Genomic DNA, 72,089 nt, shown 5'->3' with positions numbered 1-72,089 from the left:
AGGATTTGAAGTCGATTGGCCTTCAACCCAGATGTCTCCAATTTTCCCTTTAGGTTCTTTACTCTTGAGGAGATGGAAGAAGTATTTAGAGCCTTTATCCCCTTGCTCCATCCAATTGATCTTGGCCCTAGTTTTGATGCCTTGAATCTTACTATGTTGCAACCTTCTAAGGGCATCTCTGGACCACCAAACAACCTCAACTAGGTCTAAATTACAAGGATTATTCTGGCAATTACCTTCTGCTACCTTTAATGAGTCATGAAGCTCTGTTTCTAATCTTTGGGAGTCTTTGTCTTTTTTCCCTCCAATGGTCTGAAAGAGATTTTTCCAGCTATTAACATTTTGATTCCACCTGATAATCTTAGAACCCAAAGAAGGGTTTATTCTCATTGAACAATCTTATCAAATCTACCACCTAATTGATATCATCATCTTGGAGAAGAGAGGGGTTTAGAATAAAATTATCTCTTTTGCAATCAACCTCTCTAGTAGAATTTCCTAGAGAGACTACAACAAGGATGGGGTGGTGGTTCGAAAGGGAGGAAGGCACTACCTTAACTCCAAGACTTGACACATCTCTAATGAATTAGAAAACTTCTTTATTAGCATAAAATATGTCCAATCTAGAATAAATCCCCTTGCATCCTTTCTGGAAGTTACACCATATATACTAGATATCCTTACAATCACTCTTCTTGTATGCCAAGGGATCAAAAAAATTTAGCTTGTTGGTGAGTCTACTCAAATAAAATCTCTCATCACCTTTCCATTCAAATTTATTGCCTCCCAACTTGTCAGAGGGTGTCTTTATCATATTAAAATCACCCCCAAATAGCCAAGGAACCTCTTCCATCTAAGAGGCCCATCTCCAAAGCTCCACCCTATCTTTGACATCATTAGGAGCATATATTGAACCGATACCAAACTCAACCTCCTTGATCCTAAGATTCACCCACACCAATCTGTTACATGGGGAGCACCCCCATCTTGCAATAGCATTCTTCCACTTGTGATTGACCAGAATGGTTGCTCCACCCTTTCCCTTATGATGCTTAGTGGTAAAATATTTTGTATCCCTCCAGATACATTTTACGTTGATATACAAAGAGAATTGCACAACTTTAGTCTCTTGAAGCAGAAGGAAATCAGTAATCTTGTAGAGGTTAAGAAATATTTTGACCACTTACTTCCTATCAGGGGATTCCAATCCCCTAACATTCCAAGAGACACAACTAAACGTTATCATCAAGGATTAAGAGGAGGTGTCAATGGGTTCCCTAAAGGTTTTTAAGCACTTAGGCAAGTGGTTAGGATCACCTCTCTTACTAGGAAAGGGGGCAATGAAGGTGTTAGGTCTGCCCCTCTTCCTTTTTGAATTCAAACATCTGCTCAGCACCTAGATCTTGGGAAATGGTCTTTTTTGGGTTGACTTTTTTTCTTTTTGACCTTCTTATTAATGGCTTTTTGAGTGCCATAGGCTTTTATTGCTTCAGTCAATAACTCTTGGTTGGGATCTTTGTTGTAAGGAACAATGACCGAAGAGAGCTTCTTATCATTATCAAATATTTTGTTATTCATCTCCTGCACATAAGAGCTTTTGCATTCGGCTACTTCCATACAATCTCCCAAGTCTTCCCCAGCACCTTGGGCACCACATCCCCTAAGGTCACTCAATGCTTTCCTAGCAGGGGTACTAGTGAGAGGGCAATCATTAGAGACCCCAAGATTCATATCTGAGGGATCTTTAAAAGTTACAACACCATGTATAGGCCGTGAGGTAGAATCTAAGGTTTTCTGAGAGATGCCATTGTTTCTAGGAATGCCATTCCCCTCACTAGCATCCTTGCACTATTCAATAGTCAGATTAGGGGAAGAGTTGCCTAATGTATTGTCCACAGGCTTGGCAGGTATGACAACAAGATCAAAATTATTAATTTGGTCCTCTATCCTTTTCCTGGTGTCCATCATTTTTTTGAACTTATCCATCACAATTTGTTGAGCATTTAAGGCTCTGGACCCAAACAAAGAAACCCAAGGCACTTTGGCATTATTCACATCACCAACACCCTCCAGAGAGGGTAAGGGTGGTGGCTTGACCATTGCCTTAACTGTACCATGCAGAGCATCAAGTTTGGAGAGAACATTATCATTGTATCATCAACAAACTGGATGATTATTAGCTCAATATTATCAGCCAGAGCAATACCCCTTATTTTAAAAGACTTGATTGAGATTCTAAGTAGATAGTGCATGGAATTTGATGCAATCACAAAAAGAGTAGGAGTGAAGGGGCAACCTTTTCTCATAGTTCTCTCTGATGTAAAAACCTCAAATAAAGACCCATTCACATCTACTTAGAAACAATATCACTTAGTAGAATATTTATCATTTTACAGAGAAAATTAGGTAACCCAAAAGTATCCAAGGTCATTCTTAAGAATGACCACTTCACCCTATCATAAGCCTTCTTAAAGTCCAGGAGGAGCATTGTTGGATTTTGCTTAGAGAATTTTGCCCAATTTTGGTCTCCCAACTAGCGATCAAGTTCAAAAGGATGTATTTTGCTTTGATGAATCTGGTTTGAGTGCTATTTATAATCTTAGGAAGGATATCAGTCAACCTTGTAGCTAAAATATTAGCTAGGATCTTATAAGAAACATTAACTTACGTGATTGATTTCTATTTTTTTATAAGTGTCTTGTCCCATTCTATGGGAGAAACTTAATAATACCTTTATTAATATTACATGCTATCCCATACCTTTACTAATTGTTGTTTCATTATACACTTGTAGAAGATCATCACATACCCATTGGGTATTAGATTTATAGAACTCAATAGGAAGGCCATTAGCCCCTGGAGTTTTGTCATTATTAATATTCATTATAGCTTTCCTGATTCCATGAATGGATATATCTTATGAAAGTCTATAGGCATATTCATCTTTTATTTTCTTGGAAACAATTTGCTTAAGGTGTTCTCTAGCTCTTTCATTATCTACCATGTTACCTTCAGATACAAATAGTTCCTTGTATAACAACTAGGACTATCTTTTCATGTTTTTTTATCAATGAGTAAGCTTTCATGTCATATCTTGTCAATTTTCTCCCTTACCCCTTTTCCCTTGATATATCTAAATAATATTTGTGTACCTTTGTCCCCATTGTTCAACCATTTTAATTTGGCTTTAACTTTAAGCCCCTAGATGTTGTGAACTTCTATCTTCCTTCTAGGGAATTATTTTATATGGATAGTTCCTCACATAATGTTTCAATCAAAGGGTCCTCTTGAAGATAATTTTCAGCTATCAATAGCTTCTCTTGTAGTTTATTCTCTTATTTTCTTTTGTCCATAGCCCTTTATTTCCTAATGGCCTAGAATAAAATCTTCCATCCATTCACATTATGGTTCCATTTTTCAATTTCACCCTTATCCTTGAGCATCCATTTGTTAACCTCCTTAAGGGTAAACACTGCATCTCTGCAATCCTCGTCATCTAGCAAGTTGGTATTAAGATGAAGCACTTATCTTTTTTTATTTTCTTTGAACAACCATTACCTACTATTATTCTATAGTGAATATGGATAGACATTAACCTTACTTCCATTATATTTTGGTTCAAAGTTAAAGACATCTCTTTTTGTATAAAACCTGTCCAACTTGCAACATATGTGTTTTCCGCCCTCATGACCATTGCACCATGTGTACCATATGTCAACACAATCCTTTTTTATCCCTTCAAGAGGGTCAAATAAGTTAAGTTTATGTTTCATTCTTTTCCAGAAGTGTTTCCCATTCCCCTTCCACTCCATTTTAATACCTCCTTTCTTATCTTCAAAATTCTCAATCATATTGAAATCACTCCTTGTAATCCAGGGGATGTCTCTCAAGTTATAAATCTAGTTCCATAAACCAATCATATCTCTATAATAATTAGGGCATATATAGAACATATTCCAAATGTACACCCTCCTATCTCTATGTTGATCCACACAAATATACTACACAAGTATGTGTCATAATTAAATACATATTGTGCCCATTTTTTGGAGAGTGGAATTGCAATCCCACCTCTTCCTTTTTCATGTTTAATGATAAATTGTGCTAAATATTTCTAGATGAATTTGAGGTTGGCTTTTAGGGAAAATCATGTTGCCTTAACTTCATAAAGAAGTACAACATCCTTGTTTTCCATATTGAGGAAACTTCTAATAACATATTTCATGTCAAGGGTTTCCAACCATTTGACATTCAATGAAATGCAATCAATGCTAATGGAAGTCAATTTTTTATTAAGTCTCTATAGGATCCCTAAAGCTATCGTAGCTATTCAATATTTTATCTTCAACTTCTAGACTTTTAGATACAGTCTTTTCTATCACCAAAATGGTTTTCTTTCTTTTATTTTTCTTAGAGAGGCTTAATCTACCTTTGCCAAAAAGGATAATCTTTCCTTTCTTCTTCTTCTTGGGAGTTGGAGGAGAACAAAACCCATGAACCTCGTGCTCATCTGTGGCCATCTTATTAGTTAAAAATCCATTAATCCCTGCAAAGTGCCTAGTGTTATGTTCCTCTAAATCAACATCTTTCCCATCTATATTCATGGATTGTTCTAAATCTTGCCTATAACAACCAAATATCAATTCCTCTTTTCTCTCTATGTCTAAACCTACCCCAAGTTTACATGAACTATCTTGACCTAATGTAGCCATAGAGGAATACAAGAAAGTGTTAGTGATCTATATGAAATTTGATGTTCCCAGATCAGCCCCATTTTCTTGAGTAACTTTCCCCTTGCCAATACATGAATCACTAGCTATATTGTCACCTTGGGAAAATTTAGGCATTATGGGTTTCTAAGGAATTTGACCATTTGTTATGTTGGCTATTGTTGCTGTTAGGATATGTTGTTGTCATTGATGTCAACATATTCTTGTGTTTTGGTGTTGTAGAGAATTGTTTTGGTGATCCGGTGACTGCAGTGAGTTGATCTAGTTGATTTATCTATTTGGGATATTGAATCAACTAGAGATACTTCATTCTTTATTGATTTCATGATGGTTTGTGATGATTTGGTCAAGTTGTGGATTCCAGTATGGAGACTGGTTTTGTGTGTTCAGTGTTGCAGTGTTCTGGTGTTTGATCCATTGTGCTCCAGTATAATCATATCTTGTGTTGTAGATTTGAGAGTGTTTGAGATGTTCGTGTGTATCTTCATTTCAAATGGTTTGTGATTTGGTGCTCCGGAAGCTATATTTCTTATTTGAGTTGTTGTTGTTAAGTGTTCTTGAATGTTAGCGTATTGATCAAAGGAGATTTTCATAAGTGGTGTTGGTGTAACTATTATGGATGGTTCTAACATGTTTGTTGGTGTTTCCTAATCATGTGCTTTTTTTTTTAGGTGGCCTACATTGATTATTGTACGAGTTCTTGATGATCTTATTGGTTTGGTGGTATTCTTCGTGTTATGCGGTATTTTGGTGGTGTAATGTGTTGCGGTTGATCTTAGTGAGATTTCTGGTGGTGGTACATGTTTAAGGAGTTGATTTAGGTCCATGCTATGTTGTCTATGGCATTGTATTTGTTTGGTAGTTGATTTATGAATCGTGTGATGTAATTTTGCAATTAGGTGCTATGGGTTTGGCTGACCTTGTAGTCAAGGCTGATGATTTGTATAAATGGGTGTAATGTTCATATAATTTGGGTTTGTTGGTGGTGTCTACATGTGCGATCAAGTGAATTCATCTTTTGGTGTTTTGTGTTGAGTAGAGATTGATGAAGGGCAGACATTTGAGCTTAACCAGAACTGTCATCAAGCATTAGCAGATGCTAATTTTGCAGTTCATTCTTTCTGGATTGTAGTCTGAATATTTTTGTAAGGTAGTGAACCTTCCTTGAGGGTCGGATCCTTTTGGGTCATTGTAATTTGAGCAGTGATCTCTAGGTAGTGTGCCTGAATGCATGTGCATTCCCCATTGTAATATTTACACACACTACTACAAAGTATAATCTCAGTGTGGGTAGGTTCCCACCATGGTTTTTCCCTTAACCGGGTTTTCCACATAAAAAATATTGGTGTTATGTGTGTTGTTATTATTGTTGTTATCTTTCTTTTTGCTGCAATTGATCAGATTTGAGATTGTACTTAATTGGTTTAATCTAATAAAAACTGATTCACCCCCCCTCTCAATTTTCCTTCCGTGTCATTGCCAACAAGTTAGACTATATGTAACCTTAATGTCATTATTTGTACATTGGTCTAACTCCTCTTTTGTTCCAAGGAATGTTTGTGTAACGTCTTAAAATTGCACCCTTCGTAATTTTTGACTACATTTGGGTCTTCACCTTAGTGTTTGCGTCCCTCGGCCTGATCGAAGACCCAAATATGCTCATGCACATCAAAACCACCTTGCAACTCAATAATGCACTATGTTTGCACCTTGATTCTACCCCTAATTAGGGCAGGACCAGGGTGTGGCACCTTGGTCCCCCTTAATGGGGACCTATCTTGGACCCCTCTCCCTTTCCCAACTCAAATTTGAAGTGGTAAAATCCCCCCTATGTCAGCTCATGTCGGAAAATTAATCAGTTAATCCTACGGGCAAGTATATAAGAGGGATTTCCCCTCTCATTTGATAATCCATCAATCCACGATCTAACACACATAAGAGGTCTTCAAGCATTCGAGCATTCAAGAGAAATTGAACATTTTCAGTCTTCCTTCAAACTTTGGAGCAAGAATAGAGTCAAGATTTCAAGCATTGAAGAGAAGATCATCATTCTACTTCATGAAATCATAATTCCATGTGGAGGCAAGCAAAACCTCACAAGGAGCTATAAGCATTTCATTTTTCAAGCAATTCAACATCCCCTAAAATGGGAGGATTTCTACTTTCAGTCATTTCAATTACATTATTTCAACCACTTGGTTAATTCCAAAATTGGGGTTTGACCTGAAGGCAAACCCCTATTCCCAACACATTTTCCTTTCCTTCTATGTGCAGAAAGCAAGTGCACAGTTGTACTTTTGGAATTGAGCTTTATTTGTAGAGATGGAAAAACCCTTTTTGACGCGCGAAAATTTTGAAGCACCAAGTTGGGGGAGACTTGCTCCGGACACATGCTTCTTGCAACTTTTAGCAGATTTCATAGAGCAGCTCTTGATCATCTCAAACTTCTCAGATCCAAGTGCACGACTGAATCCCGAATCTGTAGCTCATTGTTTTCTCATACTTTATCTTCATTTCTAACACTTAGTCTTAATTCAGTTCATCAACTTACAAAAGAGGTTCAATTACATTCCAATCATAACCAATCTGCTTAGTATTCATTCCTTGTATCATTTAGGATTGGATCTAGTAGATTCATCCCCCTTTTTGAATGTAAAGTCCCCCTCAAGCAAAAATTGAGCTTAGTAGATCCTCCCTTTCTTTGTGGAGAATTTGCTAAGCCCCCAATTTTCCACTTCACATTTTGGTGAACCTGACATCATGCGTTCTTCTGATTTTCATTTTTCATATTTGATTCATAAGTAATTAATCAATTCATATTTGCAATCATTTTTGAAAAATATAGCTTATGCACTTAATTGTTACATCACTTTCATAGCTAGTGTTCACCTTTACATTTTGGTGAACCCGACTCCTTACACCCTTAATTTTGATTTTTGTTTCCACATCTGAGTGTATGCAATTTAAAATTTAAATTTTCATTTACAAGTTTAATTTCCTTGCAATTTTTAAAAATTTAGAGTTGAATTCACAAAATCCCTAATTTTTAGATTCAAAATTGAGCTTATCATTTGTCTAAATTGGATTGATTGTTTCAGATTAGAGAACCCTTCAATTTTATAATTCAAGTTTTCATTTCTATGTTCAATTTTTAAAATTTTCAAAAAATTAAGTGGTTAAATTGCAAAACCCTAATTTTTAATTTTAAAATTGAACTTGTTGATTATGTAGATCTTGAATTAATTTTTTAATTTTGGTCCTTGCTTCAATTTCAAAATTCACTTTCCCTCCTTGCAATATTCAAATTTTCAAATTTAAATTTTTAAAATTAAGTGGTTTATGCAACAAACCCTAATTTTTAAAATTAAAAAACAACCATTTCCGAATCCATTCCGAACAAAACTCCAAAAGAAACAACTGATTTTTGACATCTGCGAAGCATCTCCTTCCGTCCCTCATCAGCCCCCTCCTAAAGCTTGCTTTGTTGACAGGAAAAATGGAGCAAACCAACAAGGAGATCATGGAAAGTCGAAAACCAATGCACTCTGTGTGGAAAAGAAAGCTGTCAAAGTTTAAAGAGATGGACTCCTCTTTCCCCATTCCGGCTGGGGCTCTGGTTGAGGACACCCCCGCTATCAAGATATCCTTTCCAGACCATGTTCTCTCCCTGTCGGTCTCTTTTCTATGGAAATCGGCTCTCATCGGTAAGTTTAGTTCTCCAATCCCACTTCAAACTCTCCTTTCATGGGCAAATAGTCATTGGTTGGGTCTTCGTGATATTTTATTCATCAACAGTCACTCAAAATTTTTTATAGCCCTATTTTCTTCAGTAGAAGATAGAGATGCAGTACACAAAAACAAAGGCTGGTTTTGTCAAGGGGTTGGTCTTTTTACCTTATCTTGGATTCCAAACTTTAACCCAGATGCTAATCTTTGAAAATTTTATCCCCACTGGATCTTCTTTCTAGGTTTGCCTTTGGAATACAGAGACCCGGATATTGTGGAGACCATGGCCAACCAACTAGGCATCTTTGTCGCTCACGATCTTATACCCTTTGAAACAATCCAGAGAGATGTTAGGGTTTGTCTTCTCCTTACCTCAAAAAAGACCCTCCCAAAGCTTTTAACCATTTTATCAAAATGGGGTTTGTGGCATCAAGACATCGCATTGGATAATGCTGAGGTCATCTGCAAATATCAACAACAATTAGGCCACTTCACGAATTCTTCTAGTGGTCATGAGCACCCAGAGCTTTTAGTCTATAAAAATCATTGCTCAGATCCTCTTCTGTGTCCTACCTGCAGGCATGAGGTGGTTTTGTCTTCCGATCATGTACAATCATATAATGATCCCCCTGAACCTTAGGATACCTTTGAACCATCCTATGTTCAATGGATTAATCAGCTGACCCATTTCTTTATCATGTATAATTGGATCCTTTATAGCTATAAATCAGCCTCCATGCCCACACCGGTTCTCCAATTATGTGACAAAACATCTGATGACAGAGAAGCTATAGTTCAGGACCTAATGTTCAACGAATCCCCGATCGATATCCAGAATTTAATGTAGAGCTTATTAGTTTCAGGGATAGTTGTCTCAAGTAAGGAGGGTCATATCCAGGAAATAGCAGATGATATCCTGTCCACTCTAGCTGCCACTATGATTGAGGAAATTGTAGAAGAGGAAGGTGTTAGTATGACAAACGTAATGTGTCCCTTATGAGAAACAAGGTGTGTTTGTTCATCTCCTGACATCTCAGATAAAGGGGAACTCCCCTCGAAAATTAGGCAGGAAGAAGTGGAAACCCCTTCACAAGATGGTGAGGAAAAAAAAAATTACTTTTGACTATGCACAATCCTTATCGATCGAACAGAGCCCCAGTTTGAAATTAGATGGCTTTACAACCCCAAAAAAGAGAGGTAGAAAACCAAACTCTGTGAAAATTCAAGAAGAAATAGAGGCAGGTGTGCAGAGTACCTTAGACGGAAAATTTAAAGTATCAAAAAGAACAACAAGGAGTACAAAAGGAACTCCCTCTTCACAATGAAAATGATTTCTTGGAAAGTCAGGGGCATTAATGCCCCTGACAAAAGAGGGAGAATCAAATCTCACCTTGATTCTTCAAAGGCAGACATTTTTTTAATCTAAGAAATGAAGCTATCACAGGAAATGTATCACAAAATAGTGGCTAAAAGAACATAATTTGGATCGGCCCACATGCAAGGTGTTGGGGCCTTGGGCGGATTGCTTACATTATGGAATCCTAAAAAGGTCCAAGTTCACTTATTAGATCAAGCTCTTAACTGGCAAATGTTGAAATTAGTATGCTATGACATGACCTTTACGGTATTTAATATTTATAGCCCCACCCCCACTCTGGAAAAGAAAGGCCTATGGGACAAGCTGACTTTGTTACTTCAACAAGAGGAAGCACATAATTTCATCATTGGAGGAGACTTTAATGCAATCTTGTCTCATAAGGAAAAACAAGGAGGAATCTGCCCACCCCCACGATCTATGCAGGATTTTCTAAGCTTCACCATTGAAAACAACTTATTGGATGCGATCCCCAATAATGGTTTCTTTAGTTGGACTAACAAGAGATCAGGCTTCCTTTAGATTGCAGAGAGACTCGACAGGTTTTTCATTCCTCTAGAATGGCGCCTTAATCATGTCAGTTATCATTCAGACATTCTCCCCATTTCTGAATCAGATCACTTCCTAGTCCAAATTATCATGGCATGGCAAAAATAGAACCCCATGTCGGTTTATGGCTCCTCCTTCAAGTTTGAGTGCATGTGGTTTAGACACCCAGATTTTTAGGATTTATTAAGACAATGGTGGGTATTTGCCCCTACATGTAGAGGAACGAAGATGTTCCAATTCTTTAAGAAACTTCAGTTTATTAAGATCCAGGCTAAGGAATGGAACATAAAGATTTTTAAGAATGTTTTTGCTCAAAAAAAAATCATTGCTCAACAATTGGAAGAAGTTAACCAAAACATAATTTCCAAGGGTTTGGATCAACTCCCGCACTCTACACAAAAGGGCCTTCAAAGTGAATGGGACGAGGTCTCCAAGAGAGAAGAAGAGTACTCGAGATAGAAATCAAGAGAGCTCTGGTTGCAACAAGGAGATAAGAACACAAAATTCTTTCATGCTTCCACAAACACAAAGAAAAGCATCTAATGTTATATTCTCAATCAAGCATGAGGACTCAGGGGAATTGATTAAAACTTTAGCAGATATCTAAGATCAAGGAGTAAAGTTTTTTAAGAATCTCCTAGCCCCACCACATTCTAATTTAGATTCTTTTTGGAAGGACAATGCTGAGCTTCTACTACAATCTATTCCACCTCTAATCTCCGACCAGGATAACAAAGCCCTTCTGGCCCCCTTCACTTTGGAGGAAGTCCACAAAGTAGTATTTTCCCTTTCCCCAGATAAAGCCCCAGATTCGGATGGGTTCACCGCTCTCTTCTTTCAAAAGTGTTGGAATGTGATTGGTTTTGACCTCTTAGAGATTATGGAAGAATCCAGGAAAAGGGGAGCTATGCTGAAAGGTTTTAATGCAACAAATATTGTTCTTGTCCCCAAAACACCTTCCCCTTCTTCATTCGCAGAGTTCAGACCCATTTCTCTTTGTAACACAATATATAAGATTGTAACTAAGGCCATTTACCTTAGAATGCACTTCTTTATACCTAAGATCATCTCACAAGAACAAGGGGGTTTTGTCCTGGGTAGGGAGACTATGGAAGGAGCCCTAGTAGTGCATGAGGTTTTACACTCTGTCAAGTGCACATTTTTCTATTCTAATAAATGGTCATCCCTCAGGGTTTTTTTAGGGTACAGAGGGGATAAGACAAGGTGACCCTCTGTCACCTTTTCTCTTCATTCTCATGGCAGATGCTTTGAGAAGATACATCAATTTTAAATTTTCAAAAGGGCTTTGGCTTGGGGTCACCCTTCCAGGTACTTCAATAATAGTAACTCATTCTCTCTTTGGTGATGACACATTGTTGTTCGGTAAGTCTTCTCTAAAGAAGCCAAGCTCATCAAGCAAACACTGGATATCTATTCTTCTGCTTCGGGTTAGAAAATTAATGCTGCCAAGTCTAAGATTTTCATTTTCAACACACCTTCAATCTTATCGCTAAGAATATGCAAGACTTTGGGCTTCTCAATGGACCAATTGCCATCCTCCTAACTTGTCATCCCCTTTTTTATGGGATCAAACAAACCGTCCTATTAGTCTACTGTCATTGGTAGAATTCAGGCATGAATCTCAGCTTGGAAAGTAAGGTGGCTTTCACTATCAAGTAGAATCCTTCTTATCAAGTCAGCGCTAACTGCAATACCGAACTATTACATGTCTGTCCTCAAGGCTCCCTCATCCGTCATCCAACAATTACAGAAACTCGTTAGAGATTTTTTATGGAACAATAATATGACAAATGAAAGGAAAATCCCCTTAACCTCTCTTGAAAATATGTCATGCCAAAAATCCCAAGGGGGAGTGGGACTTCACAATTTGAAGCACCGCAACAAGGCCCTTGGAGGGAAACTGATTTGGAAAATGTATACTAACCCAGTCTCCAAATGGTGCCAGATTATGCAAGCTAAATATTTCGACAACACTCAACCATCAAGAGTATTGACACTTTTACACCCTCCAAAGGGGTCTGCTATTTGGAATTTCGTGATGGATTCAAGGAATCTAATATCCAAGTATGTTTCATGGGAAATCAACAATAGTCTCAGTGCTAACTTCTGGACAGAGTCATGGTTTGGGCATCCTCCTATTGCTCAATTGGATAACATGGAAGACATTATGAATACAACCATAGCCCATTGGGGTTCAAAATTGAGTGACTATGTGTCTAATGTAGAAATATTTTCAGGGAAAATAATCTGGAAAGATCCTACTCTTCTCCAAATATCCCTCCAGCAAGCTTCCTCATTGGCCAACATTTTATTGAATAGATAATTTATCATGTCTAATAGAGATGATGTGTTATTTTGGGTAGCTTCAAAATCAAGGCAATATTCAATCAAAGAAGGTTACAATGTCTTGCAGTAGGGTTGCAGCAGTAAGACAAGTAGTCGGGCATACTCCTTATGTTGGAATGACATTGTCTTACCAAAAGCAAGTTGTTTTGCGTGGCTAACATTGAATAAAAGAATCATAACAACAGAGAGATTAGTAAAACTAGGCATTACACAAGCTTTAATTGTGTATTTTGTGACTTAGAGGAAGAATCAGTTGATCATTTGTTTTTACACTGCTCTTTCGCCTCCCAATGTTGGTTCTTCATCATGAATAAACTCCAACTCATGTTGCCCTTTTCGAAATCACTGTGGGATATTTTTAACTCTTGGCCTCTTTTATTCTCTACATCAACCTTCTTAGGTATTTGGAAATGTGCTCCTGCTCACATTATTTGGGCAATCTGGTGGGAGAGGAACAAAAGAACCTTTAGAAAATCATCCTCTTCTCTAGATCAAGTTTTGATCAAATTGGAAAATTCGATTGCAATAATCATAAACTCTTCTCTTACAAATTTCAAGGACATCCAGTCATTTACCCGGTGGGATAAGGCAATTGCAAAATCCTGGCACAGTATTATTTTGCCAATAGGGATTCCCCCGAACTGGTCTTCAGTCCATGTGAAAGATAGGTCGTCCATAAAATGGACACCCCCAGCTCCAAATTTTTTTAAGATCAACTTTGACGGCTCTTCTCGTGGAAATCCATGGAAATCGGGATTTGGAGTTTGCATACAAGACCATTTTGGCAAAATGTGTGCTTTCCAAGCTTCACCCATCCCTCCACGTACAAATAAATTGGTGGAAGCAAATGCCTTACTAAGCTGTATGGTGTTAGCAAGGAAGTGTGGCCTCTCCAATATACACATAGAAGGGGATTCTCTAGTCATTATCAACTCAATTACCTCAAAAATATCTAAGACCTGGCAGCTATCTTATGTTCTGAAGCATACCTTGGATCTTCTCGACACTTTTTCAGACTACTATGTCAGTCACACACTAAGAGGGGGCAACTTTGTTGCTGACTTGTTAGCAAACATGGGTTGTGATGGCATTTCTGTGGAGTCGATCACAATTCCTTCTAAACTGTCTTCTTTTCCCAAATTGCTTGAATTAGTAAAAAAGGAAAGTACAACATTCTTATCACAAGCTACTTCCTATTAAATATGTGCATGCAAGCACATAACCGGTGCCGGTGAACAAGAAGGCTGACACGATACTTGCATTTATGCTTTTAAATGCATTTTATATATGGTATGTATGGAACTTTAGTATGAAGTACCTGGGGATTCTCAATACGTCACTTCACATGGGGCAAAATAGACTTAGGCCTCTCACACATCCCCTTGACTATATTACGGTCACAAAATTAATGCAAGGATCACAAACATGATCCTATAATCTGATCATTTATTGCACTTTGAGATGGTAATTTTTGTTTATAAATGGAACCAGTCTGCTCTTACACACACAGTTCTCAGCCAAAATTTTCAGAAATTTAAATTTTTGAAGTATCACAGTGCTTTGCAATATGGAAAATGGTTCTTGTGGAAGATGCAGGCAAATTCACTGCGAGTATATGCCATGGAATGATCGGATTTCAGTGCAAATTCTAGAACCTTCGCTGACCTTTCATGGACGCATCAAGGATAGGGACCTCGACCAAATTTTTCTGTTACACAATCCACAATTGAGAAGAGTTGTCAAAGACTTCATCGGTGAGGAGATGTTATCCCCGCAAGCTAAAAGGATTTTGTATCCCCATCAACTCCTCAAATCCTTTCTGTCAAGTGCTCTGGATCTCTTGCAATCTATTCCTCTGCTGGAATTAGTATTCTTCAAGTTGGTAAGGTAAGATGTGCTTCCCCCGACCCCGTTCCATGAAGCCCTGACAAAATATAATCTATGGCAGGGGTCGGCTCTCCTTGGGGGCCTCTTTCCACGTCACTTTATTCAATCTAGTAACCAAATAAAGCATGCCCTTGAATGGCAAAATTTTTGCCATGTGAAGAACGACTTGCATCAATTCGATAGATAATTGGATGACCACATTGTACACAGAGTCACAATTAATGTTGACCCCTGTTTGCAAATATCGCAACCTTTGGAAAGGGGTCAGACTACAGATAGAGTTCCAGACCTCAACGTACTAGCGCAGGATGGAGTCACGGGATGGACTCCTTCCTTTCTGCCCACTTTCAATGCCCTTGCAATTCAGTCCCAGGAAGACATTACCATGAACGAGTAAAGTTATTTCATTTTTGTTTTTTGCTACTCAGAATATACTCCCTTTTGATGGGTGGAAAATCTAACGGCAACCGAACCGGTAGAGGAGTCATCTTCTTTGCTTGTCGACTAGCACCGGTATTGGAGGATTTTCTTTTTATGAACTAGTCATAAGGACATCATACCGATATCAAATTACGAGTTCAACATAATCGGAAACTGGTTGTCGAAGCTCATCAGTGCTCCGACAATCAGAATGCTTCTCAGTCGCCACGATAACCGGTTAAGGGGTTTGGTTATATTTGGTTTCCTCCAGTCTCGTCCCGACCAATTACTCTCTTTTTGGCCCCTAAGAGACTCATTCTATGGGCAGTTCCTATTTATCTCTCCAGATCGGGTGGCTTCTTCTCATAGCCTCCTGGTTTCTTCTTCACTATATCTGAGCAAGGATATAGGGTTTTCTTTCAGGTTCTTTCCCTATTGATCTCTTGAATCAGTTTTCTTATTAATATATATATCAATGGCTTGCCACTTTTGCTTAAAAAATAAAATTGAATTAATCTTGTGCAAATTCAAATTTCCCTTTAAGCATTTACTTGATTCAATTAAATCTAAAGTCTCTTGTCTTACTTCTAAACATCATAAAATTCAGCTCTTAAGTGTGTCATTTTTGTTGATCTTTCAAATTAATCATTTCATCAAACATCTTAAGTGTGTCCTATTTCAACCTTCAAGGCTTATTTTCGCATATCTAGACATCTCCAATTCCCATATCCTTCTAGAATTCACATCAAAATTACAATATCTTGTTTCCCTGAAAAATTTGGAAAAAAGTTGGCCGGACCAAGTCGCTACCTACTTGGTCTTGACTTTTTCTCCTCAAATTTTGGGAGCTTGTTTTGACTGTATTTTATTGTACAATTCCAGAGATTTGTGAAATTTTATTGATTTTAGGTCGCCCTAAGGTTGAAAACAAATATGAATTTCAACATTTCAACTTTCAACTTAAATTTCAAAATTAAGTGGTTAATTACATATACCCTAATTTTTAAAATTAAATTGTTTTCTTTAATATTTCAACATTTCAAAATCTCAAAATTTTAATTAAGAGGTTAGATTTGGACAACCCTAATTTTAATTTTGATTTTCCCTCCTTTCAAGCTTTTAAAACTAAGAGGTCATTTTCAGCCCTAATTTTAAATTTCAAATTCCTAATTTCAAATTTGTTATTTGTGAGGAACCGATTATTACTGAGAGGGGGGGGTGAATCAGTAATAACAATAAACTTTAAAACTTTAACAACCACCAAACACTTATTTCAAAACAACTCATAAACAGTACCGGTAATAATTGAAATCATACTACTGATCAAATTTATCAAACTATTCTTCTAAGTGTTCATAAACATGCATGTAATAGAAAGATATCCACTAAACACATAAAAAATCAATCAACACATGAACACTAGGATTTTCACGCAGAAACCCAAATGGGAAAAACCACGATGGAAATTGGTACCCAACAAATTTTTGCACTCTTTCGAAATGCGCCCTGTTAGGAGCCTAGCCCGATTAGGAGATTACAAATATGCCCGGTTAGGAGCAAACCCTGTTAGGAGTACCTCGGTTAAGGGATTTACCTCAACCCTATTAGGAGCTTTACTCTGTTAGGAGTAACCTTGTGAAAGGATTTAGAACCCAAGCTAATGAGTCACCTGGTGAAGGGATTTATACAATCAGGCCTATCAGGACCTACCCTATTAAGGGATTTAAAGACAAAGCCAAAAAATTGATATTAAAGAAAAGGTTGCATAATTACAAAAAAAATTAACAGTCTGAGTGCCCTTCTAGGCCTGCCATAGCAGAGGAGATTTTCTTTATTGTGTCTATTATAAAACTACAAAAATTTGAAGAGTTCATCAAAAGAACCAATAGTCTAATATGTTTGACAATACATCTTAATGCTTAAATTCAAAAAACTTATCAAAAAAGAACAAAGTCTACAAGTAAATTCATACCTCTTTCTTGTTTGAAAGCACTCCTATGATGAAGACCCGAGATGGGAACTAGGTAAAGCTGAACCACGACCTCCATGACCTCACTCTCTGCCTCGACCCCTTCCATGTCTGCGACCACTACCACCACCTTGGCTACCTTGACCTCATCCACTTCCTTGGCCATTCTGCAAATGAGTTGAATTGTTGCTATTTCGGATAGGGACTTCTTCTTCTTTTTACAGAGTGAGGAAGCCATTTAAGATAGTGAAATATCTTAATTCCTCCTCCTTGTTTGGGTCTTCACCATGGTATTTAAAAACTTCCATTTTAAGAAAACATGTGCCTTAGCAACAAATTCTCTATGTTTCATGAGATTTGGGCCCTTAAGGTCTAAAAAAATGCGTAAAAAGTTAGAGATTCTTCTGAGTGTGTGACTGAAGCAAGATCCCTAGACCGTGAAATGCCAATTCCAAGCACAAATCCTACCCCAAGACTTTACCTAAGCCAATCAACAGGTCTAGACCACAAAGATGGTTGTCCAAGTATCTCACCTCTACCTTGGGCACTTGATTATTTAGCAAAGATGCCCCAAATCTTGAGGTGATTTGAGTATTATCCCTAAAATACTCATTTGTTTCAAGATGACCCCTTCCTAAGACGTTTTAACTGCCAAGATGATCAATTCATCTGTAGTATGAAGTAATCTCTTTAGTCTCTAATCAATTATTTCCTTGAAATTTTCTTGTCTATTTGGACTTTCTAAAGACACCGGAGTGTCCATGCTAAAGAATGTGATTGGGTCCGGAAAAGCCCTAATGATAAATTTCGATGAACTGGTCATTCTTGACTATCCAAGGCAATGGAGTTATCTCACTCTTTCAGTAATAGACCAATGTTCTAGAAATGAAAGCTCAACCAAGGCAGGAGAGAAAAGAAAATGAAAGGAGCAATCAACTTGAAAAACAAGAGCTGTGATGCAGCTAGAGTCCCTGCCTTTTGCTAAAAAATTGAGATTTGTTTTATGTTTGTGTTAGAAAATGTCTAAGATACACCGAAGAGGTAATTATTAGTTTCATACTTTTGTGTATTAAATGAGGTCAATTGGTAGGTCATTTAGCATGTGATGTAATTTGTGCAACAAAGGTCTTAATAGAGAAATGATATATTCAAATCAACTATGCATCCACTTATAAAGATCCATTCAAGTGTGAAATGAAACCTATGAATCGAGAAGATAGGCTAATGATATGTTCATAGTAGGGAGAGAGGGAGAGGTGGAGTGGGGAAGAGTGAAAGAGGGGGGTAAGGAGATGGAGATAAAAAAAGGTATAGATAAAGATGAAAATGGAGGAAAGAAATATGGAGAGAATACCAGGAGGAGAGGAGAGAGATAAAGAGATGATAGAGATAAATATGCAGTATTAGACTTTTTTCTAAAATGAAAGTGTGGTACTCTTAAGTTTAGAACTACTAGTTTTATAACTTTTTTAGCCTCTGTTGTTCGCACAACACAACTCATATTTTCTAAGTTAATTCTTTATTATTTCATTTTGCTATTCAAAGGTCTATTTCTAATTTTATTTTTGAGTTTTTCGCAATCAACATAATATAAATTTGTAATAAAAAATAGAAAATATAATAATCAATATAACCATTATATTATTTTAAAAAAAAAATTAGATTATGTAAATTGATATCCATTTTTTTTCATTTAATTTTCTAATATATATTTACCTCAATTTTATTATTATTTACATTTTACATTTATTATAACGTTTAATTAATCAAGCTACAATACAAAAATAAATGAAAAAAAGATTTGGATATATACTGAGAGAGTTTAAATTTATATTTAAAATAAAATAAAATAAAATAATTCTATATATATATATATATAATTAAAAACTATAAAATTTTATTTCTTTGACAATTATATTTCTTTTACCTAGATGTTTCAATACATATGAAATTTAGCCACAATGTCTTTTACCTAGATGTTTCAATACATAGGAAATTTAGTCACAATGATATATATATATATATATATATATATATATAATTTTATTTCTTTCACAATTATATTTTTTTTATCTAGATGCTTCAATACATACGAAATTTAACCAGAATGATTTAATCTGTAAAAATATTATTGGACATCACATCACACACATAAAACAGCCATTAGGTAAAGAAAAAACTATATTAAAAATTAATCGCCCATAGAGATATTGATGGTGTAATTGAATATGTAGTATTCATAAACTTAAACTAAAATTCTAAATTATGATATTAATGTTGTTGGATGCCATAATCCTTTTGGCTGAATGGATTACAGAGACTCGGGGATGACATTCTTCAAAACTTTGAAGATAAGTATAGCATCCTTAAACTCTATAAAAAAAATTATCTGCTTTAACATCCACTGGTTAGATTTTTTTTTTAAATCCTGTTTTAAAAGGGCAAACAGTTAGTTGATATCGATAAATGAGTCTCAGAGTGTGATTGAAAATCCCATGCAAATTTAGGTTTCGATTTAGTTTCTTTAACTACAAATTTTTGGATAAAAACAACACCAACCAAATGAAACGTGGCTATATAATGAAGTTCATCATGGACAATGTAGAAGAGTCCACGTACCAGGTACATATGGCTGTAGTAGCCGTATGCCAAAACTCTATATCACCACGTAGTATTAATTGGGAAGTTATAAAACATCCTCCATAGAAATGGCCAGACATCAAGCGATTTTTTTCTAATTCAGTAGTTTTTTGATGTTTGATTAACCTATGTAAAGCAGAGCAATATAAAGAAATGGCATCTGAGCAGGAGCTATTTGAAAAGGCCAGGAATGGAGACTGTGGTTCCTAAAGGCACATGAGGAAAAGTATTGGATGCTTAAGAACGTCTTGCAGAAGATAATCTACTTGCCACAGAAATTGGGTTCCTCTAGCCAATAAAGAGAATAAAAAATGAAAATCAGCTAGAGAACATACCTTCTGAGAATGAAAGTAAGCGTTTGGATATGGGTAGATTTAGGATCCTTGCCAGACGTTCTTTTCATGTACAAAATTTGCACGGTGCCTTCATTGCTGGCATTTGCTTGCTCCTCTAATTTCTGGCTGTCTGCCATGGCTATCAAGATTGTGAGAAACAAGGTTAACAAGCAAAAGATGAGGTTAAACACTTTTTGGCATTCCATTGTGGCTTATAGCTTGTCAGGAGTCAATTTGAGAGGCAAAGGAGTTTCAATAAAATTTGGTACTTGGGGCACAAATTTTTGTGGCAAACGAGTTTACCAGGCATATCTATGTGGGAGAATTGGCTATGTCTGAATTTGTGAAAGGAGTAACTTCTTAACTTACATTTTGTAAGATTATCGAAAATCAAATATGCCCATAGCTATTTCTATTCTTAAGAATGTGATCAAATACATGCATATTATGTTTAAATTTTAATCTAATGATTTCATTAAACTATTGTCCAGATAAATTTTATGAACTTCCTATTTATCACATTTACAATTTTTGGAAGCTTGGCTTGCAATTTTGAAGAGGGGTTTCTCATTTATGATATTCAATGGGTCTACATCAGCTTATTTTTTGAATGATTCCTTGTATAATATCATGGATTTCATTCCAGGGCTTCAGTAACTGTATAATAACTGTATGGGAAAAAATTACATAGTACATAGAGTGGATAAAATTCCTGACTTCTCGACTTTTTTATGGGGTTTCAGTAATTATGTAACAAGAAAAAAATTATGTAACAAGAAAAAAATTACATAGTAAGTAGGGTAGCTTAAATTCCACTAACCATTCATGCACACCTAAACGGAGAGGTCGAGCACACCCAAAGAGGGGGGAAAATGTTTTCTAATTTATCAGAACTAATCCTCCAAAATATTCAAGTTGCTCTGGGAAAATGTTTTCTAATTTATCAGAACTAATCCTCCAAAATATTCAAGTTGTAGAGCAAGCTATCTGAAAATGAAATGGAAAACAAAATCGTCCTTAATAATCTTCTAATTAAAAAAACATCAAAATCGTCCTTAACAATCTTCTAATTAAAAAAACATAAGTTACAGACAAAATATCGCAGACAAAATATCGCAAACCTGTGTGTTGGTTGGATAGACTAATGTTCACCTACAAATACCATAGAATGGCACGAAAGGTTGGGCACCACAATATTATGCATTCAATATGCATTTAAGGGCAATTAATCTTCTGTAGATGTGTAGTACTGTGCATTTAATATTCACTCAAAATGAAATATTTTCTGGAGTCTTCCGATAGATGTGCATTTAATAAGCACTCAAAATGAAAATGCTTGGAAATGTATCTTCTTGGAATGCACATCTTGTGTAGTACTATGCATTTAATATTCACTCAAAATGAAATATTTTCTGGAGTCTTCCGATAGATGTGCATTTAATAAGCACTCAAAATGAAAATGCTTGGAAATGTATCTTCTTGGAATGCACATCTTGTCAACTTGCTCAGCGGATCTTATTTTTTCTGATGGCAATAAATGCACAGCCGGCAACAACAAAGGAAAAGACCGGCATCGACAGTCGGCAACAACAAAGGAAAAGATTGGCATCGGCATGAGACATTTCCGGTAAATGAATGATGCTAAATGTCAGTCTTAATGAAACTTGCCAATGCTCGTACAATGAGTGCAAGGAAATATTTAGAAAAAATAAAACAAAATAAACCCCAGCCAAAAAACAAATATCCAATGATAAATCAGAAAATTGATAAATTTTAAAACAGTTTAATAAAAAGAAAAAGAAAACTTTAGCATAAGCTTAAATTTTTTACCTTGCATGACTATCAATGTAAACTAATGCCTATTTTGGCAAGGAGCTAATAAATTTGATGTGATTTCTCTCATTAGGAGTCGACCATCATACCCGATCACAACCTATCGCATTAATTTCATATTGCCTTGAGATGAGATATCCATCGGTTTAGAAATAATTTGGTATAATTGTCTGCCCGATGGCCAAATTCAATGACTTGAAGATGGATACATAAATCTCTCCGCACTTATAGAAGAATTATCTTGGATTTTTGGAGATATTGGTTAGCTAGTTAGTTGTAACTCGTACTTGCCATTAAGACTAGCTGTGTGGGAGTAATAAACTAGAAACCAAGGAATTCGATGTTGATGAATTCCCTGCCATCTTGAGCATCACTCTGGCTGAGTTGCCTTTATGGCACTGGCTATGCAGCGGACAAAATGGCCCGCCCGATGCCATGCATCTTCATCCACCATGACTTCTGCAAAAAAGGACGGACCCCATACTATAAAAGTCTGCTGTCAGAGTTGTCCCTTCAATCCTATGGAACTGTGCCCAAATTTGCTTTCCCACTTGCCGACATTTTTTCATTTTTTTAACTACGTCCATGGGGGAGGAGGAATTTTTTTTTTTTAAATATATGATTATATGTTTAAATTGAAATAATTTATTTTAATATTTTTTATAATTTTTAATAAAAATTAAATATATAATTAACTATCATTTTTATTTTTTAAGCTATATTTGTAAAAGAATAAGTTGATAGTTAATTATATATTTAATTTTTTTAAATAATAAGCTATATGTTTAATTTTTAAAAATTTTAAATTTGTAAAGCTCAATTCCCCTTTTCAATATATAAATGATTTGTTCATTTTTTTATTCAATTTTCAAGTGTGATTTTTTCATTTTTTTCTTCAATTTTCAATTGTGGTGTGGTGTGAAGCTTATCTTTAATGGTTGGTTGGAAGAATATACGTACCAAAATAGATGCTATAGCTAATAATCCAAATAACTTTTATGGTTTGAATCAATAATTTCACCAAAACTTTTAGTATGGAAAATAAAAATTACTTAACAAAGAAAATAAAATTAAGTAATGCTAAAATACCTTACTTATTTCTTATGTTAATGTAATTTTAGTTTCTTTTTGGAAAAAAATTATAAATATTAGATAAAAAGCATGTCTTTAGATTTAGTTTTATTTATTATTGTGTAATTATAATTTTGTTGATTAAATTAAAATAAAAAGATTTTAATTGGTTATTGTTATACAAGATTTAAATATTGTAAAAGATATTGAAAAAAGGTAAATTTATTATTAAGTTATTTTTATAAATAAATGATGAAATAAAATGAATGTAATTTAAGTTAAAGTAAAATAAAAATATTAAAAAGTTCTAAGTTGTTACTTCATTTCAAAATCATATGTACAAATAAGTTTGACAGAATGTGTAGAATAAACTACAAATATTGTGTATAATTTATGCATTCTACTTTTATTACTTATTTAGTAAATTTGAACAAAAATGCTATAGTTTGAATTTAAGTTTTTATGTGTTTTCTTTTATGTTTGATTTTATTTAAAAACTTTAAATAAATTATTAATTATTAATTTATTATAAATTATTAATTATTAATTTATTATAAATTATTATTTCAAACAAATTAATAAATAAAAAATTGTAAAAAATATTAAAATAAATTATTTCAGTTTAAAAAATATAATCAAACATTCAAAAAATCAAATTAAAAAAAAATTAATTTTTTTTAAAATTAAACATATATCCTATTATTTAAAAAAATTAAATATATAATTAACTATTAATTTATTATTTTACAAATATAACTTAAAAAATAGAAAAATATAATAAATAGAAAATATAAATACATTATTAATTATTAATTTATTATTTTACAAATATAACCAAAAATAATAATAAAAAATAAAAAATTATAAAAAATATTAAAATAAATTATTTCAATTTAAACATATAATCATACATTTTTAAAAAAAAATTTCCTCCTCCCCCACGGACGTAGTTAAAAAAATGAAAAAATGTCAGACGAGTGGGAAAGCAAATTTGGGCACAGTTCCATAGGATTGAAGGGACAACTCTGACAGCAGACTTTTCTGGCATGGGGCCCGTCCTTTTTTGCAGAAGTCATGGTGGATGAGGATGCATGGCATCGGGCGGGCCATTTTGTCCGCTGCATAGCCAGTGCCATGCCGAAGCTGGTAAAGCTGATTGCCAGTTGAACAGGTCGACTTTATTTTCAGGAAAGTGAGTCTGCGGACAAAACAAAAACTAGTGGCGATTTGAAAATGGTTTATCGGGTAGCCAAAAATTGTTTTCAGGCCTGACATAACTTTCCAGTCAAAGTTTTCTACATAATATAGCCTATCAGCTAACTAATTATAAGCACAGGGCATTTCAAACTCTGTATCCATCCCACTGCGTTAAGGTAATTGAGAATTCAAAATGCTTTCTGTTTTGGTCTTTCTCCTCCTCAATCTCGCAGTTATCGCTCAACCTGCGGGTACATCTCACAATTCAACCTTTTCAGACCAGCAAGCTCTTACAGCATTCAAGAAGTCCCTCATTCTGGATCCATTCAATTCTTTACAGAACTGGTCTCCTAGTCTTAGTTTATGCAACTGGACTGGAGTCATCTGCTCTTCTCGTCGAGAGCGTGTGGCTTACTTGAATCTCAGAGGTAAGGGATTGGTTGGTCCCATCTCTCCTTTAGTTGGAAATCTTTCCTTCCTCAGAGTACTTGATCTCTTTAATAATAGTTTGCAGGGTCCTCTTCCGTATCAGCTTGGAAAGCTTTTTCGCTTGAGAATACTTCGATTGTCTTATAACAGATTGGAAGGACCTATTCCATCCACCATAGGGGACTGCAATTCTTTGCAGATTCTCAGTCTGTATGTTAACCACTTGAGTGGAAGCATTCCCTCCCAACTTGGGCTTCTCTCAAATTTAGAGTTCCTTTTCTTAGGAACAAACCAGCTGGCAGGTCCAGTCCCGCCCTCTCTTACAAACCTTTCTTCTTTAACTCAACTGTATTTGAATGAGAACAAACTCAATGGTGGTATTCCTGTTGAACTGGGTGTACTAACTCAATTGGAAGTACTTAACCTTGAGAAAAACAAATTTTCAGGACCAATTCCCAGAGCCCTTTCAAACTGCACTCGTCTCCAAGTTTTGTCCTTGCTTGATAACCAGTTAACTGCCTACATCCCTTGGCAGTTATGCAAACTATCTGAGTTGCAAAAACTGTATTTGGGGGAAAACCAATTCAATAGAGAAATCCCAGGCTGCTTCTCCAATTGTACTCTGCTTCAACATCTTGACTTAGACGACAACAATCTGAGTGGCACTGTGCCATTAGCGTTTGGCAGGTTGCTTCACCTTCAGAGGCTTAAATTATTTAAAAATAATCTTGATGGTGGAGGCAGGGGTTTGTCTATTTTAACAGCCTTAACTAATTGCTCCAGTTTGGAGATCATAGATTTTGGCTTTAATCATTTCAGTGGAGTGTTACCCTCTTCAGTTGGCCAGCTCTCGAGTAAAATCTCTATTTTTATGATGGACCATAACCAAATTGAGGGAAGCATACCAGATGAGATCAGCAACCTTACAAAGTTGGACACTCTAGATTTGGGTGCAAATAGTTTCAATGGAACAATTCCATCCACCCTGGGTGGGCTGCCAAGTCTTCAGAGGTTGTATATGTATGGCAACAATTTGCATGGAACAATTCCAAAAAGTTTAGGCCAGGCTAAAAATCTTGGGTTATTACATCTGAGTGATAACATGCTTTCAGGGGAAATTCCAGGTGATCTTGGCATTCTTTCACAGTTGAGAAGACTTCTTCTTAGTTACAACAATTTGTCAGGGAAAATACCTGCTAATTTAGGGAGATGCCAAGCTTTGGAAAAATTGGACTTATCTTACAACAAGCTAATAGGAAATATACCTCCAGAAGTGGCAAGTCTTCAAAATATCCAGTTCTTCTTCAACGTGTCAAACAATTTGTTACATGGTGGTGTGTTAGAAATGAGCAAAATGACAATGGTCCAAGCTATAGATGTGTCTCACAACCTCTTTTCAGGTGAAATCCCAATTGTACTGGAAAGCTGCAAGGCATTGGAATATCTAAGTCTTTCTTGGAATTCATTTGCAGGTCCAATTCCACAATCACTGGCAAATTTGCAAAACCTGCAATATATGGATCTTTCCTGCAATAATTTGTCAGGGGCTATACCTGTGGTCTTCAAGGAGATGAAAATGTTGCAGAAAATCAATCTGTCTTCCAACAGGTTAGTTGGAGAGGTCCCAAATGGAGGAGTTTTCACAGCACTCGATGCCTCAGCACTTATGGGAAATCTTGGCCTCTGTGGCACATGGGTAAATTTGCCACCATGCTCTTATTCCAAAGATAAACACCCATCAATCTCTAAAAAGGTAATAATTCCCATTGCAATAGCTATTGTAATTATCTTCATGTCATTTCTAGCAATTTTCTATGGATGGAGACGTATCAATTGGAATATCATTTCTCCCAAAGTGGAACCAGTAAAAGTTACCTATGAACAACTTGTAGATGCAACCGATGGGTTTAATGTGGCAAATCTGCTAGGAACTGGTAAATTTGGATCCGTATATAAAGGCATCCTGAACAGTGGTAAAAATATTGCTGTTAAAGTTCTCAATTTACAAGATGAAAATGGTCATAAAAGTTTCAGTAGAGAATGCAATATATTAAAAAGAGTAAGGCACCGTAATGTGATGAAAATTATTTCCAGTTGTTCTAATCTTGATTTTAAAGCTCTAATTTTTCCATTCATGTCCAATGGAAGTTTGGAGAGATGGCTCTATCCTCAAGAAGGTGATGAATGCAGATTAAGTTTAATTGATCGATTGAGGATATCAATAGAGATAGCACATGGGATGGCATATCTACACCATCACTGTTTTGTACAAGTGATTCATTGTGATCTAAAACCTAATAATATATTATTAGGAGATGACATGACCTCATATATAGCAGATTTTGGTATTGCCAAATTACTATTTGGAAACTCCATGGACTCAGAAGCTTCTACAAATGCACTCAAAGGTTCGATTGGTTACATTCCACCAGGTATGAATTTTATATTATCGTTTGTTACAAATAGTAATAGACTTCCATGCATTTTATGAATATATACAATGATACTATAATTTATAAATAATCTATTGGTTAGATTCCACAGGATATCTGTTACTTTAATTGATTTACTTATTTTGTATGAATAAAACATTAATTATTGTAGTTACATTTCATTATATATAAGTTTAAAATGGTTATATGTTACTCTCGTTGATTTATTTATGAATGTTCTTAATGGTACTTTTATTTCTTTGTTTTGATATATTTTCGAATGTTTTCATTTGTCAAATATCTAATTATTTGATAATATGGTCTAGAGTATGGAATGGGTAGCAATGTGTCTACAAAGGGAGATGTATATAGTTATGGTGTTCTACTTCTGGAGTTATTTACAAGGAGAAGACCAACAGATGATATGTTTGTAGAAGAAATCAATCTTCAAAAATGGGTAGAGATGAATTTTCCAGATAAAATCACGGAAGTGCTGGATAATAACATGCTTAAAGATGTTAATGAATCAGAAATATCACCTGTAATGCAATGCATTACTGAAGTTCTACAAATTGGATTGGTTTGCACAAACAATTCTCCGCAACGACGTCCTAATATGACAGAGGTGGTTGAAAAATTGAACAAACTTGTAAGTACATTTCTGGGTTCTCCTAGAACTTTTCAGTTACCCATAGACATCTCACATATGATTGAAGATACAAGTGCTGCAAGAGGATTTGTAGGGGAGAGCAATGAAAGTACCTCTACATCCTAGCTCTTTACTCAATGAATCTAATTCTTAATTAGACATTATGTATGGTTATTAGGAGAACATATATAGTCCCGTCTGATTATGGAGTGTGATCTTGAATCCATCCAAACTATTGATAGAATCTATGCATCTATGCATCTATCCATCAAACTGTGGTGTTAATGTTAAGTTTACAATGTCAAGGTAGATTTGTCAAATTTTATATTCTAAAAATTATAGTGTTGATTAATTATTTAATTTGATTTTCTGATTCTTAGAAAATTATTTTATAGATATTTTGATAATAACAGAAAATTGTAAAATTATGTAGAGTTGGTGCTGGAAACCAAATTTCATAGACATACATTAAATGGTCAGGAGAAATCCAAAATTACATAGAATTGCAGACAAACAAACTTTAACAGCCATTCACAAGAAGCTTATTTTAGAAAAAAGAGATTGTGAAAAAAATTAATAAAATTAAGTAGACATATGAGTGAAGCATACAGATTATATATTCTTATATTTCATTGAGCTTACCCTTCAATTTTTTCATTCCAGGATTGTTTTGTGCATTTAAACAATGCATCTTAATTTTTTTTTAAAGTTTCCCTTTTATTTTGATGCATTGGACTTCAGTGTGTTGAGGGAATTTCATTGTCTAATTTGTTTGGAACATGATTCTAATTTCAGTAAGATTTGATTTGTTTCCAGTGCATTTAGAATTATTCATTTTTATTGTTGAAAATATTTAAATTCAAGATCAATTTGAAGATATAAGAATAAGAAGATAATTGGATATAAAAGTATTTTGATAATATTTTTTAAAACAGTTTTATATTACTTAAATTTTTTATTTTAATAATTTAAATTTTTTTTTCCATTCATAATTTTAAATCATTTATTTTACTTTTTTTTAATTAATTCATATACTGAAATATTATTTTTGATGTATTTTTTTATATCTTTTCATATTTAAGGACGAAGTCAAAACAAATTATTATAATATTAGAAAATGGTTGTGTTCATGAAATGATAAAAATAATATTGTGATAATGTTTTTATTCAAAAGAATTTTCTTATATGATAATAGTGTATATTATCTTTACTCTCTTTTTATTGTTATTATATTATTTTTTAATGAAACCCTTTTTTGTACATGTGATATCATGGTTTGGTTTGAGGTTTGTTTGATGATTTAAAGTTCCTTTTACCTATTGCAAGCTTTATTCTAAGCTAAAGTTATGCATATGAGGATAAACTTAAAATTTTGCTTATTAAGAATTTTTATTCTAAGCTAAAGTTAAGCATATGTGAAATGGAAGATCTATTTGTTAGAAGAGATGAATGGATTGTCATAATAAAATCATTTAGTGTGAATGTGGATGAATATTGGTTGGTTATTAGTACTTGTCGTTAGGCAATACTAGTGTAATGATTTATAAAAAAGTTAATGTGAACTAATCACGAACAAGTTTTAACTTTTAATTTTTTTCAATCTTTTTATTTACGAGAGCCTAGTTGTACAAATTTTAACATTATAAATTTCAAATTTTTTTTTTTTTACACTTATTGGCTAAATACAATTTAGTTGTTATAGAGTTGATTTCTAGGAAATCCAAAATAACTGGATTTAGTGGCAACTATATAGCCAAAAATATAGGTAAATTTAGGGAAAGTTTGATGTCCATTTGGATTTAGTGGCAACTATATAGCCAAAAATATAGGTAAATTTAGGGGATGTTTGATGTCCATTTACTTATTCTTTTTCCTTAATTTTTTAATTTAATTTAATTTAACTTTATTTAATCTTTTCTGTAGCGCAGCCAACGAACAATTAAAATGTGTATATATTTTATCATTGATTTTATTTAGTTATTTGTCATTTATAAAAAATATATTATAAACAAAAATTTATAAAAAGTATTTGGAATATAGATTGATTTTAATATTTTATTAATTGTTTATTGTTTATATATTAATAAAACTATTAGTTGTTTGATTGACTGATTTTTTTTAGATTGCTATTATTATTATTCTTCATTAAAAGATCTTATTTTTAATTTATATTTGACATTATAAACAAGTCTCACATAGTGGCTAGTACTTGCCTTGTTTTTAGTATAGTTTTAATAATAATTATGAAAATACATATCCTAAAAAAAAATCTCCTTTAATACCAAATTTTTAAACCAATCATGATGTAGCTGAATAATTTTTACAATATAGTATTGCCTACAACTACTAATAAATATAACCATTTCCTTTCTATTGTCATTTAAAAATAAATAAAAATAAAATATTTAAATAAAATATTAAATTATAAACATCTGAGATTTTGCTTTCCCTGTAGAGTCCAATACTCGCTTACATAATACCATTCGGAAATATTGGTACAAAAGACATTTGAACTTTGTATTCTCTATAAAATTCATTGTATCAAATACTGGTGATGAAATTTAAATAAATATAACATTGATGTACTAATTGCCACCTTTTCAACTAATGAATGTAAGATGTTATGTTTGTGGAAGATTTGGTCATTTATCAAATAAATGCAGAAAAAAAACCGGCATAGGTTATGGGCAAGCTATTCAGAAAAATAATGTAACTTGTTATGCATGTAACAAGATTGGTCATATTGCTAAATTTTGTAGAAGTAAAAGTACACCGGTAGATAACACAAGTACTAGCTTGAAAGGTAAAGAAAAGGTTGAAGAGGTTAAGCAAGAATTTTCAAAGCAATGGATTAGAAAAGGTGATCTAAATATTGGGGTTACTCCTCCACCGGTAGAACCAACAAATGCTTCATTGGCAGGACAATATGATGCTCCACCGACAGGACAAAGCAATGCTCCACCGACAGGATGTTCTTCATCAAATTGAAGAAAATTATCTTGAGGGTTTGGCAATTTAATGACACATGTGCTATTATTCCCTCGGTTAGAGAAAAGAAGTTGAAAATCCTTCATTACCGGCAAATAAAGTTGAGTTAATACATTGCCGAAAAACAATTAATGTGGTAGGTAGCAGAAAAGACTTTATAAAATAAGGTTTTTGGCTCCATTTCATTTCACTGTGAATTCAAACTTTTAGAGAGTGCGAAGATTTTCGAGCTAAGGTATTCCGAGCAAAGAGGCAAAGAACTTCAGCAATCAATCCATCCAAAGGCAGAAAAAAAGGTATTTATCATCATGGCATCCTCCTCTGCACCTGAATTCATAGCAAACCCTACAATAGTCGAGGTTATAAAATGACCTAGGCCCATGTTTCAGCTAGTTCCCGAGGTAGCTAAGAAAGATGACAACACAAGTGCTTTTTCCCAAATTCCAAAGGGTGTTGTTTATGCAGAAGACCCTAGAATGTATATTCATTGCAACATAGAAGAATTAGGTGATGAAGAAATCAAAAACATAGGGAAAATCTATGACACCCTATCAGATGACGAGAAAGGACAAGTTGAGGAAAGTGTTATATTACACATGGACATGTATAAAAAGTTTTTGATGCAAGTCCTAAATGAAATTCCTGATGAATTATATAAAAGACTTGAGGCCAGAAGGAAAGGAATAGTTAGTTGGATAAGAAAATTAAAATAGAAAAATTACTTGCAGTATACCTGGTCAACTCACCTAAGGAAATTGATGATTTGATAGCTCAGGCCAACCGGACAGTTTTTTCCACTGCACACTGGCAAATATCACTAATGGCAGGTAGAGTTACTGAAGTTTCAAATGAAAGAGAAGATGGTTGGGATAAATTCTTGATTGAAAAAGAAAAACAAGAAGAATATAGGAATCCCAAGTCCATTCTGGTATATCAAAAGGACAAAGGGAAAGGTAAAGTTGGTGAACCACCAAGTATCAAGATTAGAGACAACTTACCCCCACCTCCTTTAAATACTCCACCGGTAAAAACAACAACTGCAGAAGATCAACCAACAGCTGAGAGCATGGACATAGAGGATAATAATCCTAATCCTGAAGTCCTATATACTGTGAATGTTGATACTCAAAAAATCAACATAGTGGTGGATAAGGATACCACAAATAAATCTGATAACAAAGAGCAACCGACAATAAGAAACAAAGAGCAACCGACAGCAGATTCAGAGAAAAAGATGGAATCTGGAACACAAACAAAGCAACCAACAGAGCTAAAGGCTCCAAAACAGATGCCACCGGTAAGAAATGATGCAGGAAAAACTGCGCTTAAAGAGATGGAGACACAAACAGACCTACCAGAGGTCAATACCAGCATGGTCACTTCCACCGGCACTCAGTTTATTGGGTCACCATCAAATGTATCAGAGGTATTGCTCGAATCTATCAAGAAAATAACTGATTATAGCTCACAAGCCTATAAAGCGATAGATGATTCAATTCCAGTTTTGGAATCAATAGCTCCCAATTGTAATATAGCCAACAAAGATTCTTTAGGCCAATTGGATACACTTTGTAAATATATTTCTGGAAATTTTGAGCAAACAAAGGTAGAAATTGTAAAGGAAAGTGTAGAAAAAGAGAAACAGAAATTCTTTGAGGAAGGAATAAAGAAGTGTAACAGGGAATTTGACACACTTCTACCGGAACTGTGCAATTTATTGAAAGAGTACAAAACTCTATACAAAGACACCTGTAAGATAAACTTTTTGACCACAGATGTAGACAAAAAGATGAGCAAGGTACAAGAAGAGATCAATAAACTTGTTGATAATTTTGTTAACTCACCAGATACATTAACAGTTTTTGAGGAAAAAATAACAAATTTTGAGGAAGAATTGCTCAAATTAGAAAGAGATAAGGAGAAAATAATAAACAAGGCAAATTTTTTGAGATCTAAACTAAGTCCAAGATTGGACTATTTAGCATCTCTGCGTAAGGAAATCTTAGAGGCACTAACACAGGGTAGCAAAACACCGGCAAAGCACTTGCAGCATCTCACCGGTACAGTATACAGAACTGAGATAGCAATAAAGGAGAGCAAGAAGTTTATGGATTGTATAAACTTAATTTTGGGAGATATTCTTCAGATAATAACTACCCAACTACAAGGTTGAGGTTATGAATTGGTACAACTACAAAATCTACTAACCTTTGTCATTGATGCCAAAGGGGGAGTAGTAGATGAGAAAATTCAAAACACAGGGATCACATGCTCAGGGGGAGCTCTCACATTTTTGGATATCTTTTTGAAATTTCTCATGAGTGTTGCCATCAATGCCAAAGGGGGAGATTGTTGGCATATGGACACTCCAATGAGACATTGTGTGTGATTGAAGGTTTTGTCATTGATGGCAACCTTGCAATCCTATGGCACTGGCAAGACATTATACCGGCAAAGCATTACACAGACAACCTTGCAATCCTATGGCACCGGCAAGACATTATACTGGTGAAGCATTACTCAAACAAAACAGTGCTCCGGCATCAACAAAATCAATCTACACCGGCACCGGCACAAAATATGTATACCGGCACAGAGGCCGACAAGATTTTTGATATGTAATGTTTTGTTTATCATTGTAAGCCGACTTGGCAAATTGTAAAATGAATCTTGTATATAAAAGAGATCATTGTAGGCATTTGTAGGATATGGATAGAAAGCAATAAATAAATTATAAGGCAGACCTAATGTGCGAATTGTAGGTCAAGGGTATATGTAAAGAACAGAGCAAGAACCGATACTGAATCTGGCATTGAAGATGCTATTGTAAAGCAGTACAGAATATTGGATTTGTGTAAATCCTCATTATAAGTCAGTGTGACTTCTTATTGAGCAGTGAGCTCTAGGTAGTTGGCCTTCCTGCATGTGCAGACCCCTATTGTAAGTAATATTCTCTTATTGGCTAGTAAGTGAATATTGTGGGTCACAAATCCCAGCCACCCATGTGAATGTGGCGTAGTCGAAAAAGGAGTCTATGACTAGGTACCCACCTACGTCTGCTGACTAGTCTTCAAGATGATTTTAATAAACAACATTGCAATACGAATGGGTTGATCTTTTCTTTCTTCTTTTTTAAAATAGCACTTGCATCCTATTGACGTGAAATGGTTACGTCGACACTCAGATTTAGTTTGAATAATTTATTTGGAGGGTAGAGAAATCGTGGAAAATGAAAATTGTTTTGTTAAAAATAATTGTGTATAATATAAGTAAATTGAATTTGTAACATAAAGATAACTGAGTATGAACAAATGAAACTTAATTTGAGCTGCCATGTTGTGTGAAATGTTTTCTAGTATAAAACTTTTTTAACTTTTATTTACATCATATGAGAACGATAAAGTTAAGAGATTGACAAAATAAAATAAATTTGTTGTTGTTTGTTGAAAGAATGTAATTGTTTGTTTGTTCTATTTGACATTATCAAATAGAAGAACACACAAACAAACAATTGTAGATTGTCTTGCACTCAAAATTTGGGATGACACTTTGTAGAGCCATCAAGGATGCAACCTAATTAGTAGAAGTCTAAGTTCAAATGTATTTTACTGCAAACATACCTTTTAATGTAGACATATTTTCCCCTTGTTCAATAAAAAACAAAGCACAATTCAAATGGGAGATTTTCTAAATAATCTTCATAATTCAATCTTGTAGAACATTTCTCTAAATTTCAAAACATAAACACCAAGAAATTTTTTAAGGAAAAACCATGTTGAGCCTTCTTGCTATACAAGTAATTTACAAATCATTAGATTTTGCAAATTCAAATTCAAAGATAGCTTCCACAATACATGATAATATGTTTGGGGACTTTTGGATTAAACTGTGTTTATCTTTTTGGTTCACACAGATAATATGATGAAACAATAATGATCCGGTCAACTAATGAGAGGGGGGGGGGGGGTGGGAGGGGGGGTGAATCAGTAGATAGAAAATATACTAATCTTCACCAAACTTAAATCAAACTCAGAAACAACTTGCAAAACTTAACCGGTTTAGTCACTATAACTAAAAATTGCAACTGCACTGTCAAGGTTACCGGTTGACTAAAATATCAATGATACAATGTAATAGATCTGAAACTCAAATACCATTTAGCCAAAAAATCAAAACACTTTACTAACATTAGTAATAACTCATTTCAGATCACTTCCGATCATCTAAACATGTCTTAGTGGATTTACCAGCTATACATATTTAACCATATCAAAAACATACTCACAAAATCATTCACCACTTGACACAATGAATTTTCACGTGGAAACCCAATTGGGAAAAACCACGGTGGGGATGAATACCCACAAGTATTATGAACTCTTTTGAAGTTCTCCCTGTTAGGAGCCAAGCCTTGTTAGAAGCTTTACAAAATGCCCTGTTAGGAACAAATTTGGTTTAGGACCACCCAGTTAAGGGATTGACTATAGTACCCTGTTAAAGGCAATACCCTGTAAGAGGTAACCTCAGTGGAGGATTTGAAATCCAAGCTAATGGATCACCTAGTTAGAGGATTTGAACAAGAATCACGTTAAAGCTTACTCGGTTAGGGGATTTTACTATTGTAATGGTTAGAGAACAACAGGGTCTTTGTTGATCTGGTAATAGCACTGCTTTGCTTAATCATATTTTTTTATGCTCCAATCTGCCTTCACAACATTCTGTAGATACTCCTTCTGGTTCGGCAACAACAACTCACACTAAGCCAAATTTGCCAACATAATTTACAAACAACTCATTGACCTTAAATACAAATATAGTAGGCTGGTAACACAACACAAAACCTAAGATCTCATAGAGATTACAAAACATATTGGTTCAATCTTAACTGTTAGATTACGTAGCAATCAGTTGCACATTGTTCAAGACAACTTCGACTGCTCTTGGATCACTCCTTGATCACCACACATTAGATCCTATAACTCATCACGTGCTATTCACTTCATGTTATGCATTTGTTTATTCCCAAGATTAAACAATTATTTCTATGCACCAAATCCACTTTGAAACTCATCACATGCATCATGCATACGTGGCATAATTATCTCCGCTTATCATTCAATCATAAATCAACACTACCGATTCTCCAAGCTCCATTGGTTAGGGTTCAACTTATCAATAGGTTAGGGTTACTGGTTGATCTCTCTACTTTAATAATAATACCAGTTTCCAACACTACTACACTACTGGTTATAATACAAATTCATTATCGGTTTATATTGACATCAAAGACAACACTATACTTCATCAATGCAATCTTCATGCAATGCCAACAATCTCCCCCTTTGGCATTGATGGCAAAACAAATATCAATACCACTTGATTGTGATGATTGAGAGTAGAGCATATACAGAGAATAGGGATCCTGGTCTACATTTTCACATATGCTCTCCTTCAACTATATCTCCATGTCTTCAGCTGGTAGATAGCTTTCAATCAATCATATACAATTATTCTCCCCTATACAGTTCTTCTCCCCCTTTGACAGTAATGCCAAAGTGAAGGTAAATCATACTTTTTGATAGTTTACCATTCAACAACTAGTTGCTTCCCCTGTGGAGTAGCTCCACTCTACAGCAATCCTTCTTCAAGATTTTCAATAGGCTCCGAGACTGATGTCTTCCACATCTGCTTAATTAACTTCATGTAGGAGTACAACCCCTAACTTACCTCTAAGATACTCAAATGTCGCCTTAGGTAGAGGTCTAGTAAAGATATATGCTAGATGTTATTTTGATGAAACATGCTCCAGTGACACATCTTTACTCTATACTTTCTCTCTCAAAAAATGATACTTCAGTTCAATATGCTTGGTTCTAGCATGCAACACTGGGTTATTTGAAATGTTTATAGAAATGGTGTTATCATAGAAAATCCTTACCTACTCTGAGATTTTCAACTTGAAACCTTCCAAAATGTGTTTCATCTAGATTGCTTGTGTACAATTCATGTATGTTGCAACATATTTAGCTTCTACGGTTGATTGGGAGATACAACTTTGTTTCTTGCTACTCCAAGGCACAAGTCTGCCTCAAAGAAAAAATGCTCCTTTGGTTGTACTCATCATGTCATCAACATTGCCTGCCCCGTCTGCATCTATATAGGCTTTTAAATCAAAATCTCCTACATATGGATACCATAATCCATAATCAATTGTACCTTTCAAATATCTAAAAATTCTTTTAGTTGCTACCATGTGTGTCTCCTTAGGAATTTTCTCAAATCTAACAACTGATCCAACTGCATGAGCAATATCCGGTTTGTTGTGGACAACATTATGTATTTTCCCTATCATATACCTATACTCCTATTTGTGAGATTTTGTCAAGATCGAGGGCACAATGAAAAGCATAAAAGAGAGACAAAAGAATGACAAGAACAAACTGTATTCTCATCAATATGCAAATGATCAACTGGATTAACCAATACAATGAATATAGGCCTGCTTATATAGGCAAGACCATATGGATGTACGAGCACACAATCATGACATGTGGCTCAATGAGAAATAAGGGTAGGTAAGAAATACTAGGGGTAGGTAGGAGAAATAATATAATATTCAACAAGAGGTGGATGACCCACTGAATGTGGAGTGAAACAGCAAAATAAGAACACAAAATTTAGAATTTCTCCTACAAGCTATATCCCTATGTGCACACTTCCCTAAGTGTCTCAAATCCAAACTATGAAGAGATGCATTATCCTAAGTTAACTTCAATAAAGTATAATAATATCCATAATGAATATTTATTTACACCAACAGCCCCCCTTAAGTGTAACTTAGGGGAATGTAGACTCAAGTCAACAATGCTTGATGGGTCCTGGATACTAGGCCATGATAGGTACCCATGTACAATATGCAAATGCAAACAAAACTATGCAATGCAATCTCTCACAAACGGAGAAAGGGAGAAAACCCAGTGAGAAAAAACTCCCCCTCAAAAGAGAGATGAATATACAAAGGACTCTCAAAGAAGAAGGACAAAACCTCAAAGAGGAAAAAGTCCCCCAAATAAGAGAGGAAGGAGAAGTCAGTTGAACCCCCTTAATGAGACATCTCGCACGCCCAAGAGAGCTCGCAACTCCTGGAACTTACTCTTGGTGAAAGGTTTGGTGAATATGTCTGCAACCTGCTCCGTTGTAGGACAATACTTCAAGTCAATGACCTGATTCTAAATAAGCTCTCGGATATATTGCATATGGATCTTGATGTGTTTCATCCACTGGTGCTGGATCGGGTTCTTCGAGATTACAATAGCACTCTTATTGTCGCAATGTATAACTATCGGTCGTGGAGTGGTGAACCCAAACTCTGTGAGAATCTACTGAAGCCAAATGGTCTCAGTCATTGCATTAAAAGCTCCTCGATACTCAGCCTCAGTCAAAGAGAGAGCAATAGCATGCTGCTTCTTGCTTTGCCAACAAATGAGGCATGAACCAAGGTGAAAAATGTAACCTAAAGTAGACTTAAGATCATCAAGATTGCCAGCCCAATCGGAGTCTGTGTAACCAACCAAGCGAAGTCCTGTGCCTGTTGCATAGTGAATCCCATAGTGATGTGTACCTTGGACGTAATGAAGGATGTGTTTGGCAGCTTTCCAATGAATCTCATGTGGTTCCTGCATGAAGCGGGAAACCATGCCAACTACAAATGAAATGTTAGGGCTTGTATGAGTCAAGTAGATGAGACTACCCACAAGTTGACGATACAATGTGGCATCAATTGGTGGAGAAGAACACTGAGCCTCAAGTTTGACTCCTGAAAGAAAGGGAGTCGGTGCAAGCTTACAATCAGCCATATGAAAGCATGCAAGTAGATCAAGAGAATACTTGGGCTATGATATTGTAATCCTAGAAGGAGACTGTGAAATCTCTATCCCGTGAAAGTAGTGGAAAAGACCCGAGTCAATCATAGCAAATCTGTCATGCAAAGAAGATTTGACACTGCCAATGATGGATGTGGTGCTCCCTGCAATGATCAAATCATCAACATAGAGCACAAGTATCAAGTGTGAGTCATCCTGTCACAAAATGTAGACATTCAGATCAGAATGATACCTAGTGAACCCTACTGAGAGAAGAAAGGAATCCACCTTGGCATACCAAGCCCTGGGGGGCTACTTGAGGCCATAGAGAGATTTCCTTAGTCTGCAAACCAAGGAAGTATCCTAGATGAAATCTTGTGGCTACCCTATATAAATATCCTCATCAAGATCACCATAAAGAAAAACACTCTTTACATCCATCTAATGTACAACCCAACCATGAGTTGCAACAATAACAAGTGTCAAGCAAATGGAGTTCATCTTGGATACGGCCGCAAAGGTCTCAGTATAGTAAACACCTGGAGCATAAGAGAAACCTTTCGCAACAAGCCGAGCCTTATACTCATCTACACTACCATCCGCTACAAACTTTGTCTTATAGATCCACTTACATCGAACCATCTTTCTCCCCTTAGGGAGATGGACTAAATCCCATGTGTTGTTCCTCATCAAGGAACTATACTCTTCCTCCATAGCTTGGTCCCACTCAGGAACCCTTGATGCTTCCTGAAATGTCTATGGATCGGAAGTGGTAGCAATGAATGCATCTAGAAGATCCTGATGTTGTGATTGAGTCCTCTGTGTATCTGAAGGATCCCCAACAAGAGAACCTGCTGACTCAAGTGTCTGTCGAGCCCAACGAGGTCTAGGTGGAGGTGGAGAATGAGGCTCCTCAACTGTAAGTGGACCCTATGGAGGTGTAACCCTATGAGTCGAAGTTAAAGGAGTCTCATCATCTAAATCACTAGCATCACTATCCACAATGGAGGAAGGTGGAGGAGGTAGAGATGCTAAGATAGGAAAGATTTCCTCAAAGTAAACACTCCTCTCAATGAACACCTCATGTGTCTTAGGATCCATCAATCTATATGCCTTAACACCCTCAGGATATCCAACAAATATGCAAGTCCGACTCTGAGGTTTCAATGCCTTGCATTTCTATGGAGGTATGCAAGCCCACGTTGGACACCCAAAGACTCTGAAATGTCACACAATCAGTTTCCTACCATCCCAAGCTTCAAAAGGAGTAATACTTTGCAAATCTTTGTGACGAACTCGATTCTAGATGTGTGTGAAACAACTGATAGCCTCTTCCCAAAAGGTGGGATAAGGAGAATGTGCATGTATCATTCAACTAGCTATTTCTTTGAGAGTTCTATTATTGCACTCTACAACTCCGTTCTGTTGTGGAGTGTATGCAACAGAATGCTGAAGATCAATCCCCTCAAATGTACAAAAATCCTCAAGTCTTTTGTTCACATATTCCCTTCCATTATCTGTACGAAGAATCTTGACCACTTTCCCAGATTGCTTCTCCACACGAGTCTTGAAGTCCTGAAATCTATCAAATACTTTACTCTTATGAATGTGAAAGTAGACCCAAGTGAAGCAGGAGTAGTCATCAATGGAGGTGAGGACATAGCAGGCCTTGCTAAATGAAGATGCTGGAAATGGACCTGCTACATCACTACGAACAAGTTGAAGAACTTCCAAAGCTCTCCAAGCTTTCCCCTTATCAAACTTCTCCTCGGGATGCTTGCCCATGGAACAACTTGAACATACAGCCTCTGAAAAAATGATTCAAGGTAGATCTGTGACCATGTCTTTAGTGTTGAGTTGTTGAAGATAGTGGTAGTTGAGGTGACCAAACCACTTATGCCATAGCTTACTTTCTGAATTTGAATGAGTAAGCAAGCCCCTAGAAGGAGAACTTGGCACAAAGTGGGAGAATGAATAAAGCCTTGAGTTGTCATTAACTTGTGCTACTTCTACCAAGGCATCATCATCAAGTTCCTTTACCATAACGGAATCAGGTGTAAACTCAACCTTTTTCCCATTCCCATATTGAGTGATTTGATAGATAGAGAGAAGGTTGGTAGACAAGTTAGGAACATAAAGAACATTCTCAAATGTTCCATAATCCATGTCAACTGAACCTTTCCCTTCAACCTCTACTTGTGTATCATCACCTATGTAAATGTGAGGTACCTTAGATGGCTCCAATGAAGAAAACTGCTCCTTTGTAGAACCCATGTGATAAGAGGCACCCAAGTCAAGTATCCACTGCTATGAAGAACTTGTTGTAGCAACAAATGCTTTCCCTTTTCCCTTAGACTCTAAGGAAGAGGAAGGAGATGAATCCTTCTTTGTGTAGGCGGATGGCAAGTTGATGTTGTTTTTCTTAAGAAGATTTGTCAACTCGTCAACTTGCTTGGTGTGGCATCAATGCTCATCATGACCATACTTCTTGCAATATGCACAAGTTGGTTTATCCTTCTTAGGTGGAGTCCCATTCTTGGAAGAGGATGAAAAATTGCCTTGTGATGGAGAGGATGATAGTCCTTTTTCCTACTGTGGTTTTGACTTAGATTTCTTCTTCTTCTTGTTGGAATATTTGCCTTGACCTCCTTCATTCCCTTGATTAGCCACCAAATTATTGGACTTTGAAGACTTGAGAAGCCCCATGTTCAACAACTTAGATTATTCCAATATCAACATTTCTATGAAAGCATCAAATGAAGGTATAATATAGGAACTCCCCATTGTCAAATCCTTACCTACTCTGAGATTTTCAACTTGAAACCTTCCAAAATGTGTTTCATCTAGATTGCTTGTGTACAATTCATGTATGTTGCAACATATTTAGCTTCTACGGTTGATTGGGAGATACAACTTTGTTTCTTGCTACTCCAAGGCACAAGTCTGCCTCCAAGAAAAAATGCTCCTTTGGTTGTACTCATCATGTCATCAACATTGCCTGCCCCGTCTGCATCTATATAGACTTTCAAATCAAAGTCTCCTACATATGGATACCATAATCCATAATCAATTGTACCTTTCAAATATCTAAAAATTCTTTTAGTTGCTACCATGTGTGTCTCCTTAGGAATTTTCTCAAATCTAACAACTGATCCAACTGCATGAGCAATATCCGGTTTGTTGTGGACAACATTATGTATTTTCCCTATCATATACCTATACTCCTATTTGTGAGATTTTGTCAAGATCGAGGGCACAATGAAAAGCATAAAAGAGAGACAAAAGAATGACAAGAACAAACTGTATTCTCATCAATATGCATATGATCAACTGGATTAACCAATACAATGAATATAGGCCTGCTTATATAGGCAAGACCATATGGATGTACGAGCACACAATCATGACATGTGGCTCAATGAGAAATAAGGGTAGGTAAGAAATACTAGGGGTAGGTAGGAGAAATAATATAATATTCCACAAGAGGTGAATGACCCACCGAATGTGGAGTGAAACAGCAAAATAAGAACACAAAATTTAGAATTTCTCCTACAAGCTATATCCCTATGTGCACACTTCCCTAAGTGTCTCAAATCCAAACTATGAAGAGATGCATTATCCTAAGTTAACTTCAATAAAGTATAATAATATCCATAATGAATATTTATTTACACCAACAGCCCCCCTTAAGTGTAACTGAGGGGAATGTAGACTCAAGTCAACAATGCTTGATGGGTCCTGGATACTAGGCCATGATAGGTACCCATGTACAATATGCAAATGCAAACAAAACTATGCAATGCAATCTCTCACAAACGGAGAAAGGGAGAAAACCCAGTGAGAAAAAACTCCCCCCCAAAAGAGAGATGAATATACAAAGGACTCTCAAAGAAGAAGGACAAAACCTCAAAGAGGAAAAAGTCCCCCAAATAAGAGAGGAAGGAGAAGTCAGTTTACCCCCCTTAATGAGACATCTCGCACCCCCAAGAGAGCTCGCAACTCCTGGAACTTACTCTTGGTGAAAGGTTTGGTGAATATGTCTGCAACCTGCTCCGTTGTAGGACAATACTTCAAGTCAATGACCTGCTTCTAAATAAGCTCTCGGATATATTGCATATGGATCTCGATGTGTTTCATCCACTGGTGCTGGATCGGGTTCTTTGAGATTACAATAGCGCTCTTATTGTCGCAATGTATAACTATCGGTCGTGGAGTGGTGAACCCAAACTCTGTGAGAATCTACTGAAGCCAAATGGTCTCAGTCATTGCATTAACAACTCCTCGATACTCAGCCTCAGTCAAAGAGAGAGCAATAGCATGCTGCTTCTTGCTTTGCCAACAAATGAGGCATGAACCAAGGTGAAAAATGTAACCTAAAGTAGACTTACGATCATCAAGATTGCCAGCCCAATCGCAGTCTGTGTAACCAACTAAACGAAGTCCTGTGCCTGTTGCATAGTGAATCCCATAGTGATGTGTACCTTGGACGTAATGAAGGATGTGTTTGGCAGCTTTCCAATGAATCTCATGTGGTTCCTGCATGAAGCGGGAAACCATGCCAACTGCAAATGAAATGTTAGGGCATGTATGAGTCAAGTAGATGAGACTACCCACAAGTTGACGATACAATGTGGCATCAACTGGTGGAGAAGAACACTGAGCCTCAAGTTTGACTCCTGAAAGAAAGGGAGTCGGTGCAAGCTTACAATCAGCCATATGAAAGCATGCAAGTAGATCAAGAGAATACTTGGGCTATGATAGTGTAATCCTAGAAGGAGACTGTGAAATCTCTATCCCGTGAAAGTAGTGCAAAAGACCCAAGTCAATCATAGCAAATCTATCATGCAAAGAAGATTTGACCCTGCCAATGATGGATGTGGTGCTCCCTGCAATGATCAAATCATCAACATAGAGCACAAGTATCAAGTGTGAGTCATCCTGTCACAAAATGTAGACATTCAGATCAGAATGGCACCTGGTGAACCCTACTGAGAGAAGAAAGGAATCCACCTTGGCATACCAAGCCCTGGGGGGCTACTTGAGGCCATAGAGAGATTTCCTTAGTCTGCAAACCAAGGAAGTATCCTAGATGAAACCCTATGGCTACTCCATATAAATATCCTCATCAAGATCACCATAAAGAAAAACACTCTTTACATCCATCTAATGTACAACCCAACCATGAGTTGCAGCAATAACAAGTGTAAAGAAAATGGAGTTCATCTTGGATACGGCCGCAAAGGTCTCAGTATAGTAAACACCTGGAGCATAAGAGAAACCTTTCGCAACAAGCCGAGCCTTATACTCATCTACACTACCATCCGCTATAAACTTGGTCTGATAGATCCACTTACATCGAACCATCTTTCTCCCCTTAGGGAGATGGACTAAATCCCATGTGTTGTTCCTCATTGAGGAACTATACTCTCCTCCATAGCTTGGTCCCACTCAGGAACCCGTGATGCTTCCTGAAATGTCTGTGGATCGGAAGTGGTAGCAATGAATGCATCTAGAAGATCCTGATGTTGTGATTGAGTCCTCTGTGTATCTGAAGGATCCCCAACAAGAGAACCTGCTGACTCAAGTGTCTGTCGAGCCCAACGAGGTCTAGGTGGAGGTGGAGAATGAGGCTCCTCAACTGTAAGTGGACCCTATGGAGGTGTAACCCTGCGAGTCGAAGTTAAAGGAGTCTCATCATCTGAGTCACTAGGATCACTATCCACAATGGAGGAAGGTGGAGGAGGTAGAGATGCTAAGATAGGAGAGATTTCCTCAAAGTAAACACTCCTCTCAATGAACACCTCATGTGTCTTAGGATCCATCAATCTATATGCCTTAACACCCTCAGGATATCCAACAAATATGCAAGTCCGACTCTGAGGTTTCAATGCCTTGCATTTCAATGGAGGTATGCAAGCCCATGTTGGACACCCAAAGACTCTGAAATGTCACACAATCAGTTTCCTACCAACCCAAGCTTCAAAAGGAGTAATACTTTGCAAAGCTTTGTGAGGAACTCGATTCTAGATGTGTGTGAAACAACTGATAGCCTCTTCCCAAAAGGTGGGATAAGGAGAATGTGCATGTATCATTCAACTAGCTATTTCTTTGAGAGTTCTATTATTGCATTCTACAACTCCGTTCTGTTGTGGAGTGTATGCAACAGAATGTTGAAGATCAATCCCCTCAAATGTACAAAAATCCTCAAGTCTTTTGTTCACATATTCCCTTCCATTATCTGTACGAAGAATCTTGACCACTTTCCCAGATTGCTTCTCCACACGAGTCTTGAAGTCCTGAAATCTATCAAATACTTTACTCTTATGAATGTGAAAGTAGACCCAAGTGAAGCAGGAGTAGTCATTAATGGAGGTGAGGACATAGCAAGCCTTGCTAAATGAAGATGCTGGAAATGGACCTGCTACATCGCTATGAACAAGTTGAAGAACTTCCAAAGCTCTCCAAGCTTTCCCCTTATCAAACTTCTCCTCAGGATGCTTGCCCATGGAACAACTTGAACATACAGCCTCTGAAAAAATGATTCAAGGTAGACTTGTGACCATGTCTTTAGTGTTGAGTTGTTGAAGATAGTGGTAGTTGAGGTGACCAAACCACTTATGCCATAGCTTACTTTCTGAATTTGAATGAGTAAGCAAGCCCCTAAAAGGAGAACTTGGCACAAAGTGGGAGAATGAATAAAGCCTTGAGTTGTCATTAACGTGTGCTACTTCTACCAAGGCATCATCATCAAGTTCCTTTACCATAACGGAATCAGGTGTAAACTCAACCTTTTTTCGATTCCCATATTGAGTGATTTGGTAGATAGAGAGAAGGTTGGTAGACAAGTTAGGAACATAAAGAACATTCTCAAATGTTCCATAATCCATGTCAACTGAACCTTTCCCTTCAACCTCTACTTGTGTATCATCACCTATGTAAATGTGAGGTACCTTAGATGGCTCCAATGAAGAAAACTGCTCCTTTGTAGAACCCATGTGATAAGAGGCACCCAAGTCAAGTATCCATTGCTATGAAGAACTTGTTGTAGCCACAAATGCTTTCCCTTTTCCCTTAGACTCTAAGGAAGAGGAAGGAGATGAATCCTTCTTTGTGTAGGGGGATGGCAAGTTGATGTTGTTTTTCTTAAGAAGATTTGTCAACTCGTCAACTTGCTTGGTGTGGCATCAATGCTCATCATGACCATACTTCTTGCAATATGCACAAGTTGGTTTATCCTTCTTAGGTGGAGTCCCATTCTTGGAAGAGGATGAAAAATTGCCTTGTGATGGAGAGGATGATAGTCCTTTTTCCTACTGTGGTTTTGACTTAGATTTCTTCTTCTTCTTGTTGGAATATTTGCCTTGACCTCCTTCATTCCCTTGATTAGCCACCAAATTATTGGACTTTGAAGACTTGAGAAGCCCCATGTTCAACAACTTAGATTATTCCAATATCAACATTTCTATGAAAGCATCAAATGAAGGTATAATATAGGAACTCCCCATTGTCAAATGATGAGTTTGGAAGCTAGACACAAAGGCTGCATATTCTGGTGCAAGCTTGTCCAACAAGTTGAATATCAACTAAGCATTCTTTTTGTCAATTTCACAATCCTTAGGCTTTGCTCTCAGCTCATTTGGTTTGGTGACATAATCTTGGATTGTATCAAAACTCCTGAGATCTAAGTTGGTGAGCTCATTTTCAATCCAATAACCTTTGATTTCATCAACTTGACCATACAATTTCTGAAACATATCCCAAGCCTCTTTGATTGTTGTACACTTCTCAATGTGAAAAATGAGGCCATCTGATACATACTTACACAAAGTTCCAAGAGCCATGCAATTCTTAGTGAGCCATTCTAACAAAGCATTAAGATCAGCCTTAGGATCAGGTGGTGCTTCTATAGTTCCATCTATGTAATATGTGAGACCTTTTTCCATTAATTTGCTCCATACTTTAATTTTCCATGATGCATAATTATGTGGAGTTAAAGGTGGAAATTTATGAGGACTCATTGCAAAAAAAATGAAAGACCACAAGAAAAGAGAGGTAAAATCACACAAGACACCCCCCCAAATTCACTCAATCAAAGAATGCCCCCCCCCCAAAATAAAAAATGATGATTTGGCACTTTATACTTAGTGCGTGTACAATGGACCACTTGCAGAAAATGGCAAAGTGGACTTTTGATTTCAAATTTACAACTGCCTCAATAAGGCAAAGGGAGACTCAAGCTAACTGTGCGCTACTGACTCTGCGCTGACTGGGCAGAAGGTACGGACCCGCAAAATAAAATTATTTTATTTTGTTTCAAAAAAATCTTTTTCAAAACTAGAAAAAAAAATTTGAATTTTTTTTTGAGATCTGAAAATTTCGTACCGTACCACCCGAATTGGGCAAAAAATTCCTCCAACACCCAAAATTCAATTTTTGCCAAAATAAGTCGAGTTTATACTCGATTTTTATCGAAATAGCCTCCCAGACGTAATGGTGAGGTTGAAAATTCTCTAGAATGCCTCCAAAAAGCATTGTTCCTCATATCCAAAAATAGAAGCCTTCCAAGATGTCTCCAAAAACCAATCAATGAATCCCCAATAGCTCTGATACCATGTGAGATTTTGCCAAGATCAAGGGCACAATGAAAAGCATAAAAGAGAGACAAAAGAATGACAAGAACAAGCTAAATTCTCATCAATATGCAAGTGATCAACTAGATTAACCAATACAATGAATATAGGTTTGCTTATATAGGCAAGGCCATATGGATGTACGAGCACAAAATCATGAAATGTGGCTCAATGAGAAACAAGGGTAGGTAAGAAATACTAGGGGTAGGTAGGAGAAATAATATAATATTCCACAAGAGGTGGATGACCCACCAAATGTGGAGTGTAACAACAAAATAAGAACACAAAAGGTGGAATTTCTCCTACAAGCTATATCCCTATGTGCACACTTGCCTAAGTGTCTCAAATCCAAACTACGAAGAGATGCATTATCCTAAGTTAACTTAAGTAAAGTGTAATAATATCCATAATGAATAATTATTTACACCAACACTTTTCATCAATTGATACAGAATCATCTTCCTTGGACAATTTACAGCCTATAAACATTGGTGTTCCAACTAATTTATAGTCTCCCATTCCAAAAGTCTTCAAATCCTCTTTCACATACTTCGACTGTGTGATAAAATTTCCTTCCTTCATCTGTTGGATTTGCAAAGCTATAAAGAATTTTATTTCACCTACCAGTGACATCTCAAATTCACTTTTCATCTCATTAGGAAAGTCATCACGCATGTCATCATTTCCTCCAAAAATGATATCATCAACAAATACCTCACTAACCAGTATCTTATCTCCTTTTGTCTTGAGATAAATGTTATTGTCTTCACTAGTTCTATGAAGACCAATCTTCACTAAGTGAGAATATAGTCTTTCATACAATGCCCTAGGTGCTTTCTTCAAACCATAAAGTGCCTTATGTAATTTGCACACCATATCCTTTGCTTCAGTCAAAGCATAACCATCTGGTTGTTCAATGTAGACTTCCTCTTCCAATATTCCATTTAGAAATGTTGACTTCACATCCATCTGATATACCTTGAATCCTCTATATGTTGCAAATATAGGTAGAGTCCTAACACCTTCCAATCTTGCAACTGCTGCAAATTTATCACCATAGTCTTCACCTTCCTTTGGTTCATAACCGTTGCATACCTTCTAGCTTTATTTCTGACCACTAGTCCATCTTCATTCAATTTATTTTTTAATACCCATTTTGTACCTATTACATTCTTTTTCTCTGGTCTAGGTACCAATGTCCATGAATTATTTTTCTCAATCTTGTCAAGTTCTTCTTCCATAGCCTTGATCCAATGTTCATCTCCAAAGGCTTCCTTTGTTGTTCTAGGCTCAATAGTGGAGATCATACAAGAATTCTCTCTTATCCCTCTTCTGGTTAACACACCTGCATCTTTATCTCCAACAATCTGATCAGGATTATGATTGAGTCTAACATACCTTGGAATAACATGATCATGGTCTTTAGATTATTCTTCACTTTCTTCATCTTCTGCAGAACATACCTGTTCCTGTTGAACTAGGGCTGCAGTGTTCAGTTCACTAACTTTTGGCTTTACCGGTTCGGGTTCCATAATCAGAATGTAAGGTTATTCTTCCTCCATCTCCTTACCGATTTCTCCTGAATCTTCAAGAAACTCATCCACTCAGACATTAATACTTTCAATGATCTTCTTAGTCCGGTTGTTGTAACACTTGTAAGCTTTTATGTTCGTGGAGTAACCAAGAAATATGCCTTCATCACTCTTAGCATAAAACTTACTAACATAATCACCTCTTTTGATAAAACATCTGCTACCAAATATCTTAAAATAATTGACATTAGGTGATCTACCATACCAGTATTCATAAGGGGTTTTATGCTTACCTCTTTTAACCAATATCTGGTTCATTGTGTAAACAACTGTGCTGACAGCTTCTCTCCAGAATGTCTTACTACACCTCTTGAATTAGCATAGTCCTTGCAGCTTCAACTACTGACTGATTGTTTCTCTCTGCAATACCATTTTGTTGTGGTGTCCTAGGCACAAAAAGTTGCCTATTAATTCCATTGGCTTCATAGTATCTAGTGAATTCCTCAGAAGTAAATTCACCACCTTGATCAGTTCTTAAGCATTTAAGCTTTCTTCCACTTTCATTTTCAACTAAGGCTCTGAATGCCTTAAACTTGCTAAAATATTTTATTTTGTCCTTCAAGAATGTGACCCACATCATCCTTGAGCATTCATCAGTAAAGATTATGAAATATCGATCAACTTGAATACTCCTAGTCCTCATTGGTCCACAAAGGTCGGTATGAACCAAATCTAGCAAATGTTCAGCTAAGAAAGATTTGCCCTTGAAGGTTGAGGATGTCATCTTTCCTAACTGACATTTCTTGCACAAGGCATTCACCGGTTTGTCCAACTGTGGAAAACCTCTTACCGATTTGGACTTACTAACTCTTCCAATGTTATCAAAGTTTATATAACAAAATCTCTGATGCCAAACCCAATTATCATCTACTTTTGCAATTAAGTAACTATTGACTTTATAATTTAGGTGAAACAAGTTAGGTTTTGTCTGTTTGTCAGTTGTGATCAGTTCACCTTTACTTCCATAGATATTGCACATCCCATTCTTGAATTCCAGTGGATAACCTCTATCATTGAGTTGAGAAACACTCAAAAGATTGGGTTTCAATCCTTCAACCTAGTAGACATCATCTGCACTACTCTTACCGTTAAGCGATATGGTTCCCTTTCCTTTCACCATGCATGGTTCCCAAATATCACAACACCTCCATCAAATTCCTTCAAAGTAAGAAACTTACTACGATCACTAGTCATGTGGTGTGAACAACCACTGTCTATAATCCAGTCATCAGAACTATCCATGTGAGAGACTAATGCTTTCTGATATAACATCTCTTCCTTAATAGAAACTGTAGACATCTAAAAATGGTCAACGCTTGCGGAGTCATACTTTAACATTTGCGCATTGCCTTATTTTAGGGTTTTTGCGTCGCATTAACATTTCTTCCAAGTTGCGCACTTGGTCTTTATCATTTGCAAGCATCGAGTCCTTCTTCTGCATTTTTCATCTGTCTCGCTTTCGAATTTGGTCTTGTCGATAACAATCTTCAGTCATGATTTTGGTCAATCTTATCCTGTCGTATCAATGTGCATGTTAATTTGTCATCATTCTGGACATCGTCAATCCTAATCGATGATAGAATTAGGGTTTTTGTCCTCTTGTCAATCTTGTCATTTTGCGATGAATTTGTCATCGATCATTGTCCTTTTCAATCTTGTCATCTTGCGATCAATTTGTCATCGATCGTTGTCATTTTCAATCTTGTCATTTTGCGATCGATTTGTCATCGATCGTTGTTCTCTTTTCAATCTTGTCATTTTGGTGATCAATTTGTCATCGATCGTCGTCTTTCTCAATCATGTCAATTTGGATCAATTTGTCATTGTTCCTCGTCAATTAGCGCATTTATCAATCAAATCATTTATCAATATTGGTCCTTTGTCAGTCAAAATCATGATCAAATCGAATCGATATCAATTATCTTTTGTCAAGACCTAATTGCCGTCCTTGCATTTTCTAGGGTTTCATGATTTATTCATTTAACCTTGTTTGTCATTTCTCCCTCTAGGTTAAATAGTTTATTTATCCTAAGTCTTCTTGTCACAATTAAATGTTTATTTAATTGGCTAAATAATTCCTTCTCTCTTTGTGAATTAATTAATGAATGAAAAATTATTAATTAATTTACCTAATTTTTCCAATTTACTAATTTCTCCTAATTCCTAATTTTCTAATTTTCATCAATTTTCTAATTTCCTAATTTCTAATTCATCTAATTTTCTATTTTCTCTAATATTTCTCCTAATTTCATGGGAATGACATAGCAATTTGTCATAATTGTCAATCAATCAATTCTTGCATAGCAATTTGTCATAATTTGTCATAATTATCAATCAATCAATCTTGCATAGAAAGTGTCAATTTTGTCATAATTTGTCATATTTGTCATTCTTGATTTGAAATTTCCTTTCAAATCTCTTCATGCTAATCTTGTCATCTCTCCAATTTATCTATAAATTGGATGAATTTCTTCAATCAAAGATCCCAATTAATCACTTTTTCGAATCGATCCCCAAATCAATCACGCTTCTAGTACTCTTGCGCTACCGTCTTGTCAATATTGCTTTCACATTATGCTTATGCACTTGAAGGTGAGATCCACAAAACAAAGCTATTTGAAGGAGAAAGAAGGACAATGGAGAATCAGGGAGGAGACATCCACATTTGAGATGGTTTGCGTTTGAATTGAATGTTTCATTTCCATATCTCTATTGAATGTTTGTAGGTTTTGTTATCATTGCAATCTGGTTTTGTGATTGAGCTAGGCTAATTTGTTACTTGCTCTGATGATTTCCACATTTCCTATCTACAGAAACAAAGACAATGTCCTCATTTGCATCTTCCTCAGATTCTTCATCTTTAATTCCTCCATCTACTTCAATGAGACAATTTCTCTTACCTTTGCCTTTATACATCCTATACTTCTCATGTTTCTCCTCATTATCTCCATTTGGACAGTTAGCAGCAATATGTCCAATCCGGTTACATGCAAAACACTTCAACGGTAATTTACCTTTGTACTTACTGGTACCTCTGGCTAACCGCTTAGCCAACAATGCTTCAAGCTCAATCAGACTATCTTCATCATCTACCTCTCTATTGTATCTGGACTCATTTTGTAGCTCACTTCTCTGCTTTTCCTTACTGAACACTTCCATCATAACCATTTAATTCACAAGCAGTTATTTTGCCAATGATAGAGTTAAGAGTTACCTTTGTCTTATCAATAGATTTGAGTTCTCGAATGGCTGCAACACGGATAGCGTAAACCGGTAGAAGGGTTCTCAATACCTTGCTAACCATAGCGGTATCCTCCACTGTACCTCCAACACTCTTGATTTTACCAACTATCTCTTTGATCCTCTAACCATACTATTGGATATTTTTACCTTCAGTCATCCGCATATCATCAAATTTACCTCTCAAGCTCTCTTCCTTGGCAATTTTAACATTCTCATCACCACTATAGATCTCTTTCAGTTTCTTCCATACTTCATATGAAGTCTCCAATCCATGAACATCAACATATTCTTAATTGTACAAGGAACTAATGATGACCTCCAATGCTTGATTATTCTCTTGTTGCTCCTTTTGATCGTCTGAAAAAATCCCACTACGCAAGTTATATTTAGTAACAACATGTTCCCACTACTGGCTTTCTAAACTCTTGATATAGATTTTCATCCTATCACTCCAAATTCTATAGTTTTCTCTATTGAACTTCGGACCCTCTTTATTTATCATGTTCTCCTAGATCTTTTCCTCAAGCTATTAGGCTTAAACACAAGAGGACCTTGACAACTCTGATACCAATTGATAATATGATGAAACAATAATGATCCAATCAAGGGGGGTGAATCAGTAGATAGAAAATATACTAATCTTCACCAAACTTAAATCAAACTTAGAAACAACTTGCAAAACTTAACTGGTTTAGTCACTGTAACTAAAAACCGCAACTGCACTTTCAAGCTTATTGGTTGACTAAAATAACAATGATATAGTGTAATAGATCTAAAACTCAAATGCCATTTAACCAAAATATAAAAACACTTTACTAACATTAGTAATAACTCATTTCAGATCACTTTCAGTCATCTAAACATGTCTTAGTGGATTTACTAGTTATACATATTTAATTATATCAAAAAACATACTCACAAAATCATTCACTGCTTGACACAATGATTTTTCACGTGGAAACCCAATTGGGAAAAACCATGGTGGGGATGAATACCCACAATTATTCTGAACTCTTCTAAAGTTTGCCTTGTTAGGAGCCAAGCTTTGTTAGAAGATTTACAAAAATGTCCTATTAGGAATAGATCAGGTTAAGGACCACCCGATTAAGGGATCAACTACAATACCATGTTAAAGGCAATAACCTGTAAGAGGTAACTTCAATGGAGAATTTGAAACCCAAGCTAATGGATCACCTGGTTAGGGGATTTTAACAAGAAGCATGTTAAAGCTTACCCGGTTAGGGGATTTTACTATTGTAATGGTTAGAGAACAACAGGGTCTATGTTGATGTAGTAATATCACTGCTCTTCTTAATCAGATCATTTTATGCTCTAATCTGCCTTCACAACATTCTACAGATACTCCTTCTGGTTTGACAAAAACAACTCACACTAAGCCAAATTCACCAACACAATTCACAAACAACTCATCGACCTTAAATACAAATATAGTAGGTTGGTAACACAACATAAAGCCTAAGATCTCATAGAGATTACAAAACATATTGGTTCACAATCTTAACCGTTCGATTACATAGCAATCAACTGCACATTGTTCAAGACAACGTCGACCACTCCTGGATCACTCCTTGACCACCGCACATTATATCATGTAACTCATCATGTATTATTCACTTCATGCTATGCATTTGTTCACTCCCAAGATAAAACAGTTATTTCTACGCGCTAAATCCACTTTGAAACTCATCACATGCATCATGCATACGTGGCATAATCATCTCCACTTATCATTCAATCATAAATCAACACTACCAATGTTAGATTCAATGGCAGTCCCAAAGACACTGAGAGGGGGGGTGAATCAGTGTCTAATCGGTTGAATGAATATTTAAACTTATTTATAACTTTGAAACCCAAAATAGTGTACCGGTAAACAAGAATTAATGCAGTAAACACAAATAGCAGAGACATCATAGAAACACACCATAACACAAGATATTTAATGAGGAAACCTAGTGTGGGAAAAACCTCGGTGGGATTTGTGACCCACAATATTTACCCATTGGCCAATGAATAAATACTACTTACAATAGGGACCTGCACATGCAGGGAGGCCAACAGCCTAGAGCTCACTGCTCAAAGAAGAGTCTCACTAAGTACAAAATGGATAATTAAATCCAATACAATGTACTACTCAGAAAAGAATCTCTAATGCCAGGTTCAGTACTGGTTTAAGCTTAGATAGATACCTTAACCAAAAACCTTCACTGCCACTAAACAACTATCTTCTACCATACATATCATTACAAAATGATCTATAATATCTCATACATATATGAGTTTTTTCAATATACCAAGTCGTCTTAAAAGATAATTATATTACAATAACAAACATTCATCCCATGTCGGCCTGAGTGTCGGTATACTTCATTTCTTGTGTAAATTGGATGCCGGTGAAAGTGTCTGTTAGTGTCGGTGTCTGTCGGTGCATGTAGAAACCTATTGTCGGTTGGTTGCCAGTTGGTTGCCATCAATGACGACATCAACTATTCTCATATGAGTGTAGAATTCCAACATTCTCCCCCTTTGGCATTGATGGCAACACCCACGAGAAAAATAAAATTTTTTATCCCAAAACTGTAATCCAAAAAGATGTGCTCCCCCTGAGCAAGTGATCTCCTTTGTACATGCATTTTTCTCTCTACTACTCCCCCTTTGACATAAATGGCAAAGGATGTCATAAATAATCAAAAGAGTACAAAAATGCTACCTCAAGGTCTATAACCGGTTGGTTACTATCTGAAAAATGTCTGCCAAAACTGGATTCAAACTCTACATAAACTTGTTGTTGTTAGTTAGAGTTGCCTCATTTTGTTGGATCATACCAGTGAGATAGTGCATTTGTTGCTCCGGTGATCGTTCTCCAGTAATTGTTGTCTTGGTCATTTCATCTCTCTGAGTAATCAGACTATCTAACCTCGGGCCAAGTTTATTCTTTAGTTCCCGAGCTTTGGACCTTATTCTTGCCTTTTCTTTCTCAAGTTTCTCCAACTTCTCCTCAAAAACTATCATTTCCTGCTCAAAAACTGTCATTTCCTGCTAAAAAACTAAGATAAATTCAAATGAACCTATCATATTATCTGGAATGTCATCAATTTCTTTTTATGTCTTTTTAATCTCCTCATCAATGTCCTCTATCAAACAGTGAGGTTTACATGCTTCTCTATATAGCTCCTTATACTCCAAAATTGTAGAATTAAGTATCAGTAAAAGTGTATCCAAGTGATCGGTACATTTCTTTCTCAAAGAATGTATTTTTATCTTTGTCAACTCTCTCCTTAATGGTATCCTCGTTCACCTTTTCCAGAGTTATGACATTATTAGAAATGAATTTGGACAATGTGTCCAATTCACCTAAAGAATCATTAATGTTCTCTATCTGACAATTGGGTGCTATCATCTTCAGGATAGGTAATGTGTTATCAATTGCCTTAAATGCTAAGGCATTGAAATCTAATATCCTCTTGATGGAATCCAATAGAACCTTTGTTATGTCAATAGGTCTAAATTCACCTATAGATGTGCTTGGTTATACTATGGGTTTGTTCTCAACAAATGTTTGTCCAATTACCTTCACTATATCCTCTTTATTTCCATCAGATGCTTCCACTTTACTTACATTTTCTTCTGGTGGATTTTTCTGTGTATGTGCCTCTACCTTTGATGGTTTCTCAGTTTGATTAAGCACCTCTACAACTGCCAGTTTCCTAGACTCAACATTAACCTCTGCCTCAGATTGTTTCTCAGTCTATATAACTGTCAGTTTCTCTAATTTTGGTTTCCCTGTGTTAGTTGTATTATCTTATATAGGTTTCTCAGTCTCTGGTTGCTCTACATGGGCCAGTATCTCAGTGTTCTGAGAATCAACAGTTTGTGTCGGTATCTCAGTCTCTTGACAGTCTACAGTGTGTGTCGGTATCTCAGAGATCTTGCTGTCTTTGACATTATCTACCTTAACCTTTGTAGTTTCTTTGTCCACAACAATGTTTATATCTTGAGTATCTACATTCATGGTAAAAAGTATCTCAGACTTTGGGTTAGTATCATCATGAGTTATACCTCCAGTAGCCATATTTGGTGGATTAGCTGTATCTACTGGTAATGTCGAAGTTAATGGAGGGGTGTCTTGAGCCAGTGGAGGGATGTTATCTGTTACTTTATAGCAAGTACACCACCTACTTTACCTTTTCCCTTATCTTTCTGATATACCTTGAATGTCTTTTCCACTTTCGGTTTGTTTCTTTCCTCTTTCTTTTCCTTCTCAATAAAAAATATGTCCCATTTATCTGCAGTCTCATCTGCAATTTCCTGAACCCTTCCAGCCATCAAGCTTACTTGTCGGTGTCCACTAACAAATACTGACTGGTTTGCTTCAGATATAAGCTCATCTATCTCTTCCTTAGAGTTTATCAGATGTACAACCAAGAGTGCTTCAATTTTCAACTTCTTATCCAGTTCCATCACAAATAGCCTTTTAGCTTCTAATGTCATGTATAAATCATTGGGTAAATCATCAATTACTTCTATCAAAACTTTCTTGTAGATATCCAAATGTAAAATAATGCTTTCTTCAATATTTTTTCTGTCAGAATCCTTAAAATAATTATACCATTTATTTACATTTACCAGATTACCTTCCTCTGAAATCTCATTCAGTAGATCATCTAGTGTACGAGTAACTGGTGCCTGTTTCTTCTTTGGTGTAAGCTTCTTCTATGGTTTCCTAACTGCCTGTTGCTTTTTCCTTGGTGTCTTTGTTTTCTTAGGAGGAGAAGGTATCAATGGGGTTTTCATTTTCCTTTCCACTCTCTTAAACTCAATAGCCTTGCCACTGTTAGTATCAGAAGATGTCACAATCGGTAAAACATGTGCTTTCGGTTGCATTCCTTTAAGCTCACTAGTTGATATAACACTGATATTCATGACATTTTCTTTAATTTCACTAGACTTCTTAGAGGCATCTCTGATAAACTTTTCTCTTTTCTTCCTTTCTTTCTGCATAGATACATTACTTGCAATAGTTTCTGCATTACCGAATATTCCTTCAGATGGCTCCCTAGGTGCATCAAGTAGGGCTTTTGCATATGTTTCTAGAATAGGTAGGTCTACCTCATAACCCATCTCAGTAACCCAAACAGTTCTAGGGCTTATTATTTCCATCCAAGTGTCATCTCTCTTAATGACAAAACATATTTGTTTGTTATATTTATCAACTATGCTCTATGATAATCTCTCTCTTGCTCTCATCTTAGTTTGAAATGTTTTGAATTAATCTGCAATGTTCTTATCATAGTCAGTGCCCATACCGGTGAAAGCTTCCTGTATCTGTTTTCCTACCAGGATGTCATAACCAAAATCCTTGTGACCTATGTCGGGTATCTCTTTGGTAAAGTATAGGATGAAGCATACTAGTAGGTTCCCAAAACGGAAAGTACCTTTCTTATCTCCCTTAATCTTATTCAAATTGTCAATTAGTTCATCTTTAATCCATTCACAAACATCTATCTTAGCATTATTGTTCACCATCTCATATGCACTGTGAATACAAAGGCTAGAAACCAAATTTTAATCTATTGACATGTGTTGCTTTATATCCAAGTATCATACTAACATATCTCACATTTATATCCTTGACATCATTGACTCTAAGTGACCTGCTATCAGATGTGGCTCTGGTTAAGCTTGTCACACTCTTGTTAGGTATTTTCTTGGTTTTATCAGGCCTACTACCGGTTGAAGGTAAACCAGTAACTACCTTAATTGCTTCCTTGGTTATCTTGCAAACTGACTCTAACCACATGAACTCTCCATGGACTCTGCTTAATACAAGTCTTACAACTTCCTTTGTAAATTCGGGAATGTTCAGTATTTCTACAAAACCTAAGTCTTCCACAATCTTATGTTCAGGTTTAATCATGCCTTTTTCATTGGTAATAACCTCATCAAACATTTTCTTCAAATCTTCAGTCCCTAGGTTTTCTGTGTTGCAATGTATGTAGATTTTAGGGTCTTCAACAAATGCTACACCCTTTGGAATTTTCAAAAAAGCTCTGACAGAAGCATCCCGCTTTGCATTCTTGGGGATTATCTTAAACATGGGTCTACGACGTTTAATGTTTTCAACAATGATAGGTTTTTCAATAAACTTAGGAACAGAAGATGAGGTTGCCATTTTGATAAATACCTCTTAACTAAAGTTCACAGAATGCCTGAAAAATCACTTCACAGCTTCGCCTTAGAATGCCCTTGCTCAGTTTCATGCTCTCTAATTGTTTGAATGCTTGGTGAGTCGGAATGAGGGTTTTCTGGTGCTTTATAGCCAAAAAGGTTCTTTAAAACCGCATTAAATGCTCGTCGGTTAAGTGAAAACTTAACACATCTACTGGTAAAGAAGAAATGTATTTTCTCAGCATCAACCAAGGGTAAAATGCATGATTTTCAATTTGCTGCAATACCCCCTAAGTATTATTCCTTAGTTAGATGAAGGATCTCCTACCAGTGGAGGGTTACTCTATTCTACTGGTGTAGAGATAGATTCATCAACTTTATGATCTACCTTCTTAATTCATTGTTTTGAAAAATCTTGTTTTATTTCATTTACCTTTTCTTTTACCTTCACACTAGATCCTTTATTGTTCGCCGGTATAGTCTTGCTTCTACAAAATTCTGCAATATGTCCAATCTTGTTACATGCATAATAAGTTACTTTATTCCTTTGAATAGCTTTTTCATATTCTTGACCAGTATGTGATCTGCATTGATTAGATAAATGCCCAAATCTACCACAAACATAGCATTCCACATTCATTCTGCAATTTTCTAAACTATGACCAACTTTGTTGCATTTGGAACATTGACCGATGGGTGAGTTTCTATTTTGATTATTTCTAAATCTACACTGATTTGCTCTATGACCATATTTGTTGCAATTGAAACATTTCCCATTAAATTTATAAGCATTAGGTTGTCTTACCAGTTTGTTCTGATCTTGATTATTTGCAGTATCAAAACTCTCTCCAATTTCAAATCCAAGTCCAATTGTATCTCCATCAGGTTTTTGTCTTTTCAGCATGTCATCAAGCCTTTCTGAACTTTTCTTGAATTTGTCTTTGTGTTCATTTGCAGTGATCAACTCATTTTCCAGATTTCCAACTTGTCTTGTAAGCTCCTCCTTGTCATGTTGCATGTGAATAAGATCTGTCTTTAGCATATCATTCTCATGACAAAGTCTCAGATTTTCATTTCCTGCATCATTAAGTCTCCTAGTCAAGTCTTCTTCATTCTTCTTCCTATGTTCAATATCCTTACATAACCTCATAGTCATATCTTGCATTTCATTCTTCATATTACTATTCTCATGCCTTAACTTATTTGCAATGTCTCTAAGAGTTTCCTTTTCATCATCATCATTCTGTATTTTCTCATGAAGTTCCTTTCTCTTATTTTGTGCTATAACTAGGTTCTCCTGAAGTCCTTTAATGAATTCCTTAGCAGTCCTTAGATCATCTTGAAGTTTGATATTCTTAAATTTTTCTGCATCAAAATCTTCAAGAGCTCCTTCCAACTGTTTTCTTAAGTTCTCCATCTGTACCGATTTCAGAATCTTCCTCAAGTTGTTAGACTTTTGCAAATAGAGGACCAGGATTTGATACCAATTATTAGATTCAATGTCAGTCCCAAAGACACTAAGAAGGGGTGGTGAATCAATGTCTAACCGGTTGAATGAATATTTAAACTTATTTATAACTTTGCAACCCAAAACAGTGTACCGGTAAACAAGAATTAATGCAGTAAACACAAACAATAGAGACAACATAGAAACACACCTTAACACAATATATTTAACTAGTAAATCCAGTGTGGGAGATACCTCGGTGGGATTTGTGACCCACAATATTTACTCATTGGCCAATGAATAAATACTACTTACAATAGAGGCCTGCACATGCAGGGAGGCCAACAGCTTAGAGCTCAATGCTCAAAGAAGAGTCTCACTGACTACAAAATGGATAATTAAATCCAATACAATATACTACTCAAAACAGCATCTCTAATGACAAGTTCAATACCGGTTTAAGCTTAGATAGATACCTTAACGAAAAACCTTCACTGCCACTAAACAACTATCCTCCACCATACATATCATTACAAAATGATCTATAAGACCTCATACATATATGAGTCTTTTACAATATACCAAGTTGGCTTAAAAGATAATTATATCACAATAAACAAAATTTCATCCCATGTCGTCCTGAGTGCCGGTATACTTCATTTTCGGTGTAAACTAGATGCCAGTGAAAGTGCTTGCTGGTGTCAGTGCCGGTGTTTGCTGGTGCATGTAGAAACTAATTGCCAGTTGGTTGCCATCAATGAAAACGTCAAATATTCTCATATGAGTGTAGAATGCCAACAACCAATTCTCCAAGCTCCATCGGTTAGGGTTCAACTTATCAACAGGTTAGGGTTACCTGTTTATCTCTCTGCTTCAATAGTAATACCGGTTTCCAACACTGCTACACTACCGGTTGCATTACTGCATCACTACCGGTTATAATACAACTTCATTACCAGTTGTTATTGACATCAATGACAACACTATAATTCATCAATGCAATCTTTATGCAATGCCAACACACACTCCATGATTTATCATCAAGATAGTGAGCTAGAGAACAAAAATCATGTAGAGTGATCTAAAACGTTGATCTAAAAAGTGAAACACAATCTAATCTCAAAGCCCTCAAACATATAAATTCAAGCTTGTATGTAGGAAAACTATTGAACTTTGACAGAGATAGAAAGGGTGCATGATGATCCAATGCATATGAGGAACATGAACATGAAAGGAAAAAAAGGACAATATTTCCTTCATTCTAGAGTCTAGAAAAACAAATGATTGTTCAAACACAAAGGTGAAAATCACTTTAGGCATGGCAACTAATGTTTTTTGTTTTGTTGCCTCTTTGTTTTAGACTCTATTTCACATAGACTTTGAAAAGGAACTTTTTTACCACCCGTCCTTTTTTTGAATTATGTATTGTTATTTTTTTTAATTTAATAAAAGGTTAACTAACAATTATTAAAAAATTACAAAGGTGGATTGAAGCATTGTATCTTTCTCACCTATTGCCTTGGCAAATCTACAAACTTGATAATTGCAAAAAATAAACATACAATTCACACGTTTAGTCTATATGCCTCTTTCTTTTAGAAGTCAAATTGGGTATTGTCTGATATTTTTTTAGAGCTAAAACTAAATAGAGTGCAATACAAATTTGATCTCTAAGTAATTAAATTATTGGTACTTGAAAGCATAAATTGCAAAAATCAATAATTTCAAGACATTTCTAGTTGAAGAACTGTAGAATTAAAACCATTCATGCTATTTGGCTTGTGAAAAAAAGGTAAAAATCATTCATATTGCTTGAAACAGATAAATCATGGAAACAAAACTTGTTTAGCCCATAAAATATTCAAATCTTTTGGAAGATAAAGGTGACATAGGAGTCAATTAGTTGAAGAGGTCGACTTTATTTTCAGGAAAGTGAGTCTGCGGACAAAACAAAAACTAGTGGCGATTTGAAAATGGTTTATCGGGTAGCCAAAAATTGTTTTCAGGCCTGACATAACTTTCCGGTCAAAGTTTTCTACATAATATAGCCTATCAGCTAAGTAATTTTAAGCACAGGGCATTTCAAACTCTGTATCCATCCCACTGCGTTAAGGTAATTGAGAATTCAAAATGCTTTCTGTTTTGGTCTTTCTCCTCCTCAATCTCGCAGTTATCGCTCAACCTGCGGGTACATCTCACAATTCAACCTTTTCAGACCAGCAAGCTCTTACAGCATTCAAGAAGTCCCTCATTCTGGACCCATTCAATTCTTTACAGAACTGGTCTCCTAGTCTTAGTTTCTGCAACTGGACTGGAGTCATCTGCTCTTCTCGTCGAGAGCGTGTGGCTTCCTTGAATCTCAGAGGTAAGGGATTGGTTGGTCCCATCTCTCCTTTAGTTGGAAATCTTTCCTTCCTCAGAGTACTTGATCTCTTTAATAATAGTTTGCAGGGTCCTCTTCCGTATCAGCTTGGAAAGCTTTTTCGCTTGAGAATACTTCGATTGTCTTATAACAGATTGGAAGGACCTATTCCATCCACCATAGGGGACTGCAATTCTTTGCAGATTCTCAGTCTGTATGTTAACCACTTGAGTGGAAGCATTCCCTCCCAACTTGGGCTTCTCTCAAATTTGGAGTTCCTTTTCTTAGGAACAAACCAGCTGGCAGGTCCAGTCCCGCCCTCTCTTACAAACCTTTCTTCTTTAACTCAACTGTATTTGAATGAGAACAAACTCAATGGTGGTATTCCTGTTGAACTGGGTGTACTAACTCAATTGGAAGTACTTAACCTTGCGAAAAACAAATTTTCAGGACCAATTCCCAGAGCCCTTTCAAACTGCACTCGTCTCCAAGTTTTGTCCTTGCTTGATAACCAGTTAACTGCCTACATCCCTTGGCAGTTATGCAAACTATCTGAGTTGCAAGAACTGTATTTGGGGGAAAACCAATTCAATAGAGAAATCCCAGGCTGCTTCTCCAATTGTACTCTGCTTCAACATCTTGACTTAGACGACAACAATCTGAGTGGCACTGTGCCATTAGCGTTTGGCAGGTTGCTTCACCTTCAGAGGCTTAAATTATTTAAAAATAATCTTGATGGTGGAGGCAGGGGTTTGTCTATTTTAACAGCCTTAACTAATTGCTCCAGTTTGGAGATCATAGATTTTGGCTTTAATCGTTTCAGTGGAGTGTTACCCTCTTCAGTTGGCCAGCTCTCGAGTAAAATCTCTATTTTTATGATGGACCATAACCAAATTGAGGGAAGCATACCAGATGAGATCAGCAACCTTACAAAGTTGGACACTCTAGATTTGGGTGCAAATAGTTTCAATGGAACAATTCCATCCACCCTGGGTGGGCTGCCAAGTCTTCAGAGGTTGTATATGTATGGCAACAATTTGCATGGAACAATTCCAAAAAGTTTAGGCCAGGCTAAAAATCTTGGGTTATTACATCTGAGTGATAACATGCTTTCAGGGGAAATTCCAGGTGATCTTGGCATTCTTTCACAGTTGAGAAGACTTCTTCTTAGTTACAACAATTTGTCAGGGAAAATACCTGCTAATTTAGGGAGATGCCAAGCTTTGGAAAAATTGGACTTATCTTACAACAAGCTAATAGGAAATATACCTCCAGAAGTGGCAAGTCTTCAAAATATCCAGTTCTTCTTCAACGTGTCAAACAATTTGTTACATGGTGGTGTGTTAGAAATGAGCAAAATGACAATGATCCAAGCTATAGATGTGTCTCACAACCTCTTTTCAGGTGAAATCCCAATTGTACTGGAAAGCTGCAAGGCATTGGAATATCTAAGTCTTTCTTGGAATTCATTTGCAGGTCCAATTCCACAATCACTGGCAAATTTGCAAAACCTGCAATATATGGATCTTTCCTGCAATAATTTGTCAGGGGCTATACCTGTGGTCTTCAAGGAGATGAAAATGTTGCAGAAAATCAATCTGTCTTCCAACAGGTTAGTTGGAGAGGTCCCAAATGGAGGAGTTTTCACAGCACTCGATGCCTCAGCACTTATGGGAAATCTTGGCCTCTGTGGCACATGGGTAAATTTGCCACCATGCTCTTATTCCAAAGATAAACACCCATCAATCTCTAAAAAGGTAATAATTCCCATTGCAATAGCTATTGTAATTATCTTCATGTCATTTCTAGCAATTTTCTATGGATGGAGACGTATCAATTGGAATATCATTTCTCCCAAAGTGGAACCAGTAAAAGTTACCTATGAACAACTTGTAGATGCAACCGATGGGTTTAATGTGGCAAATCTGCTAGGAACTGGTAAATTTGGATCCGTATATAAAGGCATCCTGAACAGTGGTAAAAATATTGCTGTTAAAGTTCTCAATTTACAAGATGAAAATGGTCATAAAAGTTTCAGTAGAGAATGCAATATATTAAAAAGAGTAAGGCACCGTAATGTGATGAAAATTATTTCCAGTTGTTCTAATCTTGATTTTAAAGCTCTAATTTTTCCATTCATGTCCAATGGAAGTTTGGAGAGATGGCTCTATCCTCAAGAAGGTGATGAATGCAGATTAAGTTTAATTGATCGATTGAGGATATCAATAGAGATAGCACATGGGATGGCATATCTACACCATCACTGTTTTGTACAAGTGATTCATTGTGATCTAAAACCTAATAATATATTATTAGGAGATGACATGACCTCATATATAGCAGATTTTGGTATTGCCAAATTACTATTTGGAAACTCCATGGACTCAGAAGCTTCTACAAATGCACTCAAAGGTTCGATTGGTTACATTCCACCAGGTATGAATTTTATATTATCGTTTGTTACAAATAGTAATAGACTTCCATGCATTTTATGAATATATACAATGATACTATAATTTATAAATAATCTATTGGTTAGATTCCACAGGATATCTGTTACTTTAATTGATTTACTTATTTTGTATGAATAAAACATTAATTATTGTAGTTACATTTCACTATATATAAGTTTAAAATGGTTATATGTTACTCTCGTTGATTTATTTATGAATGTTCTTAATGGTACTTTTATTTCTTTGTTTTGATATATTTTCGAATGTTTTCATTTGTCAAATATCTAATTATTTGATAATATGGTCTAGAGTATGGAATGGGTAGCAATGTGTCTACAAAGGGAGATGTATATAGTTATGGTGTTCTATTTCTGGAGTTATTTACAAGGAGAAGACCAACAGATGATATGTTTGTAGATGAAATCAATCTTCAAAAATGGGTAGGCATGAATTTTCCAGATAAAATCATGGAAGTGTTTGTAGATGTTAATGAATCAGAAATATCACCTGTAATGCAATGCATTACTGAAGTTCTACAAATTGGGTTGGTTTGCACAAACAATTCTCCGCAACGACGTCCTAATATGACAGAGGTGGTTGAAAAATTGAACAAACTTGTAAGTACATTTCTGGGTTCTCCTAGAACTTTTCAGTTACCCATAGACATCTCACATATGATTGAAGATACAAGTGCTGCAAGAGGATTTGTAGGGAAGAGCAATGAAAGTACCTCTACATCCTAGCTCTTTACTCAATGAATCTAATTCTTAATTAGACATTATGTATGGTTATTAGGAGAACATATATAGTCCCGTCTGATTATGGAGTGTGATCTTGAATCCATCCAAACTATTGATAGAATCTATGCATCTATGCATCTATCCATCAAACTGTGGTGTTAATGTTAAGTTTACAATGTCAAGGTAGATTTGTCAAATTTTATATTCTAAAAATTATAGTGTTGATTAATTATTTAATTTGATTTTCTGATTCTTAGAAAATTATTTTATAGATATTTTGATAATAACAGAAAATTGTAAAATTATGTAGAATTGCTGCTGGAAACCAAATTTAATAGACATACATTAAATGGTCAGGAGAAATCCAAAATTACATAGAATTGCAGACAAACAAACTTTAACAGCCATTCACAAGAAGCTTATTTTAGAAAAAAGAGATTGTGAAAAAAATTAATAAAATTAAGTAGACATATGAGTGAAGCATACAGATTATATATTCTTATATTTCATTGAGCTTACCCTTCAATTTTTTCATTCCAGGATTGTTTTGTGCATTTAAACAATGCATCTTAAATTTTTTTTAAAGTTTCCCTTTTATTTTGATGCATTGGACTTCAGTGTGTTGAGGGAATTTCATTGTCTAATTTGTTTGGAACATGATTCTAATTTCAGTAAGATTTGATTTGTTTCCAGTGCATTTAGAATTATTCATTTTTATTGTTGAAAATATTTAAATTCAAGATCAATTTGAAGATATAAGAATAAGAAGATAATTGGATATAAAAGTATTTTGATAATATTTTTTAAAACAGTTTTATATTACTTAAATTTTTTATTTTAATAATTTAATTTTTTTTTTCCATTCATACTTTTAAATCATTTATTTTAGTTATTTTTAATTAATTCATATACTGAAATATTATTTTTGATGTGTTTTTTTATATCTTTTCATATTTAAGGACGAAGTCAAAACAAATTAATATTAAATATTAGAAAATGGTTGTGTTCATGAAATGATAAAAATAATATTGTGATAATGTTTTTATTCAAAAGAATTTTCTTATATGATAATAGTGTATATTATCTTTACTCTCTTTTTATTGTTATTATATTATTTTTTTATGAAACACTTTTTTGTACATGTGATATCATGGTTTGGTTTGAGGTTTGTTTGATGATTTGAAGTTCCTTTTACCTATTGCAAGCTTTATTCTAAGCTAAAGTTATGCATATGAGGATAAACTTAAAATTTTGCTTATTAAGAATTTTTATTCTAAGCTAAAGTTAAGCATATGTGAAATGGAAGATCTATTTGTTGGAAGAGATGAATGGATTGTCATAATAAAATCATTTAGTATGAATGTGGATGAATATTGGTTGGTTATTAGTACTTGTGGTTAGGCAATACTATTGCAATGATTTTTTTTGTTTTTCCAGCTAACTAGTTATTAAAAAAGTTAATGTGAACTAATCACGAACAAGTTTTAACTTTTAATTTTTTTCAATCTTTTATTTACGAGAGCCTAGTTGTACAAACTTTAACATTATAAATTTCAAAAATTATTTTTTTTAGGAAATCTAAAATAAATGGATTTAGTGGCAACTATATAGCCAAAAATATAGGTAAATTTAGGGGAAGTTTGATGTCCATTTACTTATTCTTTTTCCTTAATTTTTTAATTTAATTTAATTTAACTTTATTTAATCTTTTCTGTAGCGCAGCCAACGAACAATTAAAATGTGTATATATTTTATCATTGATTTTATTTAGTTATTTGTCATTTATAAAAAATATATTATAAACAAAAATTTATAAAAAGTATTTGGAATATAGATTGATTTTAATATTTAATAAGATTTTGTCAAAATTATTAATTGTTTATTGTTTATATATTAATAAAACTATTAATTGTTTGATTGACTGTTTTTTTTACATTGCTATTATTATTATTCTTCATTCAAAGTTCTTATTTTTAATTTATATTTGACATTATAAACAAGTCTCACATTGTGGCTAGTACTTGCCTTGTTTTTAGTATAGTTTTAATAATAATTATGAAAATACATATCCTAAAAAAAATCTCCTTTAATACCAAATTTTTAAACCAATCATGATATAGGTGAATAATTTTTACAATATAGTATTGCCTACAACTACTAATAAATATAACCATTTCCTTTCTATTGTCATTTAAAAATAAATAAAAATAAAATATTTAAATAAAATATTAAATTATAAACATCTGAGATTTTGTTTTCCCTGTAGAGTCCAATACTCGCTTACATAATACCATTCGGAAATATTGGTACTAAAGACATTTGAACTTTGTATTCTCTATAAAATTCATTGTATCAGATACTGGTGATGAAATTTAAATAAATATAACATTGATGTACTAATTGCCACCTTTTCAACTAATAAATGTAAGATGTTATGTTTGTGGAAGATTTGGTCATTTATCAAATAAATGCAGAAAAAAAACTGGCATAGGTTATGGGAAAGCTATTCAGAAAAATAATGTAACTTGTTATGCATGTAACAAGATTGGTCATATTGCTAAATTTTGTAGAAGTAAAGGTACATCGGTAGATAACAAAAGTACTAGCTTGAAAGGTAAAGAAAAGGTTGAAGAGGTTAAGCAAGAATTTTCAAAGCAATGGATTAGAAAAGGTGATCTAAATATTGGGGTTACTCCTCCACTGGTAGAACCAACAAATGCTTCACTGGCAGGACAATATGATGCTCCACCGGCAGGACAGAGCAATGCTCCACCGGCAGGATGTTCTTCATCAAATTGAAGAAAATTATCTTGAGGGTTTGGCAATTTAATGACACATGTGCTATTATTCCCTCGGTTAGAGAAAAGAAGTTGAAAATCCTTCATTACCGGCAAATAAAGTTGAGTTAATACATTGCCGGAAAACAATTAATGTGGTAGGTAGCAGAAAAGACTTTATAAAATAAGGTTTTTGGCTCCATTTCATTTCACTGTGAATTCAAACTTTTAGAGAGTGCGAAGATTTCCGAGCTAAGGCATTCCGAGCAAAGAGGCAAAGAACTTCAGCAATAAATCCATCCAAAGGCAGAAAAAAAGGTATTTATCATCAATGCATCCTCCTCTGCACCTGAATTCATAGCAAAACCTACAATAGTCGAGGTTATAAAATGACCTAGGCCCATGTTTTAGCTAGTTCCCGAGGTAGCTAAGAAAGATGACAACACAAGTGCTTTTTCCCAAATTCCAAAGGGTGTTGTTTATGCAGAAGACCCTAGAATGTATATTCATTGCAACATAGAGGAATTAGGTGATGAAGAAATAAAAAACATAGGGAAAATCTATGACACCCTATCAGATGACGAGAAAGGAAAAGTTGAGGAAAGTGTTATATTACACATGGACATGTATAAAAAGTTTTTGATGCAAGTCCTAAATGAAATTCCTGATGAATTATATAAAAGACTTGAGGTCAGAAGGAAAGGAATAGTTAGCTGGATAAGAAAATTAAAATAGAAAAATTACTTGCAGTATACCCGGTCAACTCACCTAAGGAAATTGATGATTTGATAGCTCAGGCCAATCGGACAGTTTTTTTGCATTGCACAGTAGCAAATATCACTAATGGCAGGTAGAGTTACTGAAGTTTCAAATGAAATAGAAGATGGTTGGGATAAATTCTTGATTTAAAAAGAAAAACAAGAAGAAAATAGGAATCCCAAGCCCATTCTGGTATATCAAAAGGACAAAGGGAAAGGTAAAGTTGGTGAACCACCAAGTATCAAGATTAGAGACAACTTACCCCCACCTCCTTTAAATACTCCACCGGTAAAAACAACAATTGCAGAAGATCAACCGGCAGCTGAGAGCATGGACATAGAGGATAATAATCATAATCCTGAAGTCCTATATACTGTGAATGTTGATACTCAAAAAATCAACATAGTGGTGGATAAGGATACCACAAATAAATCTGATAACAAAGAGCAACCGGCAATAGGAAACAAAGAGCAACCGACAGCAGATTCAGAGAAAAAGATGGAATCTGGAACACAAACAAAGCAACCAACAGAGCTAAAGGCTCCAGAACAGATGCCACCGGTAAGAAATGATGTAGGAAAAACTGTGCTTAAAGAGATGGAGACACAAACAGACCTACCAAAGGTCAATACCAGCATGGTCACTTCCACCGGCACTCAGTTTATTGGGTCACCATCAAATTTAACAGAGGTATTGCTCAAATCTATCAAGAAAATAACTGATTATAGCTCACAAGCCTATAAAGCGATAGATGATTCAATTCCAGTTTTGAAATCAATAGCTCCCAATTGTAATATAGCCAACAAAGATTCTTTAGGCCAGTTGGATACACTTTTTAAATATATTTCTGGAAATTTTGAGCAAACAAAGGTAGAAATTGTAAAGGAAAGTGTAGAAGAAGAGAAGCAGAAATTCTTTGAGGAAGGAATAAAGAAGTGTAACAGGGAATTTGACACACTTCTACCGGAACTGTGCAATTTATTGAAAGAGTACAAAACTCTGTACAAAGACACCTGTAAGATAAACTTTTTGACCACGGATGTAGACAAGAAGATGAGCAAGGTACAAGAAGAGATCAATAAACTTGCTGATAATTTTGTTAACTCACCAGATACATTAACAGTTTTTGAGGAAAAAATAACAAATTTTGAGGAAGAATTGCTCAAATTAGAAAGAGAAAAAGAGAAAATAATAAACAAGGCAAAATTTTTGAGATCTAAACTAAGTCCAAGATTGGACTATTTAGCATCTTTGCGTAAGGAAATCTCAGAGGCACTAACATAGGATAGCAAAACACCGGCAAAACACTTGCAGCATCTCACTGGTACAGTATACAGAACTGAGATAGCAATAAAGGAGAGCAAGAAGTTTATGGATTGTATAAACTTAATTTTGGGAGATATTCTTCAGATAATAACTACCCAACTACAAGGTTGATGTTATGAATTGGTACAACTACAAAATCTACTAACCTTTGTCATTGATGCCAAAGGGGGAGTAGTAGATGAGAAAATTCAAAACACAGGGATCACATGCTCAGGGGGAGCTCTCACATTTTTGGTAACATTTTTTTGGTATACACATTTTTGGATATCTTTTTGAAATTTCTCATGAGTGTTGCCATCAATGCCAAAGGGGGAGATTGTTGGCATATGGACACTCCAATGAGAGATTGTGTGTGATTGAAGGTTTTGTCATTGATGGCAACCTTGCAATCCTATGGCACAGACAAGACATTATACCGGCAAAGCATTACACAGACAACCTTGCAATCCTATGGCACCGGCAAGAAATTATACCGGTGAAGCATTACTCAAACAAAACAGTGCTCCGACATCAACAAAATCAATCTACACCGGCACCGACACAAAATATGTATACCGGCACAGAGGCCGACAGGATTTTTGATATGTAATATTTTGTTTATCATTGTAAGCCGACTTGGCAAATTGTAAAATGACTCTTGTATATAAAAGAGATCATTGTAGGCATTTGTAGGATATGGATAGAAAGCAATAAATAAATTATAAGGCAGACCTAATGTGCGAATTGTATGTCAAGGGTATATGTAAAGAACAGAGCAAGAACCGATACTGAATCTGGCATTGAAGATGCTATTGTAAAGCAGTACAGAATATTGGATTTGTGTAAATCCTCATTGTAAGTCAGTGTGACTTCTTATTGAGCAGTGAGCTCTAGGCAGTTTGCCTTCCTGCATGTGCAGGCCCCTATTGTAAGTAATATTCTCTTATTGGCTAGTAAGTGAATATTGTGGGTCACAAATCCCACCGAGGTTTTTCCCACACCGGGTTTCCTTGTTAAACATCTTGTGTTATGGTGTTCTTTTCATGTGGATGCTTTTGATTCTATTATTTGCATTAATTCTTGCTTACCAGTATACTGTTACTTTATATTCTGCATATTCAGTTTTAAGAAAATTTCATTATCGGTGAGATACTGATTCACCCCCCCACTCTCAGTATCTGTGGGAACCCTAACACTAAGGTTCATTGTTCATGGTTCAAGGGTAAAGAACTAGTACTTACCATTTAGGGTTTAGAATTCACATTTGAGGTTCGAGATTCAATGTTATGATTTCTTTTTTCTTTTTTTTTTATCATTATTTATTATTCAAAATTTATTGGTCTAGTATGTAACTAAGAAATATCATATTGCTAGCATTGTCATGTTCTCCTCATTTTAAAATAAATAGGTAGGACCAAACTTACATTTGGTTGAGAGAATTCCTCTAGGAGCACTAATAGATTTTATAATTCACACTAGGGTTTAGATTTCAACATTCAATTTTTATAGTATAGAGTTCATAGTTAAGGGTTCCCTTGTTATGGCTGGTGTTTATAATTTTAATAGGTTTCAATTTTAGGTTCAATTATTTGAGATATATGCCCTCAATTTGTAATAGTTAGGAGATTAATATTTATGAAACATTACTTAATTACTTATTGCGATTCTAGTGGTGTCGGGCTAGTTTTTGGTTATGGTAGTGGGTGGCCGTCTTCTAATGGTAGTGGTGGTTGGCCTGATTCTTCTAAGGGATTTCCCAAGTTGGCTTTAGCTATATCACTTGTTTGTGATGATAAAGACAAGGGAGAACTTGAGAAGCCATTGTCGATGAAGGGTGGTCCTTGCTTGATGTCACTCTAGACCTCGCTAATATACTTGTTGCTTAAGTTGCTTATTTTTTATAGTTATTTGGTATCTGGGCTCTACCTATATGACTGTTACTTTGTTTAGTTGTCATTTTTCTTTCTACACTCTACCTATGTGACTTTGCTTTAACATTTCGGGTGATGCCCATGTGACTATGATAGCTAACCTTGTGTCCCACTATATATTTGTTTTTTAGATATGTATGCATTATTATAAATTAATAGAAACTAAAACACGTATTCATAAAAAAAAATTGAAATTTGTTAT

At 35.5% G+C, this 72,089-nt stretch overlaps 3 protein-coding genes across 3 annotated transcripts; all 3 read left to right on the top strand.

Annotated features, from left to right (window-relative positions):
* Window positions 1–24,292: 24,292 nt before the first annotated feature.
* Window positions 24,293–26,709, top strand: LOC131876064 (putative receptor-like protein kinase At3g47110). Its single transcript, XM_059220843.1, has 2 exons — window positions 24,293–26,587; window positions 26,677–26,709. Exons 1-2 carry the CDS (start codon window positions 24,293–24,295, stop codon window positions 26,707–26,709), a joined length of 2,328 nt encoding a protein of 775 aa, XP_059076826.1.
* A 108-nt stretch (window positions 26,710–26,817) lies between these two features.
* LOC131875647 (probable LRR receptor-like serine/threonine-protein kinase At3g47570) lies at window positions 26,818–27,881 on the top strand. The gene is made up of 2 exons (XM_059220254.1): window positions 26,818–26,960; window positions 27,287–27,881. The coding sequence occupies exons 1-2, from the start codon at window positions 26,849–26,851 to the stop codon at window positions 27,733–27,735; spliced, it is 561 nt and encodes a 186-aa protein (XP_059076237.1). The 5' UTR covers window positions 26,818–26,848; the 3' UTR covers window positions 27,736–27,881.
* Window positions 27,882–61,690: 33,809 nt separating this feature from the next.
* LOC131876063 (putative receptor-like protein kinase At3g47110) lies at window positions 61,691–64,107 on the top strand. Its single transcript, XM_059220842.1, has 2 exons — window positions 61,691–63,985; window positions 64,075–64,107. The coding sequence occupies exons 1-2, from the start codon at window positions 61,691–61,693 to the stop codon at window positions 64,105–64,107; spliced, it is 2,328 nt and encodes a 775-aa protein (XP_059076825.1).
* The last annotated feature ends 7,982 nt before the right edge of the window (window positions 64,108–72,089 follow it).

Source organism: Cryptomeria japonica, chromosome 5 (genome assembly GCF_030272615.1).
Source record: "Cryptomeria japonica chromosome 5, Sugi_1.0, whole genome shotgun sequence".
Taxonomy (NCBI): Eukaryota; Viridiplantae; Streptophyta; class Pinopsida; order Cupressales; family Cupressaceae; genus Cryptomeria; species Cryptomeria japonica.
The sequence above is the reverse complement of the archived record's forward strand: the minus strand, read 5'-3'. Positions and strand labels throughout refer to the sequence as shown.

Bases quoted from the DNA above. Each gene is read 5' to 3' on its own strand.
- LOC131875647 (XM_059220254.1), top strand. From the start codon at position 26,849: ATGACCTCATATATAGCAGATTTTGGTATTGCCAAATTACTATTTGGA. The intron at 26,961-27,286 runs GTATGAATTTTA...AATATGGTCTAG, and splicing joins GATTGGTTACATTCCACCAG to AGTATGGAATGGGTAGCAAT.
- LOC131876064 (XM_059220843.1), top strand. From the start codon at position 24,293: ATGCTTTCTGTTTTGGTCTTTCTCCTCCTCAATCTCGCAGTTATCGCT. The intron at 26,588-26,676 runs GTAAGGCACCGT...GTCCAATGGAAG, and splicing joins AATGCAATATATTAAAAAGA to TTTGGAGAGATGGCTCTATC.
- LOC131876063 (XM_059220842.1), top strand. From the start codon at position 61,691: ATGCTTTCTGTTTTGGTCTTTCTCCTCCTCAATCTCGCAGTTATCGCT. The intron at 63,986-64,074 runs GTAAGGCACCGT...GTCCAATGGAAG, and splicing joins AATGCAATATATTAAAAAGA to TTTGGAGAGATGGCTCTATC.